The following is a 57,647-nucleotide window of genomic DNA, read 5'->3' as shown; positions in this document are numbered from 1 at the left end:
CCCCTCCCGCCAGTCTTGCACCAATCAGGCCGCCATGCCTCCACTCACCCGCCCAACCCCCCTCAATCCCAGGAGGCCTTGCAGCAACAGGCCTAGACTCCTCCCCTTCCTGCCAGTCTTTGCACCAATCAGGCCTCGATGCTTCCACTCACCGGCCGAATTCCCGCCCCCGCCCCAGCCCCAGGGTGTCTTGTAGCAACCTGCCCAGACCCCCTGCCGGCCCCCGCCAATCTTCCACCAATCAGGCAACGAAGCCTCCACTCACTGCCCACCCACCCCCTCGGTCCCAGCTCTTGCAGCAACCGACCCAGACACCTCCCCACCGCCATCAGTCTTGCACCAACCAGGCCTGGACACCTCCACTCACCCGCCCCCCAACCCCACAGGAGACCTTACACCAACAGGCTCAGTCAGACCCCGTCCCTCTCCAACCCATAGCCAGGCTTGCACCATTCAAGCCTCAGAACCTCCACTCACCCGTGCCTCCAACCCCTCCTGTCCCCAGGTCTTACACCAACTGGGCCTCAAAATCTCCACCCTTACAGCCCGTGGCTCGCCACCGCGAGCAGATCAGGCATTGACACACACCCCCCCCCCACTCCTTCCCACCCTCCATTTGCCCCCATTTCAACCCCCTACTCTGACCTCAGTTGGCCAGCTGACCTTCCCGGATCAGGCATCGAACACCCCCATGCCCTCACCAGCACGCCACCTCCCCCGCTTGCACACCCCCACACCATCTCACTCTGCCAGCTATTCTTCCACTGCTCAGGCCTAGAAGCTCTGGGCAACAATCACAAATCCCTTGCTCCCTACAATAATCGCAGGCCACCTCCCCCAGGCCACTTCTCCCTCAGGCCCCGTTCCTCATCTTCGCTTTAGCAGAGTAAACATTACTAACGAGGCTTAAAACCGCTTCTTCCACAAGCCTTTTTTTAAAGTGGAAACAGGCGAAGTATTTTGCCATAATCTGAGTAGTGTCCAGGGCATATGGCGGTCCGGATTTTAATTAAGCTCTCCTCAGCTAGGATGAACTTCAAGATCCCTCCCGCTTCAGCACTCCACCTCAGCCCCACCAAGCCACCTACCTGCTCGGGCCACCTCTGGTGTAGCTGATTGTTGCTCACCTCCAACCGCCAGTGGACAGTGTGGGAGTTCTGGAACAACTGCGAGGGAGGCCTGGCGCAAGCCCTTTTATAGGCTCAGCCGGCTCAGCGGGAGGTAGGAACTGACGTATTCCGCTCCTCCCTGTACCCACCTATCACAGTGCAGTCTCGAGTCATATTTGAACGTCGCGGGCTACGAACTCAAATTTTGCGCCCAGACGCAGTGCTTCCGGAGTCCGGTCTATCGCTTCCACGGGCGCTGCTTGTTTTGTCATGAAAGCGCCATTTCGTGCAGAGCTCAGGTCCCTGAGCCCGTTTCTGTAGTTTGCCGATCCCTAAAATAAATGTTTTGGGTGACACAGGAGAACTGGGCTGAATCTTCCCACAGAAGTTTCATCTCTGTGAGAATATGGATAAGCAAGCCCCGGCTCCTTTCTTGAATCGCCCAAACTTCTAAGCCTGTTTGCCCGCCCTCCCAACTATTCTGAGCTAGGAAGAAATGGGGGAAGGCCACCTAGACCCCTAGATAAGAGCAAGGCAGTAATCCAGCAGTGCCTGGCAACACTGAACGGTGACATTTGTTCCCAGAACCCTCCAAACCCTGAAAATAGAGGGGTTGGTTACTTCAGGCTTTTTGGCACTCACTCCAAACACACCGAGAAAAACATAAACCGGGGAAGTAAATGCTTTCTGGATGGTGCCTGTTTCTCTGGCAGATACTCATCCATTTCAGAATTTAAGCATTTAACCAACAGAATACAAATAAAGCCTCTTTGCATTTAAAGACATGAATTTTATTATTATATTAATATTTCTTTCATGCTGGGCACTGTTCCAAGTGTTTTCTGCGGATTTGATGCTTAAGACTCCTTAAAAAGTAGGCAATATCAGCACTCCTTTAAGAGAGATCACGTAGCTAGAAAGTGGCAGAGCTGGGATTCAAACTCCAGCAGCCCTACTTTCAAAATCCAAACTCCTAAGCACCAAACTGCCTGCATATATAAACGTATTCTGAATGGACAGGGAACTAGTTACAAGGGGTTTATCATTATAACCCTATCTCTACAACAAACTTGCAAGTTCACCTCTATAAGCTTCTTCTATAAAAATGGGGGTGCCCAAACTATGTGCCTCAGAGGTTTGGGCTAAGAACCTGAATGTTAGCTATAGTTAATATGAAGAGGCCTGTGTGCTTCAAGTAAAAAAGTGGGTTAGGATGGGAATCAAATGTTACACAAGCTCATTCAGGACACACCAGCAACTCCTTTAGACTGAAGGCAGGAGGAACTGAAGTAGACTGAAAATAACCCAGGCAGATTTATAACATAGAAAAGAGGAGGAGTAAGAATGTTTATGAGTAGCCTACTGGACACCTTTCCACCCACACCACCTCTTAGGGAACACACACCAGTCCATTTAGGGATCTGAGGGTCATAACTCACAGAAATTGGGGGGGGGGCGGGGAGTTAAATCAGAAGAAATTTATTTTTTTAATGTAAGCACTATGCCCAACCTGAGATTTGAACACACAACCCCGAGATCAAGAGTCACTTGCTCTACCAACTGAGCCAGCCAGGTGCCCCTGAAATTTTATTGAAAAAAAATTTTTCCCATTTATTATCTCTGAGAAAACAGGCAGCTAAACAGCCTGCTCTGGTCCCTGATGCACGGATGGATGTCCTCCCTCATACCTGTGGCTGAATTCAAATCCGGAGCATGAATGGGCCACACAAAGAGCCATAAGCAAAACAAAAACAAACATGAATGGGTGTGCTGGGAGTCACAGGCTTTGTCCTCATCCTTCGGGGCATATGCCAGCCCCACCCCCTCTACCACACCTGGCTGAGAAAACTAAATATTTCTTAGTATTGAAGCTACCCTAGGGAAATCTGGCCCTTTTGTTGCTTGCAGCTGTTCAAATGTAAGTTTCATCACTGGATGACCTGATTATTCTGTACAACGCTCAATGTAACAGAACACAAAAAAATACATCAGCCACATTAAGGGCAAATCATTCATTTATTGTTTAAGGATCGCAAGACAACATCTGGATTTCTGTAGCACAATTTAAATTTTTACTTTTTTGATAAAGCGGAATATAATAGAAAAAAACAATTAGTTTCCAATAATATCTATATCTCTATTCAGAATTAAGTCTTCCACAGACATGTTACCTGGAAACAAAAGCCTATTACAATAAGCAAAGCTTCAACCAGAGCGGCTACTTTTCGTGCCAGGAAAAAGTTCATCCCTATAGGAGGAATGATGTGCTATGTAAAATGACTGTAAGGCCACAGCCTTGAGGGCACTGGAAGTATTTTATCCTATTCCACATGAAGTAGTTTGGTGAATTTCAAACATCGGTTTATCTGCAACCATGCTGGCAACCTTTAACTGACCATTCGTTTGGGTAAAAAATAAATTAAATCCCTAAACTGATGTTTCTTGATTTACATTGTTAAAAGGTATACAACAGTTCATTACCATGTATGTAATTCTGGCAAGAATTACATTTGAGACTCCCTGCTCAGATTCTGGTTAACAGTAAGAATCTTTTAGAAACCCAAGTTCTTATTAATCAATAATTTGTCAACTAGGATACATTCAGACATCAGCTGCAACTACAGAATAGGTGCACTGCCTCAGCGCTTTGGAAAGACATTAGAATCTAGAACACTACTAGCAGACAAAAAATTATCTGTTACTGGATAGCCGAAGTACAGTACAGCAACAAAACATGTATTCATATATTGGCTTGTTTACGCCTCAAGCCCTCGATCCTTTGTTGAAATTCAATAATTTTATTCCTATGGTTTTTAATAACAATAACTCAAGCTCCAGGAGGGCTAAAGTCTACTTTGTACTCCAAACCAAGTAGCAGTGCAGTTTGCTACACTGAGGCTGATCCATACAGACTTCAAGACCAAGTCCAGAAGATCGTTATTATATAATACCCTAGAAGGTCTGAAAAATAATTACTCATTTACACAGCTGGTCCTTCACAGCTTTTTACCTATGATTTCTGATGAGCATTATTCAATGTACTGAAGATACCTGTGACTTACTGATCAAATATGTGAATACTTATACTTACCTGGGATTTCATTTCTGCTGAAAGAAATAGGAAGAACAGGACTCACTTAAAAAAACAAACTTGAGAAAGAAAGGTAAAAATCATATCACACTATCACTTCTGGAAGCAGCATAGAGGGGCGGTGAAAGGTAAAACACTGGTGAAACAGGTCGAAACTAGGCCCAAGAAATCTATATCATCATCAACGACAGTACCACAGCTACGCCCTGCATAATTATCACTCCTAAGAATTTTCATTTGGCACCAGATGACGTGTTTAAGAGAAACACTCTGGGATGCTTAAAATCAGACTTCGTTTCGTTAGCTGAGTTACAGGAGAAAATTTAAAGTGGGGGAAGGGAAGAGCAGGAAATGGGAAATGGACCAGAAATAAACGTTTAAGTCATCATCTAAACCAACTAACTGATCACTGATAGTTCCAAACATTAGGTCAGACACTAAAACGACTGATATAGGCTCAAGTGGTTTATAAAACCTATAAAAAGACTGCACCTGCAAAGTTGCCATTAATCTGTGGAGTTCAGAAACTAAAACAAGGGGCAACATTTTAGCTTAATCTCAAGAAAATCATATACACTTCACATGAATAAAAATACCTGAAACCAAACATTTTTAAAAGCTCCAATACCCAAAATATAAAGAAAAAAATTAATTCAGAAGACTCGATCAATCCATGGAATCACAACAACAGCTGGACAATCTTCATCTCCCCTCAACACTAACCATCCCATGGAAGACCAAAGGAGAGCAGACCTTCCAGACCTATGCACCACCTGGTCGCTGCAAAATTCTGTGGAGATTCCTTGTGGGACAGCAGTTTCCCAACTTTTGTATCTCTCCCTAACATGCAGGAAGCAAGTCTGGCTGTGCTATTCTATGATCATCTGTCACCCATCTGCAACACGGCACTGTACAGATAAGTAAAAAGTACGTTATCTAGTTCCCTTTCCCCAGAAGGTTGAGGCTCAGGTACAGGGGAATAATCTCCTGTTCACAGTCTTTATTTAGGCCGACTCAGTGACTTCAACAGGTTTAATCATGTGATCAGGTTTGTTGCCAGCTGCATAATGCTCCCACATCTGTAGATAGAGCCGCTCTAGTTCCATTGTGTATTGTTTGGTGTTGAATAGAGGGCTAGATATTCTTTGCTTCCAGACTTTGCCACGGATTTTCTTCAAGCTAGGCAAGAAAAGAAAAAAGAAGCAAGTTCACAAATCAAGAGCAGAAACTCATAACTAGCCCTCATAAATACCTAGTTACCTCTGTGGTAAAATATATGACTGAACTTCACACAGTTTTCTCTCCTGATTGGCCACCCTGACCTCAATGCTGAAAAAGTAAAGGGTCACAGCTAACATAATGCTAACACTTATAATCAAGTTCACCTCCATGTCCTCTGAAAATAGTTCGTTCCTAAAGAAGTATATGCAAGAGACACCATGCTTTCCCCCATGTCATCGCATTGCTACCTTTAAAATAAAGAATTGGCAAGGACCCGTGCCTATTCCTACATATTACTGGTTAGAATGTACACCGCTTACCCTTTTGGTAAGCGATTTACCAATGTGTGCGTGAAGAAACGAAAATGGCCATAGCCCTCTGACCTATCACGAACACCTTTAAATCTACTCACAAGAACTAATCAGAGATGCAGACAAACTTGGCCATGTAAAGATGTTCACTGAAGCATCATTTTTAATAGCTAGAGCACAAACATCACATGAAGCATTCAATTTATGAATATTTAATGAAATAGGAAAAATACCCTAGAGAATAAATGTACTACATCTACTGCCATAATTTTCCACTTAAATACTGTTTATTTAGATACAAAAAAAAAGTTTTCCAGGGCTTCTGAGCAGCTCAATCGGTTAACTGTCCAATTCTTGACTTCGGCTCAGGTCATGACCTACTGGTTCGTGAGATTGAGCCCCGTACTGGGTTCTGTGCCGACAGTATGGAATCTGCTTGGGATACTCTCTGCCTCTCTCTCTTTCTCTCTCTGCCCCTTCCCTGCTTGCACGTTGTCTCAAAATAAATAATAAAAATAAACGTCTTTAAAAAATTGTTACTGATATCACCAAGACCATGGTTCCGTTCAGAGACGGGAAAAAAGCAATTGATTCTTCTGGGAAAAACTGAAAAGAATTCTCTACTCCTTTTCTAAAAACATAATTTGTCACAAGATTCTTCTTCTATGGAGAGAATTACTACTTTAGAGCAAGAAGCTGGAACGCTCCTGTACGTTTTTAAAAGCAATAAAAAATTTTCAATGTCTATTGTGACAGAACTAGTACAATGCGTACACATTATTATTGGCCTCAACCCAACCATAACCATATGAACGCTACCTTCCAAATAAAAGTACTTATGTACTCTTATCTTATTTTTCTAAGTTCTCTATGTTGCCAGGAGAATGGTATGGTACGTCCATATGACCAAATACTCATTTAAAAAAACAAAGTACTGTTAAGACTTACAACGTTATACTAAGTGCAAAAAAACCTTCAGAGTACAAACTGTACAGTTTAATTTATATAAGGTTCTAGAAAGGCAAAATGAAGTTATGATGGGGGAAAAAAATCAGAACAGTGGTAATCTGAGGGTTGGTGTACAGGACAAACTGAGTAGGAACTGAAGGAAATTTCTGTAGTGAGGATAACGTACTGTCATGCACTGTGGGTTTGGGTTATAAAGGAAATGTTTCAAAACTCAAATTTAAGATTTGTGTATTTCACTGTATATAACTTCTGCCTCAAAAGAAATTATTACACTTTAGTTAACGATGTCCCTTCTGAAGTATGTGAGAGTACGGATGTGTGCAATTTACTTCAAAATCAATCAAAGAAGGTGGACTGCTAGATGGATAGAGGAATAAATAGATGAGAAGATACATGATAAACTAGTCAGATATTAGTGGTAAAATCCAAGCAGTAGAGAAGTGTTTATTATAAAATTGAAAACTTTTATAACAAAATGTTAGGAAAAAGTATTGTATGAAACCAACTAAGCTCTAAAATTTTTTTTAAAATACACTAGAAGATTTACTATATAGTTATCTCTGAAATGACGGACACCTATCTTAATTTTTTTAATGGGTGGGCTCAAATTTTCAATCATTTTTCTTAGATGTGTATGATGTTCAATGGAGAAAATTTTGAAAATAATAAATGTTTCACATCTCTTGAATGCTTACAAGAACTTGTAAGTACATTACATGGAACGCCGCTTTTTAATCTTCATGTCTCTGCAAGGTAGGTACTATCATTTATCTACATTTTGCAGATGGAAAAACCGAGGCACATAGAGACTAAATTGCCCAAAGTCACAAAGCTGGTAAGTGGGAGAGCATGGATTCATACCCAGGCAGTCTAATTCAAAGAGCTTCCTTCTTTAAACTTCCCTAGAATATGCTACTTCTCAGAAAAACACAAAGAAAGAAATTACTCATAACACCCAAAGAAAAGCCTCATTTAAGAGAGAAAAACTACTTCATTGTAGGGCTAATGCATCACTCATCTAAGCACCACCGCTCTAATTCCCACCCACTTAGGGCACTGAAGTTATGCTTTTTCTTTTTTTCCCTTTTATGCTACAGAGTGAAGATTTGGCACTATTAGCATCAAAGGTCTGTTGTTTTTTTTTTTAAGGTTCTTAAAATCTTTGAGGAAGGGTTGCACCAATTTACTCACTGTATGAAAAGGCCAACTCCCTCAGTGCTCACTCAATGGTATCATATTAAAAATACTATATTTTGTAGGCAAATAACAGGCATACCACAATGTGATTTTCTATCTATACTTCTACTATAGAGGTTGAAACGTTTTTCCTCTTAACAGTTTGTATTTCTACTTCAGTGACTTGTCTGCTCATTTCCTTATTTACTTTCCTATTAAGGAATTTAAGTTATGAATGTTCTTTAGTCTTTCTATAGCCAGGCTACTATAACTGGACATCAGAAACAAAAAGATTTTTTCCCCCTCTTGCCTGCCTTTTAATTTTCTTGATTCACTTTTATTCAGCCATTTATCCTTTACATAGTAAAACCTATTGGCCACTGTGTTTATGAAAGTTTACAAAGTTCTCTCCTCTAGAGATCATACAACTAATTCACCTATTTCATATCAGCCACCTTTTGTGATTTCATTTCATAACAGCTATATTCCCTCTAAATTTTCCGTATCTATCTCCTTTACCATATAATAAATTCACTCATGAAAGTTTACTTACTATTCTAGATCGGTTCCCAGTTTCACAGCTATGTCTTCATATTCTTGTCTATTTTTAGCAATAAGCTCAAGACAACCTAAACAAGTGAGCTGGGAAGCTGCAACTCGAGAAGCGAGAGTCTCTCCTGTAATAAAAAAAAAGAACTGCATGTCTGAGAATGTAAACAGCACAGTTACTGTTATTAATGTTAAGTACCCACATAATGCAGAGGAGAATGAGGCCAAGTGCTGAGATGTTAACAAAGCTCGTTTTTTAATCAGCTTGCCCTAAACGCTCCTTCTAATACACAAAATTTCACCTAAAGAGGTCTCCCCCAAAGGAGATTTTAAAAAGAACGAGTGGCTCAGTCAGTTAAGCGTCCAGCTTCAGCTCAGGTCATGATCTCACAGTTCGTGAGTTTGACCCCACGTCGGGCTCTGTGCTGACAACTAGCTCAGAGCCTGGAGCCGGTCTTCCGATTCTGTGCCTCCCTCGCTCTCTGACCCTCCCCTGCTCCTGCTGTCTCTGTCTCTCAAAAATAAATAAAGCATTTAAAAAAATTAAAAAAAAAAAAGAAAAAAGAACAAGGAAGGGGCACCTGGGTGGCGCGGTCGGTTGAGTGTCTGGCTTTGGCTCAGGGCATGATCTCACGGTTCATGGGTTCAAACACTACGTCAGGCTCTGTGCTGACAGCTAGCTCAGAGCCTAGAGCCTGTCTTCAGATTCTGTGTCTCCCTCTCTCTCTGACTCTCCCCTGCTCACATTGTCCCTTTCTCTAAAATAAATAAAACATTTAAAAAAAAGAGAGAGAGAGAAAGAAGGGCACCTGTGTCACTCAGTTAAGCATCTGGCTCTTGGTTTTGGCTCAGGTCATGATCTCATGGTTTCGTGAGATCACCCGCACTGGGCTCTGTGCTGACAGCGTGAGCCTGCTTGGGATTCTCAGTCTCCCTCTCTCCCCACTGCCCCTGCCACTCACGCTATCTGTCTCTCAAAAGAAATAAACATTTAAAAATATGTTAAGAGGAAATAAAAAATAAATAAAAGGAACAAGGAAGGGGCACCTGGTTGGCTCAGTTGGTTAAGCGTCCAACTCCTGATTTCAGCTCAGGTCATAATCCCAAGGTTCATGAGTTTGAGCCTCGCATTGAGCTCATGCTGACAGTGGGGAGCCTGCTTGGGATTCTCTTTACCTCATCCTCTGTCCCTGTCTCTCTCTCTCTAAGATAAATAAACTCAAAAAGAAAAAACAAAATAGGGGCGCCTGGGTGGCTCAGTTAAGCGTCTGACTTTGGCTCCGGTCATGATCTCGCCATTCGTGGGTTCGAGCTCCACATCGGGCTCTGTGCTGACAGCTCAGATCCTGGAGCCTGCTTCAGATTCTGTGTCTCCCTCTCTCTGCCCCTTCCCATTTATGCTCTTCCTCTGTCTCAAAAATAAATAAAAACATTAAGATAAAATAAAATAAAATAAAATGGCCGAGGAAGATTCCAATGATTTATCAGCACCTCACCTGGCATAGTTACCATGGGTGTTCCTGCCCAGAGGACATCCATCCCTGTGGTGTGCCCATTACAGAGCGGAGTGTCCAGGCAGACGTCAGCCAGCTGGCCTCTCCTGACATGTTCCTCTTTGGGAGCAACAGGTGAAAAAATGATACGGCTCTGGGGAAGTCCCATGTTTTGCGCATATTGTTGAATATTAGGTTCTCCTACTGCTGGAAAACGCAACAGCCACAGCACACTATTGGGAACCCGCTTCAGAATCTAAAAGGGGGAAATAAGAATAATTTTTAATAGCAGCTCCACCCTCCTCAAGAAAGGCTCCCAGAGAGCTAATAATTCTAGTAGCCTACTGTGAACTCTGTCTTCCCTTCATAGATGAATTAGATCAACTGAATCATACGTTCCTGTTCTGCTTATCTGTCCCAGAGGTCAAAGAAAGAAGACTGATTTAAGACACAAAACAAGTTACTAATTGGCAATATCCAAGATGGCTGAGTCCTGTGGGAATTATTACTGGTAGTGGTTTTTGTTGATGAGATAGAAATTTTCCATTTCAAATTTTAAATCTCCTACCATGACACAATAAAACCAGCTCACACTTACCTGACTTTATGTGCTTAGTCAAGATTAGGTGTGAACTGACTTTCTGTAAAGGACCAGAGAACAAATACTTTTGGCTTTGCAGCCACATGGACTCTATCAGAACTACTTGATTCTGTCCTGGTCACTCGAAACAGCCATAGACAACATGCAAACAAGTAAGCCTGTGTGTCAATAAAATTTTATTTACGAAAACAGGCAGTGTGCTGGATCTGGTCCACAGGCCATAGTCTTGCCAACCCCTGATTTAAATCTACATCTGCTCAATGTTACCAAACAAGTTTACTATCCCTTCCCTGAAAGACAGAACAGATGGATTTCAGAATTCATACTTCAGATTTTTAAAAAGAAGTACAGTACATATATATTATATAACAGCTTCAGCAGCAACTCCCTGTAAACAAACACATGAGTACCTCTGCACTGAGATGTAGGAATATTCATATTGGATGGAACAGATAAAAGACCAAAAAGCAGCCTAACATCAGTTCAGGCAGTTCAGGCAGCTGTCAAAAAGATTTGCCACAAACTTCTGAAAAAGCTGTTCTGGATGTTTTTTTAACACTTAAGAGTAAAGATTAAGGGATAGTAAGCCTGTACTCATCTGCTTCCTCTTCCACCCACACCTTTCCTTTAAAACACACACACACACAGGGGAAAAAAAAGCCAGTATCAAAAAGAAAATCAAGAATTCTTTCAGCCCTACAGAAAAAAAGCCAGTTATGGATATTCAAGTTTAGAACTTTCAGAGGTCTTGCTTGTGCAAACTGGTCTGATGAACAGACTGAGAGGTAACGGCATAAGTCAATTCCTTCTTAGTTATAACTATACGATACTGCAAGAATGTTAAGCCCGGGCACATGTACATGACACTTTTGCTATCAGTTTAGACCACGGGTTGGCAAACTAGGCCCTGGAAGCCAAATCTGGCATGTTGCCAGGTTGGGTAAATTAAACTTTATGGGAACACACCTATACTCACTCATACATTTACACAATGTCTATGGTGTCTTCCTGCTCCAATGGCAAAGTTGAGCAACTGTAACAGAGTATGAGCTGCAAAACCAAAAATATATACCAGCTGGCCCTTTAAGAAAAAGGCAGCTGATCCCTGGTGTTGAATACATAAATTAAAAAGGCTCATAATGTGATACATAGATTGCTGGAAGGAGAAATCAAAAATGGCTGAAAAATCGACTACTCTTTCCAACATTCTGGAAATGAGCACAACAGCTACTGAATAGGGATGGAGGGCAGCCTCAACAAGACGGCATACATAATACAGAATCTTTACTAGTCTCTAGACGTGAATAATGAATCCATACATACTCACATTTGCCCACATCTGCAGAGTAGAAGGGTCAATTTTGTATAACTGATTAAAATTACAGTAGACAATGGCATCTTCTGGTAACCCATACTGGGAACGGGTGGTTACAATAATGGTACGAGGAACCTCCTCTCCAGTGGCAGCTTTATTGTTGATCTAGAACAAGAACATGATTACATTTAGAGTCAGCATAGTCTCAAATGACATAATACTCTATGCAGAAAACCTGAAAGACTCCATCAAAAAAATCTTAGAACTGACACATGAATTCAGCAAAGTTGTTGGATTTAAAATCAAAGTACAGAAGTCTGTGGCATTTCTATATACCAATAATGAACCACAAGAGAAATCGAGGAATCGATCCCATTCACAATAACACTAAAGACCATAAAACACCTAGGAATAAACCTAACCAAAGAGGTAAAAAAATCTGTATGCTGGTGGCACCTTGGGTGGCTTGTTGGTTGAGCATCTGACTTCAGCTCAGGTCATGATCTTGTGGCTCTTGGTTTTGAGCCCCACATTGGGCTCTGTGCTGACCAGTCAGAGCCTGGAGTCTGCTTCAGAGTCTGTGTGTCTGCCCCTCTCCTGTTCCCACTCTCAAAAATGAATAAACGTTTAAAAATTTTTTTAAAAACCTATATGCTGAAAATGATAGAAAGCTTATGAAAGAGACTGAAGAAGGCACAAATGGAAAAACATTCCATGAGCATGGATTGGAAGAACAAATATTGTTACAATGTCAATACTACCCAAAGCAATCTACATATTCAATGCAATCCCAGTCAAAATAGCATCAGCATTCTGGGGAGCCTGGGTGGCTCAGTTGGTTAAGCGGCCAACTTCAGCTCAGGTCATGATCTCGCAGTTCGTGAGTTTAAGCCCCACATCAGGCTCTGTGCTAACAGCTCAGAGCCCGGGTCCTGCTTTGGATTCTGCATCTCCGTCTCTCTCTTCTCCTCCCTGCTCACTCTCGGTCTCTCAAAAATAAAGAAACATTAAAAAAAAGTAACACCAGCATTCTTCACAGAGCTAGAACAAACAATTCTAAAATTCGTAGGGAACCAGAAAAGACCCTGAATAGCCAAAGTAATGTTGAAAAAGAAAACCAACGCTGGAAGCATCACAATTCTAGACTTTAAAGTGTATTACAAAGCTGTAATCATCAAGAGAGTATAGTACTGGCACAAAAAGCAGACACATAGATCAAAGGAACAGAATAGAGAATCCACAAAAGTATGGTCTACTCTTCGGCAAAGCAGGAGAGAGTATCCAATGGAAAAAAGAGTCTCTTCAGCAAATGGTGTTGGGAAAACTGGATGGTGACATGCAGAAGAATGAACCTGAACCAGATTCATACACCATACACAAAAATAAAACGGACGAAAGACCTAAATGTGAGACAGGAAACCATCAAAATCCTAGAGGAGAAAACAGACAAAAAGCCTCTTTGACTGCAGCAACTTCTTACTTGACATGTCTCTGGAGACCAGGGAAACAAAAGCAAACATGAACTATTGGGACCTCATCAAGATAAAAAGCTTCTGCACAGTGAAGGAACCAATCAGTAAAACTAAAAGGCAACTGACCGAATGGGAGAAGAGATTTGCAAATATCGTATCTAATAAAGGGTTAGTATCCAAAATCTATAAAGAACTCACCAAACTCAACACCCAAAAAACGAAAAATCCAGTTAAGAAATGGGCACAAGACACAAACACTTTTCCAAAAGACATCAAGATGGCTAACAGACACATGAAAAAATGCTCATCATCATTCTTCATCAGGGAAATACAAATCAAAACCACAATGAGCTATCACCTTACACCAGTTAGAATGGCTAAAATCAACAACATAAGAAACAACAAGTGTTGGTGAGGATGTGTACAAAGGTGAACTCTCTTGCACTGTTGGTGGGAATGCAAACTGGTATATCCACTTCAAATCCAGTATGGAGGTTCCTCAAAAAACTAAAAATAGAGCTACCCTATGATCCAACAATAGCACTACTAACTACGTATTTATCAAAAGGATACAAAAATGCTGGAGGGTTACATGCACCCCAATGTTTATAATAGCGCTATCAACAATATCAAGATTATGGAAAGAACCCAAAAGCCCATCAACTGACTAATGAAGAAGATATGGCATGTGTGTGTACACACACACACACACACACACACACACACACACACACACACACACACGGTGGAATATTATTCAGCGATCAAAAAGAATGAAATCTTGCCATTTGCAACAAGGGGGCTAGACTAGACTACATTTACAATGGTAAGTGAAATAAGTCAGAGAAAGTAAATATCATTATGATTTCACTCATATGTGGAATTTAAGAAACCAAACAGATGAACATAGGGGAAGGGAAGGAGAATAAGATAAAAAGAGAGAGGGAGGCAAACCATAAGAGACTCTTATTTTTTTCTTTTTTAAAGTTTATTTATTTTGAGGCGGGGCGGGGGGGGGGGCGCACAGAAGAAAAAAATCCCAAGCAGGCTCTGTGCCACTAGCACAGAGTTTGATATGGGCCTCTATCATGACTTGAGCCGAGATCAAAAGTCAGATGCTTAACTAACTGAGCCATCCAGGCACCCCAAGAGACTCTTGAAAACAGAGAACAAACTGAGAGTTGCTGGAGGTGTGCTGGGTGGGGGGATGAGCTAAATGGGTAATGGGCATTAAAGAGGGCACTTGGGATGAATAAGCAATGAATCACTACTCCTGAAACCATTATTAAATGTTAATCTGGATTTAAATTTAAAAAATTAAAAGAAAGATAGCATAGTCTGGTATTTAATTAATAAAGAATGCTTAAGATGCCAAAAAGTATAATCATTAAAAGTCATGTCATTTCAAGTATGAGAAAACTTCATGACATCTTAAGTTAAAAAAAGGGAAAATGTTACAGAATTATCTTAATTGGGGGTGGTAAAGACTACACCTTGAAATTTATCACTCAAACCAAAAAGTTCTTTTAAAAACCCTATTAATCCAAAAGCAAGCTTTTGCTCACTGTAATAAATGAAATGTCCTTTTCTAAATCACACCCATCCTTGAAGGCTAACTTTAAATTATTCCTCCAAATTATCTCTACCCCTCACATTGATCATCACTATTTCTAAGTATGTACACATTTAAAGTCTTATAATTCCCACACCTCTGGGTACTGATTTACATTATGTAACTATTCCGGGTGTGTATGAACATTTCATACACTTGGGCATTGTGCTCTACGCTCAAAATTCTTTGTCCCTATGCATGTCAAAAACTCTCTCCCTCTCTCTCTCTCTCTCTATATATACACACACACACACACACACACGTTTTTCTTAAGTCTAACAAGTCTGTCCTATTTTTTCAATTGACAGTTAACCAGAGATTCAGAAAACACACCACCGTCTTTTTAGCCCAATATACACTTTAAGTGATTATTACTAATTCCTTTATCTTAACAGGAGCTGGCCTGAGAGAAGAGAGATCATTTTGAGCACCCTTGGTATGAAATGTTATACCACTAAAACTGTTAACTCCTAAGAGATCCTTGCCTTCTAATCTCCTGACAGTACTACATATTCAAACATGCGATATATATTTATTGAACATATACCAGATTACTGTGGCTAAGACATGAGCCCTAAAGTAATTGAATTCAGTGGAGAATACAAACACAGGGAATTATAACATGTTGTGCTAGATGTAAAAATATAACCCCAACGTTACAGAAGCAAAAAAGGTAGGTACCAGCAGAACACGGAAGGTGAGATTAGCGATAAGGATAGGAATGAATTCCTAGAAAAGCTGCCTGAACTGAAAGTCTTAAAAAGTAGGGAGACTTGACTAGGGAAAGACTGAGTTACAGAAGCAAGAAACTGTAGGAGATCTACAGATAATTCACCGTTGGTAAGAGGAAAGCCACAGGCAGGAAATATTAAGATACCGTTAACACAGTAGACCCTCATTAAGTGACCAGCTGGCTGAATCCAAGAGATGTTTAAAATAAGACAAAGCTGGGGCTCATTCGGTTAAGCATCGATTTCAGCTTAGGTCATGACCTCTCCGTTTGTAAGTTCAAGTCCCGCATCAGGCTCTGTGCAGACAGCTCAGAGCCTGGAGCCTGCTTCAGATTCTGTGTCTCCCTCTCTCCCTGCTCCTCCCTCGCTCATGCACTGTCTCTTTCTGTCTCTCAAATATAAATAAACGTTAAAAAAAAATAAGACAAAGCTATAGAAGCTGCCAATTTCCACTGATGTTTTATTTCCTCTCCTATAAAACAGGGATAATGATGCTTACTTATGCTTTCTGGAATTCTGAGATTTAAAGGAGATAAATGAATACTTGGTGGTACATATTACACTATTTTTCTCTTCTTACCTGGGTGGTTGCTAGTCCGTTGCTAATACTGAATCCATTAATTGTTATCTGGATTTGCCCTCTATTAATCATTTCAATAACTGCTTCTGCAATAGTATTCATAGGAATAACAGGCATATTAAGAGCTGTATTACTGCTGTCCCCATTGTCTCCTCCATCAGGACACTTCATCTTTTAAAAAAAAAACAACAACAAAATGTATCATTAAGGGAAAAAATCCAAAATGCAGATTAACTTTATTTCAATGACAATACTGAGCAGGTTCTGACCTTGACAATTTTCACATCTGGCAGACTATCAAGAAATGCTTTGAGGTCGATGCCATTCAGAACAATCCGATTGTCATAAATGTGCCCATTGGACTTAAAATCGATGACTGCTTTTTTCTACTCGAAGAAACAAAAAAGTTTGAGACATGTATCTGTTAGGATAACATAGAGACAAGAGCAAGGAAATAAATGACTATGGTTCTTTGCAATCCCCACATAGAACTGTTTCTCTACCTACCTTCAAGTGAGGGAACATATTAGCATGATCACCAATAAAGAAAGTATGTGGCATGTAAGCCAGTTTCTCAGAATACTGCTCAGCAACTTCAGCTGGAGAAGTTTCCTGATCGGTGATGATATAATCCATGAAAAGCGCACCACTAGTCCCAGGGTATCCCAGCCACATAGCCTAAAAGAGAAAAAAATTAGGCCAAAAACCAAAACCTTCATCAGGAGTCCTAAATTAAATAAGTAAACAAAAAAACAAACAAGGAAGGTTGACTTCTTTAGCCAAGAGGAATTAAGTAGTATTTTAGACTAACCTTCTAAGTGCTAAAATGTTTTTCCAATTTACAAGACAACTATTTGTACCCAACCGTGAACTGTAGGTCTCCATACGCATGTACCTGTGGGCATTGTGTTCTGCACTCAAAATCCTTTGTCCCTGCGCATTTCAAGAACGATTCTTTTTCTATTTTATTTTACAGAGAGTGCAAGCAGGGGAGAGGGGCACAGGAAGAGTGGGAACAAGGAGAGTAGGGGGAAAAAAGAAGAGAAGGAGAGAGTGAATGGGAGGGGGAGGGGAAAAGTGGGGGAGGGGAAAAGTGGGGGAGGGACAGCAGGGAGAATCCCAAACAGGCATGGAGCCTGACACGTGGCTCGATCCCATGACCCTAGGATCACAACCTAAGCCAAAATCAAGAGTTGGACACTCAACCAACTGAGCCACCCAGGTGCCCCTATACTTGTGTTCTTAAGTCAAACAGGTTTCAAATGCCAGATAAACTGGGGGTGGGGGGAAGAGAACCACATCACTGTCTTTTTAGGTCAATAAACATTGTGAGTAATTATCATTAACTCCTTTACCTGAATAGGAGCAGGCCTGAGAGCAAAGAGTTCATTTCGAGCACCCTTGGTATAACCATTCATATTTACAAGGATGTGTATACCATCCTGATGGATGCGATCAGCAGCTTTTCCATTGCATGGAATCTATGGAATAAAAAAAGAATTCACTATATATAATCTCAAAGTAATTCAATTAGCTTTTTTTTTTTTTGAGAGTGAGTGAGCACAGGAGCATGAGCAGGGAAAGGAGGGAGAGGGAGAGGGGGAGAGAGGGGGGAGAGTGAGAGGGAGAGGGGGAGAGAATGAGAATGAGAATGAGGAATGAGAATGAGAATCTTAAGCAGGCTCCACACCCAGCAGAGCTTGATGCAGGGCTCCATCTCAAGATAGATCTCACAACTATGAAATCACGACCTGAGCCAAAATCAAGAGTCGAATTTAACCGACTCAACGACCCAGGTGCCCCTTAAACCAATTCAACTAGTTTTAATGGCATCAAAGAACAATCAGAGTCACAGGTGCAAAACAGAACAACACAAGTTACATTAATGCATGGTAAAAATATGGCTAACTGCCATTAAAATGGGCCCAAAACATTACAGAAACAGAATACAGAGGAAGGAGAGTTTACTTTTAGACTGAATGGATAACAAGGCTTCACAGAGGAGCTGGCATTTGAAATGAGTCTTCAAAGATGGGAAAGAGCTTGAGGCAGTTAGAATAAAATCTCGACAGAGAACACTATGAATAAACAGTCAAGTGCATCGTAGATTTTTAAAATCACTCCTATTTGGTACAGGGTATATGTGAGGGGAAACGGTGGGTGAAAAGTATTGGCAAAAAGGTTGTGCTCAGACTTAGAAAGACTGTGAAGGCCATGCTGAAGAGTTTAGACTTCGTCAATAAGCAGTGAGCCATGGAACGTCTCAGAAGTGGAGGGCAGTATGCTTCTTGGGTCACAAACCATCTAAACCCTACATCAAAAATGAGTAAGTATACTCCCAAAGCAACAGCTACACTGTCAAAGATACATATTATTTATTAAATGACAAGAATCTCAAAACCATTCTGCTGGGATTCAATGATTGATTCGTGAATTACTAGATACAGTCTATAACTGCCTATCTCTATTAGTCACCAAAGTGGCCAACACTCTGAAGAAAAAACTCCAGATTCAGCAAATTAATTCCTCCACAAGTTTCGATCTTTCTTAAATATTTACTTATTTTGAGAGAGAGTAAGTATGTGTGTGCGCACAAGCGGGGGGGGGGGGGCGGGGGGAGGGGGGAGACAGAGGGGGAAGGGGGGGGGGGGGGGGGGGGGGGGGGGAGAGAGAGACTCAGAGACTCTCAAGTGGTCTCCTGGCTGTCAGGGCAGAGCCAGACATGGGGCTCAATCTAACAAACTGACAAACCATGAGATCATGACCAGAGCTAACATCAAGAGTCAAACGTTTAACCAAGTGAGCCAGCCAGGCACCCCTCACTCTTAATTTATGCTCCTAGAAATAGCAATAGAGCAAGTATGGAAATAAAAATAACCAAAGGCAAAAGCCCACAAAGATAGATGAACAATCATCCAAAGTTCATCTATTTTCCTTAAATAACCTATGTATTCCTCTTCCAAGCCACCATTTTGATCAACTTATTCAGTTAATATTAAATATCTACTGTCATAAGAGCTGGCTTAATCCCTAGAAGCATTTAATGTCCAAACACAGATAGACCACATTTCTATTTCATTTGTAACATCAGCAAAATCCATGCTGATTATAAATGTAGTAGTTGATGTTAAAAATACCTGTCACAAAAAAATACAAGGTATATGCCAAGAGTTTTATTCACTATTTGTTCAAAATTAAGTTTGAAGTGTACGAGTTTCACCTACCTGTGAAAGATCAATGAAATGATTGGCTTCTGCCATCACTTTCACTCTGAAGTTTGTGCCATCATCTGGGCTTAGGGCATAACAGAATACCTGAAAGGCAGCAGATAGTATATTTAAAAACCTTGGCTCAATGAGATATGGAAGCAACCTACTAAGTGTCCATCAATACAGGAATGAATAAAGAATATGTGGAGGGTTTGTGTGTGTACACACATGCAGACATACAATGAGACATTACCATTAAAAAATGAAATCTTGCCATTCATAACAACATGGATGGACCTAGAGGATACTATGCTAAATGAAGTAAGTCAGACAGATAGAGACAACTGCCATACGATTTCACTTACATATGAAACCTAAAAAACAAAACAAATAAGCAAAAACAAAAAAACAAAGAGACTCATAAATACAGAGAACAAACTGGTGGTTGCCAGAAGGGAGGGGAGGGAAGAAGATGGATATAAAACAGATGAGGGGGATTGAAGGGAACAAACTTCTGGCTATAAAATGAGTCACAGAGAGGAAAAGCAGAGGGAATATAGTCAATAATATTTAAGAACTCTGCATGGTAACAGATGGCAACTACACATATTGTGAGCATTTCACAACATATATATATTATATATATATATATATATAATATATATATAATATATATAAAATTGTGAAACCGCTATGTTGTACACCTAAAATTCATATGATATTGTATGCCATCTATATATCAATTTAAAAATATTAAAAAGTAAGTAAAAATCTTGGCTCGAATCTTTCAAAAAGACACTAAGCTTAACACCTAATGAAGACAAAGCCACAAATGAGGTTTTAATAAAATAAACAGTGTCTCTAGACAAACACTAGTCTTACCTCAAATTTATCTGGATTGTGCATGCCTGGAATAGACTGCATAAGGTGAGAAGTAGGATGATTCCCAAAGTCAGAACTCACATAGCCTACACGCAGTCGACCATCACTGAGCTTCAAGTCTTTTGGATGTTCGTATGGTGGTTTATGAAGGACATTAATCTGCCAATGGAAACCAATGCATGTTAGTAAACTTGAATCTATACATTAATCTAGGAAAATTGATTAAAAGCAAAACAAACCTATACCTCACACCTGTTAGGAATGGTTTGCTCAGAATATTTAATTCATACAGCCAGTTCAATACAATCTTAGCAGTTTGCATGTTCTTGAGGCCTATGAAATAGCCTGAGCAAAATCTAAAACATGGAGAAAGGAGGCGGCGTGGACAGCGCATGACAAACCCTGCATTTTAGAAAATTCTTCAGGGAAAAAAAAAAATTCTGTAGGAAAGCACTTTTTTTTAAAGGTATTTTTAATGTTTTTATTTTTTTTTAATTTTTTTAAATGTTTTATTTTTGAGAGAGAGAGAGAGAGAGAGAGACAGCATGAGCAGGGGATGGTCAGAGAGAGAGGGAGGCACAGAATCAGAAGTAGAATCTGTCAGCACAGAGCCCAACATGGGGCTCAAACCCACAAACTGTGAGATCATTACCTGAGCCGAAGCCGGATGCTTAACCAACTGAGCCACCCAGGCGCCCCTGTTTCGTTTATTCTTGAGACAGACAGAAAGCGAACGGGAGGGCAGAAACAGAGAAGGAGATACAGGATCCCAAGCAGGCTCCAGGCTCTGAGCTTTCCATATAGAGCCCAAACTGGGGCTCGAACCCACAAATCATGAAATCATGACCTAAGCCGAGGTCACACGCCTAACTGACTGAGTCACCCAGACACTCCAGGAAATAATTCTAAAATACAGAATTACATCTAGCACTCCAATCTATTCTGTTGAGTGAATTCCCACCTTTGACAAAGTAGTAATCTAATTCTCAAAATGGAATATCTAATACCAAACACTTTATTAAACATATGGTTTCTGGGGCACCTGGGTGGCTCAGTTGGTTAAGCTTCTGACTTCGGGTCAGGTCATGATCTCAAGATTTGTGGGTTCGAGCCCGGCATCAGGCTCTGCGCTGACCACTAGCTCAGATCCTGTGACTCCTTCTCTCTCTGACCCTCCCCTGCTCACGCTGTCCCTCTCTCTCTCTCTCAAAAATAAATAAAAACATTTTTAAAAATTAAAAAATAAATAAATAAACATATGGTTTCTGAACTGCAAGAAAATGCTATCCATCATATTGTTAGGTTCTGCCTTATGGGATGGAAGGGGTTATGATCGAGACAGACATAGCAGTAAGGGCTTCTACGATGGCTGACAAAGTCTCATTTCTCAACGTGAGTGGTGTTCACCTTATGGTAACTCATTAAACCATATACAATTGATCCACGTCATTTTCTCTATCTGTATTTTACTCTGCAACAAAAAAATTAAAACAATCGCACCTTATCCAAGCAGAGGTTCCCATGCCTCTCAGCAATAGCCTTCCTGAAGCCATGAGAAAGAGGATATAGCATACTATGATGAGGATGCACAGAAGGCAACCTATTCTTCTCTAACTGGTCAGCCACAATACTGACCAACTTCTTCATTCGCTCATCATAGTCTGTCCAATCACAGACAATCTAGAGGAAGCAAAAAGAAGTTATTGTACAGAAAACCCAAGTTTAACAATTTATGTGTGTTTGGCCTAATGTCAGATAACCCTTTAAAGAACATAGTCTCCAGCCAGGCTTGGATTAATATGGCACGTAACAATTAAAAACTGACTGCAACACCGAAAGCCAATTACTGGCCTATTATTCTTTACCTGCAGGCAATGAGCCAAGTTACAATAAGCATCAGGAAAATCAGGCTTAAGTTTCAGAGCAGTTCGGTAAGAAGCTATTGCTTCTGGAATATTCCCTGAATCCTGGAAATAAATAAAGTGGAATGGTTAAAACTTGTCCTAAATTTAAACATTAGGTGCTTAGATGCACACATAATAAACAGTAGTACCTTATGAATGGAAGCCAAATTGCTGTGTGCATCTGCAAATGCAGGGTTAATCTGAATGGCACGAGTGTAACACTGCAAGGCTCCCTGAACATCCTGCATCTCCTTCAGAGTGTTTCCCATGTTAGAGTAGGCATCAGCAAAGGTGGGACTAATTCTAAAGGAGAAAACCAACATTTTATTGATCTCACACAAAAGCCTTTAACCCTCCTAAACGTTAATCGAGTCCGATATTAAAAGTTATTTTAGGGGCGCCTGGGTGGCTCATTCGGTTAAGGCTCCGACTTCGGCTCAGGTCAGATCTCACGTTCGTGGGTTCGAGCCCCGCATCAGGCTCTGTGCTGACAGCTAGCTTAGAGCCTGGAGCCTGCTTCCAGTTCTGTGTCTCCTTCTCTCTCTGCCCCTCCCCGTCTCATGCTCTGTCTCTCTCTGTATCAAAAATAAATAAAAACATTTTTAAAAAATTAAAAAAATAAATAAAAGTCATTTTAGGGACGCCTGGGTGGCTCAGTCTGTTAAGCATCTGACTTCAGCTCAGTCATCTCACGGTTCGCGGGTTCGAGACCCATGTCGGGCTCAGTGCTGACAGCTCGGAACCTGGAGCCTGCTTCGGATTCTGTGTCTCCCCCCTCTCTCTGCCCCCCCCCAAATAAAATAAAAACATTTCAAAAATAAATAAATAAAACTCACTTTAACACAAGCCAAACGTGCCAAACACCAAACGTTTAAAAAGTGAGAGAAAAAAGTCATAATAAAAAGACTGTGAGCACCTTACCGAATAGCCTCCTTATAGTGCATCAGAGCTTCCTGAAGTTTTCCCTGCTGTTGCAGTACGCTTGCTAAATTTGAATGGGCAGCAGCAAACTCTGGGAAGACCTATAGGGTCAAGACGATACCGGAGGTTTAAAAAAACTTCTAAAACAGCAGTAGTAACTTACCATAAGAACTCTGCCCAAATATATGGAACTTTATATCCCTACATTTCGGTCTACCTTTCTCTAAGTCTACTCATTCTTCAAAGCCAAAGAGCTCAAATTCGATCTCTTCCTTTATTTTAGATCTCTCCTTATTTCAAACTATGATGAGATAGATCTCTCTTCATCCCAGTTTATGCTGATAACTCCAGCATCTCTCTGAAATCTCTTTTAACCTCCTACCAGACCCAGCAACCACCACTACAGCTATCAGGCATTAAACTTATATACTTATTGGTAACCTCTCTTGAACTGTAGCTTACTAATTTTTCTGTGATCTTATCTACTCATAAAATAATGAACTCAATGTAGGCACTTTCTTTTTTTTTAACATCATTTTTTTATTTGAATAGTTTATTACCAAGTTGGTTTGCATATAACACCCAGTGCTCTTCCCAAGTGCCCCCTGCCACGACCATCACCCCCTTCCCCTCCCCGTCTCCCTCTTCAGCCCCCAGTTTGTTCTCAGCATTCAAAAGTCTCTCATGATTTGCCTCACTCCCTCTCCCCAACTCTTTCCCCCCCCTTCCCCCTCCATGGTCCCCTATTAGGTTTCTCCTGCTAGACCTATGAGTGACAACATATGGTATCTGTCCTTCTCTGCCCAACTTATTTCGCTTAGCATGACATCCTCCAGGTCCATGTAGGCACTTTCTTGAATGTCGCACAACACTTCACTCACACCATAGTTACTCAATTACTAGCTTAATGAATGGTTCGACCACTATTTTTACAAGAGGTGGGTGAAATGGCGAACTTTTAACTGCCTTTCCTCTATTATCACACAGACAAAATACCCATCCACACCACCCCACTCTGAACATACTTCCAATGCTTTACGATATAAGCGAACTGCCTCTTCAATGTTTCCCTGTTCTCGTTTGATATTGGCTAGGTTATTCAGAGAGTCTGCATGGGTAGGACACAACCGGAGAGCTGTATTATAACAATCTTCTGCTTCAGCAACCTAGAAAACAAATTATGCAAAACGTCCACAGAGGAAACACAGAGCCACCACTGATATTATTCTAACCACTGCTTAGTTAAGCCTAATGGCTTGTAATATTCTAGAAAATAGGTCATTTTTGCTATTCTCCTCTCAACCAAAACTCCAAAGTGAAACTATTTACCACCTCAATACTTAATAACAGGGGCGCCTGGGTGGCTCAGTTGGTTACGCGTCTGGCTTTGACTCAGGTCATGATCTCGTGATTCGTGGGTTCGAGGCCCGCATCAGGCTCTGTGCTGACAGCGAGCTCAGAGCCTGGAGCCTGCTTGGGATTCTGTGTCTCCCCCTCTCTCTGACCCTCCCCTGCTCGCATTGTCTTTGTCTCTCAAAAATAAATAAAAACCATAAAAAATTTTTTTAAAATACTTAATAACAATATGTACAAAAACAACTTTTTAATCCTATCAAATAACAAAGAAACAGACTGAATAAATGTCCTTACACTGCCCTTCTCTTTGAGAGCATTGGCTAAGTTGCAGTAAGCGTCAGGGAAATGTGGTTGCAGTTCAATAGCTCGCCTGTAGGTGTCTATTGCCAGATCTATCAGGCCTTGCTCATAGTATACACAAGCCAGGTTGCCGTGCACCACTGCGTGATTTGGACTCAAGCTGAGGGCTCGAAGGTAAGCTGCCACAGCTCTGAAAATAAAAAAAATGAAAAATAAAAAAAACACACAGAATGCAACTAACTTTCAATGGCTGCTTCATTACAACTAGTTCATGTTATATATTTTACCAAAGTATATCAATTATATAATTCATGCTATACTATACTTAACCTCAAATCAAAATTCACCTTTTTATTTTTACACTGAAAAACTTTCTATTTCCACATAAGAAATAAGCCCTCTCCTGACAACAACAAAAGTCAAAAGTCAGGATTTACTTAGCTTTATGAATCAAATCAAAGAAATAATTTAATCCAAAAGAACCATTTTGGGGCGCCTGGGTGGCTCATCCAGTTAAGCGTCCAATTCTTGATTTCGGCTCAGGTCATGATCACGTGAACTCGGGACATTGAGCTCTGCACAGGGCTCTGCACGGATAGTGCGGGTGCCTGCTTGGGATTCTCTCTCTCCCCCTTTCTCTACCCCTCAGGTGCCCATCCACGCACACTCTCTCACTCTCTCTCCTCCCCCAAAATAAAAAAATAATATATAAATAAATGAATAGTGACCATTTCAATAGTTTACAAGAAGAGAAACGTCAACTAAATTCTTAGTGAGAAGGATAATGGCTTTGAGAAAAGCCAACAATGAAAGGTCAGGCAACAATGCCTATAAATAAGAGGTACCACAGCAAACATTATGAGGGAAAAGCAACATACTAGGAAAAGGAAAATGTCTTCATGGACAGCTGTGGTAATTTCAGTCCCAAGTCTCAGGTGTCAATGCAACAAAGATTCAAGAAAATTTATCAGATAGAATATTCTCTCACCGGTCAAAAATCCGTGCCTCTTTCAAGACATTTCCTAAATTGATATAAGCATCCAGAAAATTGGGGTCAAGAGTGACAGCCTAAAAATTACAAGGCAGCTATTAGAGCAAGTTAGGATTTCAGATGAACTTTCCAATTACAAGTTTTTATTGTGAGATAATTTTAGGCCTCCAATTACATTTTCTAATATAATTAAATCTTATTTCTTTCACTGAAAAAAAAAAAACCCAGTCATTTTAGTACCCATTCATTATTCACAAATCTCAAGGTTATCAAAACAATTGCTCATGTAGAGCAAAATGTGTCCTGAAGGGAAAAATTTTTAATTGGCTCCATTCCAAATTTAATGAGCTAAATACTTCTAATGGTTGGCCCTATTTTATTCAAAATTAATAAGGTTAAGTTGTTCTAGGGGCACCTGGCTGGCTCAATCAGTAGAATATGTGACTTTTGGTCTCAGGATCAGGGGTCCAAGCCCCACATTGGGTGTGGAAGTCAATTAAAAGTAAAATCTTAAAAAAAAAAAAAAAAGCATATAGTGTCTAGTTGTGTCTTTTTTGACACTGATAAATGGCTGAATCTATTAATGGTGATACTCTGATTCTATCATTTCTTTTCCATTTACTAGCCGGAACACTTCTATAAATAGAAACATCCCCCTATCAACTACTGGTTACCCTGAGGTCCAGTTCATACAGAAGGAAAACAAATGCTTTATTCTTCCCTATTTAACCAGTTTTCAAAATGAATTACTCCTGATCTATCAAAGGTGATCACCGAATTTCTTTTTAGTATGTTTATAAACTCATGGACTGAAACACATTTGACAAGCTTCAATATATTTCCATTATAATACTCCTAACGTTCAACAGTCCCATCTTTACCCAGTGTGAGCCTCTTCCAGTTGCCTCCCGAGTCCTTTTGACACAATCAAAGTAATACCAAAGCTTCCTTGCTTTCTGGTACGAGATGGCATTCCAGATTATTTTGTCCATTTCCTACCACAAGCCAGAATCAGCCTTTTGACCAAGATATCCTGCTTCTTTAAAGTTGCCCATTTTAAAAATGGATTTTTAGGGGCGCCTGGGTGGCTCAGTCAGTTGAGCATCCAGCTTTGGCTCAGGTCATGATCTCGAGGTTTGTGGGTTCAAGCCCCGCGTCAGGCTCTGTGCAGACAGCTGGCTCAGAGCCTGAAGCCTGTCTTTGGATTCTGTGTCTCCCTCTCTCTCTCTGACCCTCCCCTGCTCACGTGGTCTCTCTCTCTCTCTCTCTCTCTCTCTCTCAAAAATAAATAAAACATTGAAAAAAATTTTAAATAAATAAATAAAATGAATTTTTAATTACTACAGTACATTTTTAATGCAAAACTGCAAACTGCCATATCATATGCCATCCAACAAATGCTTGACTACCATCAGAGAAAAGGGGATATTATTATGTGAAAGATCATGTAAAGCCTTGTTATCTGGCTCTAAATAAAAACAGCCCACACACATAAGCACTTCCTAAGTACCGATTATTAATTTAATGACTAACCTTTTCAAAGTGATGAATTGCAAGCCAAATCTCCCCTTGTGCATTGAAAACACAGCCAAGATTACTCCAAGCTACTGCAAAGTTCGGTTGCGTCTCAATTGCTTTCAAATAACATGCCTTAGGAGGGGTTAATGAAAGAAGATGGGAGGGGAAGGAGGTAAAGGGAAAGGGGAAAATTTGTAAAGGGAAAAAAAAAAGATTGGGGTGGGGGGAAGAAGGTGATATCATTATTCCTTCTCTGACCAGCCAAAAGTGACCCTGCAGCATAGGCTCGCTTGCGCCAAAACTAATGCGCTGCCACAGCTGGCTGCTCCTGCGCTTGCGCCACCAGAACCCAAGTGCAAACCACCATGTTCAGTTCTGCCAACCAACGACCGACCCTCGTACTGGGATTCATCTGGGAAGTCAGTTGCCTCAAGACTCTATATTGGACTTCTCTTATCTGAACACCCAAGGGCTTTTGCTAGGTTTTCAAGTCCTATCTAGAGAGTGCCACTTAAAGCCAAGTTTTTCCACCCCACCCTGTGCCCTCACCAGTTTCCCAAACTGTGTTCTACAAAATGTTAACAGGTATCACTGAAAAAAAAATGGATTGCATGATCAAGTAAATTAGGGAAGGAGAAAACCGGTTTCTTTGCTACAGAACTTCCCTAAGCCCCTTTGTTTATACAGGACTCACTCAGCTTAGTTAACCATGGAACTCTTTCATTAGACGTTTTTAGAATACCCCGAAATACACTCTGGGAAATGCTGTTCTAAACAACAACGCTCCTCGCTAACATCAAAACTATGCTACTGAGGAGAAAGGGGTTTTTCTGCCACGTCAGATATGGGAAGGTCAGGCTCTCAGTTACGTTCTCGCGATGCCCGTCTCCGAAGGGGGACTGAAGCCGAAACCTCATATGACAGGATTGCACCTAGGTTGAGGTCCCTGTAATGCGAGCGCAAACATCGCTTGCGCAACCTAACAGCATCGCACTGCGCAATCGCTGCGAACTGCTGCGCTACAGAGAACACCCCTAGACGCAGCAAACGGCCAACCAGATCTATTAATCTACTAGACAGGCCCATAGAGAATATTTGTTTAATGAGATTAGTTGCACTGGAGGTATGTTAAAACCCAATTTTATCCAAAAAGGCTACACAATAGGACTGAGGGAGCCAGTCAATCAGATTACTCATCTAGTCAACCGTTCACAGGGGCTCGTTTGCACGCATTGCGCGTTAACGCTGCGCAGCCTTTGCGCTACTGCAGGGTCACAGCGCATCATCAGAAGAGCAGAATGCTGCAATCCAAACAAAGAAGAAAAAAGGAAAAAATGAACAACAAGAAGAGTTAGAAGCTTTTACTAGTAAATTATCTCTAATAATTTTTAATATCAATTAACTTTTACTTATCTTTGACAGAATTGTGGCTATAGTATATAACATTCTCTTACATAACTTGCTTGTAAATAAAATTATTTTAAGCTGTTTCTGAAGCCACAAGACAGAAGATTCAGGCATGGAGGCAAATTGTTTTGCTGTGGCAGTTACAAACCCGTTACCATATTTCTCATCATGTGACTTTTCGGTGCGTTCCTTGCTGGAAGAGGAGGAGGTGTGTGTCTGCCCTAGATCCAGGCCTCGAGCTCCCTTCAGCGAGGCACCTTACGCATGGAATAGGAGGTTTCACCCACCTGAAACCTTCTAAATACAATATCAATGGTGAAAAACCAAAAACAAGAGAGAAAATAAAAACAAGATCATTAGTAAAAGTTCAACAAAGCAATTGAAATTCTTTGGATGTCTATTACATATGGGAATGAGGACAGTCTCAAGTCTGTAACATGGGAAACATGCAGAAGGGAGAGGGTTAATCAGGGCTATTGCATACAGCAGGGATTTTTGCTGGAAGAAAGGCTCTTCATTTTCTACAAAGACAACTTAATTTTGCTTCCATCTACTAGGAATATGCTGGCTTGAATTTTCAAATGCACTGATTACAAAAGAAATACATTGCATGTCACTCAAGAGTATGTTCTTGTTCACTAAGTTCTCACAAAAACAGAATAAACATTTTTCAAACTAGGTGTCTCCAGAGCTCTGAAATAAAGAAGTCAGCAACCTAAGGCAGGCGCAATGTCTCAGCCTAAACCGGTCTCTAAAGCTGCAGTGAAGTGCAATTCATGTTAGCTGTCCGCTTGGTGGGGTGACAATTAATAGGAGCTTATTCAATATTTGTTCTATAAATTACCAATTAGATTTATCAACTAAGATTGAAATCCATTACAATTCATTAGCTGGAAACCTACATAAAGGTTAATCCAAAATGTCAGAATTTATGAGCTATGCACTTAAAACTAGTGCCTTTTAACATTAGATGGTGCTGAAAAGCCTTCTCCCTCCCTGACGAGGCAGTCAAACAGACAGCTACGCTGCACATACACTCCACGTGTTAGCATGCGCGTGGGGCTCAGAGCAACTGGTGGGAGTTTCAGAAGCATTCTGGTTTCTCCCCACTCCTCACCCCTGCAGCGCGGTTGCGTAAGGTGGCTTGTAACAAGACAATTTCATTTGGAAATTTAATTTACAATCATACCAAAAGCTTTAATAACCCAACCTGATGTGCAAATTCATTATTTGGAAACACAGAATGCTAAAAGCCACCTTTCCACTTTGGCAAGTTTTCTTTCGATCAGTCCATTTCCCAAACAAACCAGCTTTGTCCTTCTGCTTTTTTTTTTTTAGGAGGGAGGGTGGGGAGGAATAAAAGAAGGAAGTGAGGAAGAAAAAGAAGGTAGACAACTAGGGTTGGAAAAGAGGAAAAAGGAACTTAGGGAAGGGAGTGGGGACAAGAGGGGGCAGGACATTCCAATTACTAATTTGCAATCATTTTAACAGCCTTTCTTCCACTGTAAAAAGGGTAAGGAAGATGAAGGGAGGAAGGTTAAATAAGAATTTTAAATGCCAGTATTACAGGGTAACATTTGGATGAAATTCTTCTCCACTTACAAGCCACAAAGGACTTAGAAGAGCAGCATTTTCAATGGCACCTGCATCATATAGGAGTCTTGAGCCAAATCACAGGCGCTCTGCTTGTCACCAGCAGGCAAGCCTCAGATTTGAAGGAATGTTATTTATTCCCACATAAATGGATCATGACGGAGCCCATTGTTATAAAGATGATCTAGCTCAGCAGAAAGGCTCCAAACTGTTCAGGTTCTTGCTTTACCCCCAGATTTAGAACAGAAATGCCAAAAGCTGGCCCTGCTCTAGTCTGAGGTGATTCATGCCGTCAGGTTTCCTCAGTTTCATAGGACTGTTTTTTGGAGACAGCTCAATGAAGAGTTGAAGACTTGGAAAAAAGTACAAGTTTTCATAACACTGATGTTTAAATGTGTTCTATCAAACACCTACCTTGGCTTCTTCCAAGCGACCCAGGGCTTTGAGCAGGTTCCCTAGGTCACTGCGAACACAGTACAAATCCTAGAAACCGAGAGATACTTATTAATTGTACTCTGTCAATCAAAAACACCTTGAAATTACTTTTATGCATCTAATTATTCCCTGTCATTCTTGTCAACTAAAGACACCACCTGACAAATGAAAAGTACAGAACCACAGTCCTTCATACTCAATTCCAAAATCAAAAAAATTCCCAAAAAAACTTATTTGATGATTAAACCTGACCAGAACTGGCATGAAGCTATTTATGGAATTTACCGATTCCACTTTAGTGTGACTATTCACACCTTTGGCTGCAGAAATATAAATGTGTTTTACTAGAAGGTACTGCTCCAGACCTACCTGGGAGTTTTATACAGGACATTACCATCTTTCTAAAATCCTAAGAATTCTGAACTTTGAAATGCATTTGATCCCACCAATTTCAGATAAAAGACATGGGTCTTAACTATAGCTTCTCCTCTCTCTAAATGGGCCTTAAAAAAAAAAAAGCATTAAATATTTATTCAACTGTTTTGTCCAAAGGTTATGATGAATCACTCCAGTATCAAGGGCCAAAAATTTTCCATGGTGAAAAAAAAGTATTTAGCTGACTGGCTATCAGCAAACCTACCCTTAGGCTGCCAGGCATATTTAGAAACCTTGACTACATTTCAGTATTACACAGAAGGATCACCATCCAACCAAAGCTTCAATCCTGGCACCTGCCACTAGATTACTCATTAGTATTAAGTGCCATTAGAATTGAGTGGGTGAATAATGAAAAGCAGTTGACTCCGCTTTTTATTAGCAGCACAATTGTGTTGCTAGTCATCTGACTCACCAGTCCCTTCATCAGTATAAAAGACTCATCAGAACAGTGAGCTTAAATTTGTCCTGTTTGCCTTTGTTATTCAAATCAGTTAACAAGCACAGACAATGGCAATAGGGAATAAGCTTATCATTCCAAACTGTTGTGTATGGGTTAAGGAGCCTTAAATTAAGTCCTAGTAAGTGAAATTTTGCCAATTGTGCCAATGTATCATCATATATATTACTCTATGCACAACCGTACATGGTTTCCAGTCTGATGATTAATTTTACTGATAAATAGCCTTTGTGAATACATATTATCATCCATCAAGTGAATCAAAAGTCAACCAGCAAAGAATAGGCTGCCACGGAACACCGTTATGGTTGACCACACTGGGTCAGTTCCATGATTTTCCTAATGTGTCCAGTCCATCAAGCAATGACTGGCGTTTTGGGAGAGAACAACGGTCTCCCAAGACCTCAAGTACAAAAGGCTAACACTAATCTTCCAAAAAAAAAAAATCATAGGTATCATTAATATCATTTTTCACCCTACTTATTTATACTCTCAGAAGTAATGAATTCTGTTAACACTGCTATCTACTTTGTGTAATTTTTTCCCCGCTAAACATTAAGGGCTACCCTTCAGTTTTGGTCAATCATGACTGAACAATCCAATCTGTTCATAAAAGCTACTGCTACACCTGCTTATTGTAGTTCTAGAACTTTGGACTTTTACCAGTTCCTATGCCTTTTCTGCCATAATAATAAAAAAATCTTGCAATAAATCTCCAACAGTGACCCAAATGGGCAATACAGTTTAGCCAACTGTATTGGGCAACTTTAAAAAAATTTTTTTAATGTTTATTAAATTTTGAGAGACAGAGCATCAGAGAGGGGAAGGGGCAGAGAGAGAGAGGGAGACACAGAATCTGAAGCAGGTTCCAGGCTCTGAGCTGTCAGCACAGAGTCTGACGTGGGGGCTCGAACCCACAAACTACCATGAGATCACAACCTGAGCTGAAGTCATTCGCTCAACCAACTGAGCCACCCAGGAGCCCCTGTATTGGGCAACTTTTACTCTCTAGGTTTTTTTATTTAATGTTTATTTTTGAGAAAGAGAGCAAGCAAAGGAAGGGCAGAGAGAGAGAGGGAAACAGAGGATTCGAAGCACGTTCTGTACTGTCAGGGCAGAGACTGATGCGGGGCTAGAACTCATGAACCATGGGATCAGGACCTGAGCCGAAGTTAGAAGCTTAATCAATCAATTGAACCACCGAGGCTACCCTTTAGTTTCTATAAACTCTTGGATGGATGTCATCCAAGTCCTGATAGTGTCTACCTATATTTAGTGGTATCTTGATCCATTATAGCATACTAAAGCAAGTTAACACAAGGCTCAGAGTTAAAAATAGACTATCTTCAAGATCACTATAAGATAATCAACAAGGCAATTTTAGGAAAACGTAAAATATTTCATATTAAATACAGTATAATACTGAAATCAAATTCTTGCATTTGGAAATCCAAACCTTTATGCACAACAGCAAACTTCTAAGAAAGTCAAGGGTACCACCATTCCCCCAAAAGTTCAAAATCTAAGACTATGTCAAAATGAGTAAGAATTTCCTGTATAGCCACCCCTCCTAAAATAGCATTTATTTCCTGCCTTTCCTCCTAGAGCCCCCACCCCTATCCACACCATCTATATATACACGTACACATGAAGTAAAATCAGGTTGATGATAACCTACAGTAGTTCTCAATTGCCTCTCAAATTAAATTTAAACTCCTCAGCCTCTCTATTCTTTCTAAATCTTCAAATTGACTCTCCTCTACTCTGCTCACTTCATTACTACTTGACTCACCACTTCAGCCAAGGAAGTCTACTTGCTATTTACCTTCTTACAGAATACTTAGGTTATAAGCACCCACTCAAGAAAATCTTCTGATTAATACTCTCTAACAGTAATCATCCAAGGAACTTACGCCCTTTTCCCCTTTATGGGTCAGGTTCTACCTCATGTTATAATCCTCAACTTTTTCTCCCCAGCACATATCACCCCAATTCCTAATAAAGCACTGCACACAGAATACATATTCAAATTTTAAATGTGACATTTGCATAGTAAATACAATAAAAAGCAGAGAGATAGAAAGATAAGGTTTTCAACAGTTTATCTGCTTAAGTGAGGCTCACAAGAATAACAATGTGACAGTAACACGTGATGGTCAGGATGCCAGGAGCTCTGTGTTCTGCATCCACAATCAAAGCCAAAGCAACATTTCAACAACCAACAGACCCAGAAACAACTCCTTGGAGGAACTCAAGGTTATAGCCATTTTACAAAGGACAATTTTATGCGTAATTCACTGAAACTCTGGTGAGCCACCATGTAGATTACCAGCTGCAATAGGACCTTTAAATACAATGGACTAAAATCTCAGTGAAATTATGAAACCGACATCACAGAAGACAATTCGGAATGTAAAAGTATGAAACAGCTCTAGGTCTTAAAATTTCTATAATCAAGTCACAGAATAACTCCTAGGACTAACTGAAAATGATAAACATTGCCAAAAACAGGTTCCCAAGCATACCACCATAACATTTCACCGTTTGACTGCTGCAAACCCAAAATAACCTGATTTTAACTATTTTTCATAGAAGGCCAACTACATCTAGGATTCAGGACAATAATGTGCTGCCAATAAGGACACAACTTAGGAACAGAATCAAGATTCTGTCAGTAATGAACTGACAAAGGCATGTAAGAGGAGGGTGATATCTAGTTAAGACTAGATATCCTGAAATAAGGTAAGACATAATTGCTATAGTATATTCAGGTGAAAAGAAGCAGTGTGCACAATCCTTTTTCCGTTCTTATCAGGGAAGGCATAAAAATAAAGCGGCTTCCTCCACAAGTAGCAACACAGAACCAGATGGGAACACATAGATGTTCAATGCCTTAAGCGGTAGTCCCATGATGTATTCTATATTCTAGGACTATTTTATTTCTTTGGTATGACACAACAGCCAGCATTCTGTTGACAGGTTAGATATTTAAAAATATGGTTCTGTCTCCCACTGTAGTTTTACCTTCTCATCATACTCCTACAGTTTGGTATACAGTCAGCAGCAACAGACTGCTCGGCTACACACGTAAACAGTCGGAAACCCGAGCCAAGGGGATCAGAGTTCAAGATGTTTGGGGCCACAGCTATGTAAGACGGTACAAGTGAGTTTATACTGAATCAACAAAAGAAGGGTGGAACCAACCATGATTAATAAAGGGGAAAAACTTACTGTGACAACTAGGTGCACAAGTGAACTCTGAGCCTTGGCAAGGATAGGGGCCAATGATAGGGGTTTCCCCCATAATTTTTTTGTAACTAGCTAAAGAGTACTGCAATTTACAAAAGTACTTTATACTTTTCACAGAAAAAGTTACAAAAAGCCACTTAAGTTTACATACATATGCACTGAGTTATCTCCGAAGGGATATGTAAGAAATTAGTTTCATTAGCTAGCTACCTCCAAGAAGGGTAACTGGGAGACTTTTCCCTGTAGCCATATAAAAAGCAATGAACTAACTAACTAACTAAAGTTAAACTAAACTAAATTAACTGGAAAAATATTCGTTAAAAGATGTCATGATAAAAAGTGATTTCAGATCTTTGTGCAAGCTACTAAATTAAGCTGTGGTTTCCTACACTACTAAATTAAGCTGCAGTTTCCTAACCTATAAAATAGAGATTAAGAGAAGGCAGGACATGATCAATGGTTTTCAAACTGTATTTAAGGGCTGCTTTGAAGGGTGGGCACCCTTTGGGCACATCATTCCTTTTGAATCTTTTATTTCTTCTCTCTTCTGTGTTTCCTTTCAAGATAGTCAGGCTCAATCAAAAGAAACAAACAAAAAAGAGACCAAAAAAAAAAAAAAAAACCAACAGGCTCTTAAATATAGAGAACAAAGCGGTAGTTGCCAGAGAGGAGGAGGAATTGTTGAAGGGGACTGACAGTACACTTAATGTGGGGGCACCTGGGTGGCTCAGTCAGTTGGGTGTCCAACACGATTTCAGCTCAGGTCATGCATGACCTCATGGTTGATAGGACCACTATTAGTGGGAGGCCTGCTAGGGATTCTCTCTCTCTGCCCCTCCCCCCAGCTTGCATGTGCAGTGCATGTGTAATACATGTGCATGCCCTCTCTCTCAAACATCCAAAAAAAAAAGTGCTTAGAGGGGCTGCCTGGGTGGCTCAGTCCTTTAAGTGTCCAACTTTGACTCAGGTCATGACCTTGCAGTCCATGAATTCAAGTCCTATGTCAGGCAGGTGTACTTTGGATTCTCTATCTCCTTCTCTCTCTGCTTCTCCCCTGCTCACACTCTCTCTCCCTCTCAAAAATAGACATTATGAAAATGAGTATTTATTGTGATGAGCACTACGTAACATATAGAACTGTTGAATCATTACACTTTATACCTGAAAATAACTGTATGTTAATTATACTTGAATTAAAAAAAATTGTTACCAAGAGAAAAAATGACGTTCAGGCTCAGGTTTTAATACCTTATTTCACCATTACTAGCTATGGGATCCCAAGAAAATTACATTACCCCTGTCTTTTTTTAATTGGTAAAATTTGCAATAATACCATCTACCTCAAAGGATCATCGTAAGCATTAAGACCAACAACTGAAACAATTGGCACAACGTCTGAGGACATAGACTTTCAATAAATGGTAGCTAACATCATTACTTATTAAGCAGTTCCAGGGTTGCTGCAAAACTAAACGTTGACTACTTAGCTGGGTTACACATTCTTGACTATTTCTGGATTCCTATTCTCCCTCTATCATTACCTCTTAAGTTTGTACCTATCTTCTTTCCCTAATTACATTAAAAGCTCTGAGGGCAAGCCTTACTTTTCTTATGAATCTTTCAGAGACCCTAATACAGTGTGAACGGAACATCGGCCAGCTGGGCCTCACCTGTTCGCCAGAAAACATCTGCAATTTAGACAAAACAACTTAGGAACTCATCAAAAACCTGCTTTGGCTACCACCTCCATTCTACCACTTTTAATCATGTTGAAAGAAGAAAAGAATTAAGATACTGAGGGACGAATTTCGCAGCCTAGTTTCCATGTCACTGATCCACACAGTGGCATCTTGTTTTAACTATTTTATATTACAGATTAAGGTCCTTTACCCACTTGAAAATCCTTGAAAATCAATTAACCGTTACAAATACCTATTGGAATGTATCCAAATGTATTCAAAACAACCCAAAGAAATAATTTTACAGGCATTATAAAAAGTTTCTTTCAAGAGTTTCTTTCAAGAAGGATGCTTACATTTGAATGTAACTTGCTACAGAAAATGAATTTTTTAAAACATAATGCAGACCTGGTCAAAGCAACTTCACCATTTTAAGTAAACTAACACTTCTAATCTCTTAACTTTATTCCATGCAAAAGAAAAGGCCTATTTAACGTCTTGAGGTAGCAGGCTACATTTCTTTCTGGGCTTTTGTAGAGGGGAAAATAATAACCATTAGAATTTTACTCACAGGATTGTACTGAAGAGCAGAGACATAAGCTTGCACTGCCCCTTCCATGTCACCCGCTGCTACCAATGCGGCTGCCAGGTTAATATAACCATCGATGAAATCTGGTTTGAGACGCAATGCATGCCGGTAATGCTCAATTGCTTCCTGCAACTGCCCTCTTTCCTTGTACACGTTCCCCAAATTCGAATACGCTTCTGCCAGAAGGGGGTTCTGTTTAATCGCCAGAGTGCTAAAGTGAGCAGATCTGGAAAAGGCGAAAAGTGTTGACACATGGGTATGCTCTTACAGAAGAAGGTATGGCCCATATGCAATTCAATTTCTGAAGATCTTGTGCTATTATCGCTAATTATGTAACAATATGTTGTCTTTTAACTAGTGTGTAGTAAGAAAACTTTTGGAAATCAAAATTCCAAATTACAAATCAGAATCCTTTCTTCCTAGAAGATAAAATTCTTAAAGTCTTATTACTGAACTGCCACACAGGAAGCCATGAACACTAAGACCAAGCATGAAAATGCTATGTGCAGGACTCTCATCTCATCTTCCATTTGTTGATCATACATAATGACACTCATCTTTCTTTAAAGGTCTAAATAAGCCTGAATAGCAATTAAAAGGATAAGACCACAGATTCCTCCCTTTTGATTAATTCAGCTGATTAGCTAAAAGCAGCATATCATGATGACTTATGCATTTGCAACTTGAACCACATATGCACCTCCTAACACAGCAATGTACACCTCATTTCTGAACATTTGCATTCCTCCAGTGGACACGTTTTACACAGGTGAGACTGGATGCTAGGATGCATACTAAGAATAATTTATTTTCTGAACAGAGTTAAGAAAGCAGATGTAGGTGGGGGAAAAAGGCACAAAAGGTCCCTAGGCATACTGATAATATAACCAGCACCACAAAAGAAAAGGGAGAAAAACTGGCAGCTGGGCATGTCGCAAGTGGGCAAAAGAGCAGATGTGCGTTGGTGGCTCAGCTGAAACCCAGTACTGGAAAATTTTCCAGTTCAAATATTTAAGTATCATTTTTTAAGCTCAACACCCAGAGGCAGCAATCACCAGCAGGTACCCCCACATCTCCTACCTGTCCAGCCTTCGACACTGGAAGTGTATAGATGAAAGTAATAAAAGCACACCAGTATTGTCTGGCTCTTGTCTCCAGAGCTGCATGCAGTGTCTCTCAGCTGCCTCAAAATCTCCTGCCTGATATTCTCGATGTGCCAACTCAGCTAACCCTTGGAAGGAAAGCATACGTTTCGTTGGTTCTGGAGAATCATCAAAACATTTGAGGAAAGGAGGGGGGAAAACAAAAAGTTAGAAATGCAAACAAAAAAATGTAAAAATATGGTATATTAAACTCAAAGATGAAAATGCTTGAAACTATGTAAAGCACTAGAGTGTTCTGCACTTTATTTATACCCCCAAGTTAACATCAGGTGCAGAAGTGGTATTTTTAGAATTCACCATCATTCCTTCCCAGACTAAATATAAACACTTACTTCCAAAGATTACATTTTATAAACAAATATACTCTGTACTTTTAAATTATAAATCAGAGGTAGCATCTAAAGGTTCAAGACACATTATTCGTTACACCTTAGTTAACATACAGAAACAAAACAAAACATGATTTGCAAGGTCACAAAGATTTAATGATGTCAGAATAACCTACTGGAAACAAAACACTCTGTCCCATGCTTTAGGTTAGATTTGCAAGGGGTAGGGTGGAGGGTGGAGTACTGGTAACACTCTCTTAACCTGAGTGTGAACACCAGATGTGTTTTTAACTCTTAAAATTACATCGATGTTTTTTGTAGATTTCACAACATAATTGTTTGATTCAATTAAGGGATACACTAGAAATCAGCAGAAGAGGGGAAAAATCCTAAAAGTAGAGGTGCTATTTTTAAAACAGCTGATAAACAAGATGAATTACTCTTGCAAGAGCCCAAATATTTAAATGGACCATCAGACATTTTAAATAAAGACCCAGGATTATATTGCTCCTCTATTACCCCGAATTTACAATGGGGGCCAAATTAGCTAAATCCCACTCACGCTAGTTTAAGAGTAGCATTTTCCAAAGAGCTCTGACACTGACCAAAGGATCAAGGGTTGCATATAACCCTACATAAACCAGTCACCTACAACTGCAACGATTTTAAAAAGAATGGGGAAATGCTAAAATACAGAACCATTGGATAAAGTGTGACAGAATGAACAACAAATGAAAAGCACTTTGCTGCATCTGTCTTAAATCAGATACATAAAGATAAGGGTGCAGCTTACATAAAGCCCAGAGAGAAAGACAAACTGCCTAAGTCTCAATTGTAAACACTTACTCAAACAATGATACATTGCTAGGAATTTGACCATAGTACTTCATTAGGAGGTTGGGATGGGAAACATGTACACATTACTTAAATTCTACCAAGGTCATAGTGACAAGCTCAAATTGTAGCCTCGCTCCCCAACCATCAGAGCTGGCTATTCAGGAAAGCAAAGTAAATTTCCTGACAGAATGTAAAGCTGACCACTACACCAGAGCAGAGACTTGCATCCAAACCCGGGTGAGGTTCTACCCCAAACAGAAACGAGAGAATCAATTACACTTTAGGCAGTCTCTAGAACTTCCTAGCTCCTGAACACATCACTTTATCAACTTTTCAAAGCCCCTTATCTGCTAATTTTAACACTTGAAATAAGAACTTCCTTAAATAAAATAACACACACAGAAAAGGCCAAGCTACTATAGAATCTTAAATCTCTCAGAATCCCTGGGAGGAAGGGGAACACCCACTAATTATTAACCCCACTATCCACAACCTCGTGGATAAGATACAACTGAAGATTCGCCTCTGACTTGCTGCAGAATGCCCAAAAATAATGAAACCCTTGACCCATCTCAACTAAGAACAAAATAACCTCGTGGGAAACCTTAGAACCACAGCCCAGTTCCCTCCCTTCCGCCCCAAATAGCCTCAATATGGAAAGGCAGCTGAAGGACACTCCTATAATTTGGTTCTCTTATTTTTAGTACCGAATGCTTTCGACCGAATAAAAGGGCAACCGCCTTGCACTTGTGCAGCTACACTCCAGTTGCTTTACAAACTCTTCAAGCAGGGATGAAAACTTAAAAAAAAACAAACAAAAAAAAAACCACCCTATGAATAAAGAGATACCAAGCTAAAGAATGGGGATGGAAGACCCAGAGGCGGTGGCGGAGGAATACAGGGAGAAAGTAACACAAAGCAAGAAATCCAGAGGGCAGGGTGGTCAACGCCAAAGTACAGCGCCGGGCTGGTTTATCCCCAAGGGTAGGAAGTGGCCCGCAGGGCTGGCAACCTCGCGAAGGAAAGGGTGTGGTTCCCTGCGGGAGGGGAGGGAAGACAGGGTGGGAGATCCAGGCCGCGGGCAGCTGGTGGAATCGGGCGATGGCAAAAGGAACCCCTGGAAATTTCCAATCAAGACTGGGGCCGCTCGACCGAAGAAACACCAAAAAGGCGCTGCCCAGGGGGGCGCCGCTCAGTATACCCTCTTCCCGAGATTACTTACAGCACGCCCAAGGAGCTTTTGCTCGTCCTCGGGTGATGCAAAGTGAGGATATGATTACATCGGAATGGCACCCCCGCCCTAGACTGACAGAGAAGAACCAAATCCGGCTAGGGGGGAAAGGGCTGGGCGGGGGGGGGGGTCGGTTCTGGAGGTGGGGAGAGGAGGGGGTGGTGAGCCGAACTGGGGGGAAAATGGGCTGTGAAGGCGAGGGAAGGGTAGGGATTCCGACGCAGTCCATTCCGAGACATTCTAAGCGCGCACGTGTGGTAGAAGCGTCCCAAGAGAGTAGGAAGCTAGAAAATTGATGGATTTAAAAAGCAAAAAATGGAAGCAAAAAGCGAACAAGAAAGAGGAAATGTTTGAGGAGCGGACGACAGCGGAAAACCCGAACAGATGCCGGTAGACGACGAAAAGCTCAGCAATGCCGCCGATGTGATGGGGATGGCTAGAGGGAAGGAAGGGAATGATGAGAGGTAGAGGACGGCGCGAGACCCCAAAGGGGCTTCTGCCAAGGTAGAACGGACACCGGTACCTGTGCTGTCGGCCACGCTGCCCACGGAAGACGCCATCTGGAGCTTCTTGAAGGAGAACGAGAAGGGGGTAGTTGACCTACTGCCGCCGCTACTGGCAAGAATGTTTCTGGAGGTAGCAAATAAGAGGGCAGCAGACGTGCCAGTGTTTTGGCAGGCTTAGGCAGCGGCAGCAGTTACAGGCTTCGAACCTTAGGAACTCTGGATGGTCATCTACCTCTCACGGTCTTGAAATGGCGGCGACGGCTCCTCGGCTGAAACAACACGGGCCGGAACTACTTTCTGTTACAATCAAGTACCAGCGCGGAAGTAGCGCGGCACCAGCGCAACCGACAAAGTGACTATAATCAATGTCCTAGCTCTTGTGTAACCTTCCGCCCGGGGCCCATTGCGACAAACACGATTGTGGCGAGAGCGCATGCGAGCAACCTTGTCAACCTTACTCGCACCGTCTGGGGTAGGAGCGGCCAAGTTTTTCAATAGCGAAGCGGAGGGTTAAAAAGAAACCCGTCTATACGACAGAAATATTTTTTCCGGAGTCATATAGTCTGTTACCTAACCAAGAGAGTAGATTTTAAGGTAAATGCCAGAGGCGTCTAAAAAAAAATCTCGTCAACTTTATTCGTGTAAAAATCGATAGTTACAAGGTTCTATCAACCTGAGGAGGTGAATTTAAATGTTTATATTTCAAAGACTGAACTATTGTTCGAAACGGTGGCGGAGAAGGTTATGGTTTGAACAAGTCTTAATTCTGACTCCAGCCACTGATTTAACCACTTCGATGAAAAACACTAATAACTTTCACAGGGCCAAATGAACCCAAACATCTCAGATGTTAGCCATATAGCCCAAAATTTCAAAATTGTTTTGGTGTTCAGGGTAGTTCTGCCCGAGGTATGGAGGCAAATGCTTCAAATGCCTTTGCATTCCAAAGGCAACCATAAAAATGTTAAAGATGATTCATACTCGTCAAAATCCTTCACTCCCTTCAGGCTTGTGACTTCATTTCCATCATATAGCTTTGTGAATCCTAAAAATCGATTTCATTTAGCTCAAGGCAGTTCAACAATGACAGATGAATTCACTTGCCATCTACCTAAAACCACACATCTAGATTGGGTCTGAACTGCCTCCACTTCCTTGAACACATCAACTCTTATGATCCCCCTGTAGTTTCAAGTCCATTGTTCAGATACTTTGTAACATTGGTACTAATCTAGATCTCCTTGCACAAAGGATTTAAGGTACCTTGCCACATCAGCAAGAAATTATTATAAGCTCATGGAGGCAACAAAATGGATCTGTCAGAGCCTTTTTATTTCAAAGTCACCCTTGATCTAAGAAAACAGGTTAGTAAATTTCTTTTGAACGTTTCTACTACCTAGTTATTTGACTATGTTTAAAAAAAAAAACCCAAGCCCTCCAGTTCTGCTTCAGTTTCTTCAAGACAGTTCACAAACTGTTAATTATGGATATGATGAGCACAAAGAAAATTCATATGAGAATTTCTTCCATCGCAGCCAATAATTAAGAGTCACATGCAATGAAAAAGACAACGTTCACTTCATAAACTCTCTCTGGAAATCAAGTATCACCCTCTTCTCTCATTGATTTAACCGAGAAAGCCTTTTCTCCCCTTCTCATTATAAGTGCCCCACCTGTGGTGAATAAACTCAGCTTCTCAACTTTTAGAGCAGACCGCAGATTCCACTGGCAGATGTGTAGGCCTTACTGACTAGTGAGTGCTAGCTGATTAAGTACAATTCTTTTTGTCATTCAATGCCAGGTTCTGTTCCCTGTCAGGCAGGCTATTTGGCCTATCCATACTTGTGGTCTAAGCTTCCTTACCCTGAGAGAAGAGTCAGAGAATAGTATGATACATTTCGTTGCTGTGGAAAGCTAGATGGTGGGGCTTACAGTGGTTCAAGGGGGGAAAATTCCAGCTGAAGTTTCAAGAACCCCCTCCAGGTACCTTCCAGTCATTGCACCTTGAAGAAGGTTTAGTTTGAAGGATTTACTCAGTAGACAAACATGCCTTCTTTGGCCAGTCCAGTAACATTTTCTAGAGTCTCTGTGTGCAAGGCACCTCAGGGGACACAAAAATCAACAAGACCACATCTTGCTCCCAGGGAACTTGAAGCCCAGTTAGGTAGCCACTAAAAAGCCACTAGAGCATAAAACACAAGAGTATTATTTAGGAGATAAATTACATTCAGCTCTATAAAATATCTGGGGAGGGAATAGACACTTCAGGCTGGAGGAGGGTGACCAAGAAGGCCTGACATAGGCAGTGAAGAGGGTGCTTTTGTGTATGCTCTTTCACACTGATTTCTGCTTATTTTTCTCCCTTTGATGTGTCGCAATCCTAAATTCAGAATCATCTGAAATAAATCAGCCGCTTCCTCCACCCCAGCGCCAAACTTTGTCTCCCCACTACCATCACGAGTGGCGCATTAGGTTTTTGTTACCGTGCGGCAAAGGACCACAAATGTAAAGGCTCAAAACAGGACAAGTTTCGCCACGCTCGTGCCAGCTCTGGGCAAGGGAGCTGGAGTCACGCTGTGTCGCGGCCGCCGCCTCCCGCCGCGCAGCTGCCACGGGAAAATGGCTCCAGAGGTTCAACGAAGCTGGAGAAACACATGGATGTCGCCCCTCGGGCTCTCCAGATGTTCGGGGATAACGTTCTGGAGAGAGATTGATCCCTCAGGGTCCGGTAAGTAGTCACAACGAAGAAAATCCATCTTAAACCCTTCCAGAAATATTTGAACCTGAATAAAAGTCTACGAGAAATGGACTAAACGGTAGTACAATAACCATCACTAGCCGGGGAGTTTGGAAAACACGATGCTTTATTTGGTAGCCGCTAGGATGGAGATATGACCAGCTATGATATCAACCGTGGAGATGAGAAAGATGGGGGAAAAAATAGATCAAAGACTGAAAGCTTAATGGGCACATTTAAAACGCTGCTTTTCTGCAGAACAAAAGCAGAAAGGCTAGGGGAGCTCTGCCAATTGAGGCTACCTTTTCCTCTCCTCAGCACCGACTTTAAAGGTGTGCGCGCTCAGGGGCGCCAGGGTGGCTCAGTCGGTTAAGTGTCTGACTTCGGCTCAGGTCATAATCTCATCGCTCCTGGATTCGAGCCCTGCATCCGACTCTCTGCTGTCAGCACAGAGTCCCCGCTTCTGATCCTCTGTCTCCCTCTCTCTCTACCCTTACCCCTTTCACTCTCTCTCTCAAAATAAACATAGAAAAAAAAAAGATGTGAGAGCTCAAAGACTAATAAGGTCCACTTCCCTTGGCAACCATCATTACAGTCCCACCAATGGCCTCTTGACCCACAAACTCTGAAGAGAGGTGTATCAAAATGCAGGAGGCAAGACTCGAAGCTGTGGTTCATTCTTCCAATCCAAGTCCAGCATAGAATGATGTTTGAAAAGATTTTCACAACCTTCAGCCTGGAACTATGTGTCAAGAACAAAAGAATTCACCAAAGAGTTCAGAATCTCGAAAGGGAGACTTGCTTCATCACGTCAATGAACACGTGTCTGTACTTATTGGACGGACACCTCACTACTGCTATCGGTGTTCTGTGCCTATAGATGAAGGGATGGGTTCTTTGGAAGGATCATCTAGCTATATTGTCTGATCAGTTCCTTCTACCATGAAAGTTTCTGCAGTTCTTTCTCAAGTGGGAGGGAATTCTTTCTCTGAAAAGGAAAGTCAGGTAGACCAGGGCCTACAGTCATTGTCCAGAGATCTCTGCGGTTCAGTCTGTGAATGGCTTGTTGACACCACAAGCATCACATTGCAGAGCCCAAGAGCAAGTCATGATGATGTCGCTCCATGCTCACCATCGCTACCTCCAATGCAGAATAATCAAATCCAAAGGAACGTTAGTGGACTCACCGGCACAGATGTGCTTGTGTCTGTCTGTGCTATCATTTGAATGTTGGTCCTGACTCTGCTCCTGCAATTGCAAGAGTTTATGAGTCAATGGAAAGTAGTGGTCTTATGGTTGTGACAAGACTGACAGAGGTGCTGAAAACACTTGTGAACTAAAGATGGTCCCGGGAACAGGTCACAGGCTGAGAGGCAGAAGGGAATCTAGTAAATGTGCCAGATGGTGCTTTTCTTGTTCTGGATAGTTCTGATGACTGTTATCTTTTAAGCACTTCACACTAGAATTGAGCACTCAGTCAGTTTTGCTTTTGTGAACAACCAGATGTCGATGGACAATTCCTTTTTATTTTTAATGTTTTTATTTATTAATTTTGAGAGAGAGAGAGAGAGAGAGAGACAGCGTGAGAAGGGGAGGGTCAGAGAGAGAGGGAGACACAGAATCCGAAGCAGGCTCCAGGCTCTGAGCTAGCTGTCAGCACAGAGCCCGATGCGGGGCTCTAACCCACAAACCATGAGATCATGACCTGAGCCGAAGCCAGACGCGTAACCAACTGAGCCACCCAGGCGCACCTGGACAATTCCTGATGTAAATAAAAATTCAACCAGGGACTCTGAAAATAGAGCTTTTCATTATTCAGGGCCTCTGTTGCCTGCATCTGCAATTTACCCTTTTCAGACTGACCAGTTAGGTATCGTGATTCTTGCAGGTGCGTTCTTTGCAGTACCTGTTTCATTTTGTTAGGTTTCTGTATACCAGAATAGACTTAATTCAAAACTGCCTTTGCCAACAAAATGAAGGATTATTGACAGGAACAGCATTAATGAAACTTAGCAGAGCCCTGCATCTTGCACTTTCAGTTCAAGAAAAAGATTGAAACATAGTAGGCAAACTTTCATTGCTATTAAAAACGTTTGCTGCTACAGCTCTTAAAGTTTTTGGTGCAAAGAGTAATCAATTTGTTTAGTGGTAGGGGAGTGCCAGCAAGTTATCATGCGTTTATTTTGGGTTCCTTAAAAATAAAAGTCTTGAGGTTTTAGAAGTGTGAAGTATCAGGGCGTCTGGGTGACACAGTCAGTTAAGTGTCCATCTCTGGCTTAGGTGCAGTTCACGAGTTCTAGCCCCTGTGTTGGGCTCTGTGCTGGCAGCTCAGAACTTGGAGCCTGCTTCAGATTCTGTGTCTCCCCTCTCTCTGCCCCTCCCCCACTCATTATGTTTCTTCTCTCTCTCAAAAATAAATATACATTAAAAAGTTTTTAAAAATCTTTAAGAAACGTATGCCACCACTTCAGAAATTGTTGCCTTTTCCGTCATTAAACTGATACAAACAGGTATACAATAAAGACCCACGGAACTAGAACTGCTTTTTTTATTTTTATGTTTATTTATTTTTGAGTGAAGGAGAGACAGAGAGAAAGTAAGTGGGGGAAGGGCAGAGAGTGAGGGACACACAGAATCTGAGGCAGGCTCCTGGCTCTGAGCTGTCAGCATGGATCCCGATGTGGGGCTTGAACCCATGAACTAGGAGATCATGACTTGAGCTGAAGTCAGATGCTTAATCGACTGATCCACACAGGCGTCCCTAGAACTATTATTAAAGAAGTATTACATGATGCTATTCCTATGATAGCAACTTTTTGTGTTACTTTCCTTTGGCAAACATTTTCTCCTAATGTCTTCAGCTTAAAGTCAATATTTTCTCAGGTAGAACCTGATTGTACAACTAAATTTCATAAATAGATTGGATTCTCTTACAACATGAAACTTTTTATCAAGTTTTCAATTGATTTAGATACAAAGAAAACATTGTTTTGTAGTTGGATTCACAGTTTTCATTAATGTAGTCACCAGGAAAATGTGCTAGATTTGACCCCTGGCCCCACCAAATACTCCAGTTCAAAAAGTGTGAAAAATGTGAAGAGTATATTAAAAAAATATTAAAACCCATATCACATATATAGAAGTCTTATTCCCTACCATATATATGCCATTTTTAAAAGTTTTTTGTTAGTTTCTTTTTAATTTAGCTAAATCTTGATTAATTTGGAATTATTAATCATTTTACCTCTGATTCAGTAGTCATGAGTGGTTATTCCTAATATTTATTAGTTATTTTGAAATGCAGACTGTTTATTCATTGCACAATGATATAGTGTTTTGAGATTATCTTGTGCAGAAAATGTTTCTGGTTATACGGCTTTAAAGGGAAATGTTTCTATCTAAAATGAAAGATGGAATTCAAGATGTTTCTTTTTCACTTCATTTTCTCTAACTTCATTTGAACACAAGGGTAAAAGTCTTAAGTCAAACTCGTGACTTTGTCATTCAAACATATCTGTATCCCCACCTTTTTCTCCACTCGTGTTTTAAAGTCAGAATCGAGATATTACCAAAGAAAGCCACAAAGCCATAATATCATGATATTATCTATTTTGACTTAAAGGGGGAAAGGTAATTAATTAATTTTGGTAGAGCATTGATCGTACTTTGTTATGGAGGCTTCTCTTTCATTTTCTGATATATTTTCCCCTAGTAAGATGGAATATGGAATATTGTAATAACATGACTTAAGGTTTTGCTACAAACTGCTTGGATTAAGAATTATTACGGGGCACCTGGGCGGCTCAGTCAGTTAAGCCTCTGACTTGGGCTCAGGTCGAGATCTCACAGTTCGAGAATTCGAGCGCTGCATCGGGCTCTGTGCTGACAGCTCAGAGCCTGGATCCTGCTTAGGATTCTGTGTCTCCCTTTCTCTCTGCCCCTTCCCCACTTGTTCTGTCTCTCTCTTTCTCTCAAAAATAAATATTTAAAAAATTAAAAAGAGAATTATTACAAAGCTGTAAAGTTATCAAATTAATGTAAGACATTTAAACTACTCTTTTCCATAGCTACTTATATTTAAACAATTTTTGAAGTATAGTCAACCATGTTACATTAATTTTAGATGTGCAACACAGGGATTCAACAACACTACATTATGCTATATGCTCACCGCCAGTGTAGCTACTACCACCTGTCACCGTACAATGCTATTACAGTACCATTGACTATATTTCCTGTGAATATAGGGAATCATTTCATCCTCATTATGTATTCATTCCCTAGCTGGAAACCTGTACCTCCAACTCCCCTTCACCACATTTACTCATCCTCCCATCCCTTCTTCCTTCTGGCAACCACTAGTTTATTCTCTGTATTTATAGGTCTGTTTCTGCTCTTTTTCTTTGTCCATTTATTTTGTTTTTACTTATTATTGGAGGGAGAGAGGGAGAGAGAGAGAGGAGAGAGAGAGAGAGAGAGAGAGAGCGAGCGCATAAGTAGGGGAGGGGCAGAGGGAGAGGGAGAGAAAATCCCAAGCAGGCTCCATGTCCAGAGTAGAGCCCAACATGGGGCTCAATCTCACAACTGTGAGATCATGACCTGAGCCAAAATCAAGAGTCAGATGCTTAACTGACTGAGCCACCCAGGCACCCCATGTTTTTGTTTTTGTTTTTGTTTTTAGATTCCACATATAAGTGAAATCATTTAGTATTTTTCTGTCTGACTTATTTCACTTAGCATAATACCATCCATGTTGTAGCAAATGGCAAGACCTCCTTTTTTATGGATAAGTAACACTCCCTTATATATAATATATATATGTGTATATATATATCATATATTCTTCATGCATTCATCTATCAATGGACACTTGGTGTAGAGAACAGACTGATGGTTACCAAAAGAGAAGTGAGGGAGATGGGTGAAATAGGTGATGGGGATTAATAAGTGCAATTGTGATGAGCACTGGGTTATGTGTGAAAGTGATGAATCATTATGCTGCACACCTGAAATTAATATAACACTGTATGCTAACCATCCTGGAATTAAATTTTTTTAATTAAAAAAATGGATCCTTGGGTTGCTTCTGTATCTTGGCTATTGTAAATCATGTTGCAATAAATTACATAGGGGTGCATATATCTTTTCAAATTAGTCTTTTTGTTTTCTTTGGGTAAATATCCAGTAGCGGAATTACTGGATCATATGGTATTTCTATTTTTAATTTTTGAGGAACCTCCACGCTGTTTTCCAGAGTGGCTGCACCAATGTACATTCCCACCAACAGTGCAGGAGGGGTCCTATTTCCCCACATCCTCACCAATGCTTGTAATTTCTTGTCATTGTCTTGATTTTGGCCATTCTGGCAGGCGTAAGCTGATATCTCATTGAGATTTTGATTTGCATTTCCCTGATGATGAGTGATGTGGAGTATCTTTTCATTTGTCTGTTTGCCATCAGTATGTCTTCTTCAGAAAAGGACTTATTCAGGTCCTTGAACAACTTAAAATATATCTAGGATGAGGTAAAAGTCTGTGTGCATCTGTATTAGATGGCAGGTATTGTCAGAGAGACACAGTATATTAATAATAACTCTTGAAATAACTTCTCCATGTCTCTAGAGGCAAATACATGCATTATTTGTGAAATCATAATACATAAATCTTTTGGGACTTGCCCTGAACCCCATTTTATCATGTGTACATAGCCGGTGCCTTGGGTTCTCTTCATGTGATGTTGTGCACACAAAATCTAGCTATTTACTGTCAGGTTAAAATTATTCTGATTTTCATCTGAATGTTTTATTTTTTATCTAAATGTTTCAAATATTTTTATTTTGTGTTGTTTTGGAGGGCAAATGTTAATACTGTTCTATTCAGGAAGCCATTTTAAAAACTTTCAGTAAGTTAACACACAGTGCAATATTGGTTTCAGGAGTAAAATTCAGTGATTTGTCACTTACATACATCACGCAGTGCCCATCACAAATGCCTTCCTTGATAGCCATCGCCCATCTAGCCCATCTTCCACCCGCCTCCCTCCATCAACCCTCAGTTTGTTTTCTATCATTAAGAGTCTCTTGTGGTGTGTTTCCCTATCTTCTCTTTCCACCTCCATCCCTTATGTTTATCTGATTTTTTCCTAAATTCCATTATGAGTGAAATCGTATGGTATTTGTCTTTCCCTGATTGACATATTTTCCTTAGCATAGTACACTCTAACTCCATCCACATCATTGCAAATGACAAGATTTCATTCTTTTTGATAACTGAGTAATATTCCATTGTGTATATATACCACATCTCTTTTTTTTTAATTTTAGAGAGAGTGTGTGTATGCATGCATGAGAGGGGGAGAGGGACAGATGGAGAGAGGGAGAGAGAGAGAGAGAGAGAGAGAGAGAGAGAGAGAGAGAGGGAGAGAGAGAGAGGGAGAGAGAGAGAATCTCAAGCCGGCTCCATGCTCAGAGCACAGCCTGACATGGGGCTCAATCCCATGGCTCTTGGATCATGACCTGAGCCAATATCAAGAGTCAGATGCTCAACCGACTGAGCCATCCAGGCGCCCCTATACACCACATCTTTATCCATTTATCAGTTGAAGGACATTTGGGCTCTCTCCACAGTTTGGCTATTGTTGATAATGCTGCAATAAACATTGCAGTGCATGTGCTCTTTCAAATCTGTACTTTTGTACTTTGGGTAAATACCTAATAGTGCATTTGCTGGATCACAGGGTAGTTCTATTTTTAGTTTTTTTGAGGAACCCCCATACTGTTCTCCAGAGTGGCTGCACCAGTTTGCATTTCCACTAACAGTGTAAGAGGGTTCCCCTTTCTCTGCACCTGTTGTTTCTTGGGTTGTTAATTTTAGCCATTCTGACAGGTGTGCAGTGATAGCTCATCATGGTTTTGATTTGTATTTCCCTGATAATGCATGATGCTGAGCATCTATTCATGTGTCTGTTAGCCATCTGGATGTCTTCTTTGGAAAAGCGTTCATATCTTCTGCCCATTTCTTAACTGGGTTGTTTGTTTTGAGTGTTGAGTTTGACAAATTCTTTATAGATTTTGGATACTAACCCTTTATCTGATATGTCACTTACAAATATTCTCTCATTTGGTCCATTGCCTTTTAGTTTTGCTGATTGTTTGCTTTGCAGAAGCTTTTTTATCTTGATGAGGTCCCAATAATTCATGTTTGCTTTTGCTTCTATGTTCTCCTATGTTTCTTCTATGTTTCTTCCTATGTTCTCCTCTAGGATTTTGATGGTTTCCTGTCTCACCTTTAGTCTTTCATCCATTTTGAATTTATTTTTGTGTATCATGTTCATTCTTCTGCATATTGCCATCCAGTTTTCCCAACACCATTTGTTGAAGAGATTATCTCCATTGGATATTCTTTCCTGCTTTGTCAAAGATTAGTTGACCACCATATAGTTGTGGGAGGAAGCCAGTTTTTTACATGCCTTTGTATATGTAAAATATAGAGTACTGATAAGAAAGATGCCATTATAATGCTAGCTGCAATTGTTAGGTTGTGATGGTGCATCAATAAAAATGAAAGTACTTGTCAAGAAATTCATTACATTTATAAACGGAACGAAAGGAGCATTGCAATATTTTCTGCTTTTGTATATAAAAAGCCATTTGATGTAGCTAGCACAACATAATGCAAAAGGTTAACTTTATATGATACTGAAACAGTCTAGTTAAAAACAGAAGAGATAAAAAAAAAAGGTGACAAAATTTCACCCTCCAGTTTGGTCTAACTACATTTGGAATATATTTTTGGATTCTACTGAATGGCAACTTAAATGACACATGTAAAAACCTGTACTTGACTTTTAAATATGTGCTTCTAAAAATATGAGAGCAAGGCCAAAAAACGAGGAAAGGAAACAAAAAAATGTGTCCTTTTGCAATAATAAATGGATCAAATTGGTTTTTGTCTAATGTTTCATCAGAAAAATGTGATGAAGGCCCAAGCTATTGTCAGGCTTATTTGGAAACTATTATGCATTTTTACAAATAATAAGAAGGCTACAGAAAGAATTTAGAACATTTCTCTGTGTGTCTCTCAGTCTGTCTAAGAAAAACTGTTCTCTTTTTACTTGATGCAATAATCTGAGAATTTAGAAGGTCAAAATATCACAGGAAATGATCACAGAACTCCAAATAGTATTTAAGGAAACCAGCAGCCATGATGCTCTTAAAGAAAGTCATGTGCCAAAGGCTAAATCATTGGCACATATGAAATAAATAAAGAATTCATTATAATTTCTGCTCCAGTATTATTGAAACAGAATAAAAGTTACCAGAATCTTAAATGTTATTCACAATATCTAATGCTACATGTCTAAATACTTTCCTTAAAATACTTTCAGAAATGGCAGTTTCAATTATTATACATTTCACATTGTTTATGAGAGATATTGCTTTATGAATGGTTCAAAAGTGCTTTTAATATCTATTTAAATTTTTAATGGCTTTCAATCAAGTGTGAATTCTTAATTTGAAAATGAAATCATCCTAACAGCAATACACAATTTTGTTGAATAGTCTAAGAAGAAAAAATTGCGTTTGATACATGACGTTTAAATTTCTTTTTTTAAATGTTTTATCTATTTTTGATACAGACAGAGACAGAGCATGAGAGGGGGAGGGGCAGAGAGAGAAGGAGACACAGAACCGGAAGCAGGCTCCAGGCTCTGAGCTAGCTGTCAGCACAGAGCCCAACACGGGGCTCGAACCCATGAACGTGAAATCTGACCTGAGCCGAAGCTGGAGGCTTAATTGACTGAGCCACCCAGGTGCCCCATGGTGTTTAAATTTCTACAATAAAGTGTTGTTACACCAATAATCACAGATTATAGTTTCTTTTAATGCTTTTTTTTAACCCTGTAAAGGTTTTTTTTAATGAAAATCCTTTCTATTAATCAATCATGACATGGCAAAGTGTGTAGTTGCTATTTCTGTAAAGTGCTACAGACTCTACAGGTAGAGATGATGGAAAGTTCTTATAGAATTTTGTAATAAATACACATATTGGGTTAAAGAAATTTTATAGTCATGATGGAATGTCATGCAAGTAATATTTTCATTCCAGACTGCTGTAGTTTATACTTTTTTTGTATGTCTCAAATCAGGTATGTACCATATGGATTTAGAATCCCACAGAACCGAATTATCCCAAGCAAGTTCATTGATTGTAACGCATGGTTTGGTTTGGTTTGTGAACAATTATAGTAGCAATTACTTACACATTTCCGGAAGTAAACTGTGTAGGAATTTACGTATCTGCTTCTAGATACAGTATATAAATAAAAATTTCGTTCAACACACATACACCTACATTTATCTTCTCACAGTTTCCACGAACCAGGAATCCAGGCACAGGTTGAGGGAGTCCTCTGCTCAGGGTCTCACAGGCTGATGTGAAGATATCGGCCGGACAGCAAATGCCTCTGAGGTGTAGGGTCCTCTTCTAAACTCATGTGATTGTGGCATGGTTTAGTTCCTTATGGTCATAGGACTGAGGTTCCCCATCAGCTGGAGGCCACTCTCAGCTCTTAGAGACAACCCACATTTCTTGGCCACATGGCTCCCTCCGTCCTCAAAGTCAGCAATGGAGAAGTCTCCCTTGTGACAAATTCCTCTCACACTTTGAATCTCAAAGAACCCAGGTCCTCCCTGTTCTTAAAAATCGTGATTTCAGGGGCGCCTGGGTGGCTCATTGGGTTAAGCGTCTGGCTTCGGCTCAGGTCATGATCTCACGGTTCGGCTCGTAGGTTCGAGCCCCGCGTCAGGCTCTGTGCTGACAGCTAGCTCAGAGCCTGGAGCCTGTCTTCAGATTCTGTGTTCTCCTCTCTCTCTGACCCTCCCCTGCTCATGCTCTCTCTCTCTGTCTCAAAAATAAATAAAAACATTAAAAAAATTTTAATCATGACTTCAAAAATACATAATACAAAATTTACCATCTTAACCATTTTTCTCTCTCTTTTTTTAAAACGTTTATTTATTTATTTATTTTTTTTTTAATTTTTTTTAATGTTTTATTTATTTTTGATACAGAGAGAGACAAAGCATGAGAGGGGGAGGGGCAGAGAGAGAAGGAGACACAGAACCGGAAGCAGGCTCCAGGCTCTGAGCTAGCTGTCAGCACAGAGCCTGACGCGGGGCTCAAACCCACGAACGTGAGATCTGACCTGAGCCGAAGTCGGAGGCTTAACCGACTGAGCCACCCAGGCGCCCCAACGTTTATTTATTTTTAAGAGACAGTGCAAGCCGGGGAAGGGCAGAGAGAGGGCGAGACACAGAATCTGAGGCAGGCTCCAGGCTCTGAGCTGTCTGCACAGAGCCCTACATGGGCTCGAACCCACATACCACGAGATCATGACCTGAGCTGAAGTCAAGACACTCAACCGACTGAGCCACCCAGGTGCCACATATTAACCATTTCAAGTGTACAGTTCAGTAGTGGTAAACATATTCACATTGTTGTTCTCCAGAACTTTTTCACCTTACAACACTGAAACCCTATGTTCATTGAACAGCAACTCCTCATTTCCCCCCTTCCCCAGTACCTGGTAACCACCATTCTACTTTCTGCTTCTAGGAATTTGACTGCTTTAGAAAATTCACATCACGGGAGTTCTACATATTTGTCTTTCTGTGACACCCCCGCTTTTTTTGCATTTAAAACTAATGCCTTTATTTTGTGATCACTTTCAAGAAATAGTTTAACCAAGTGTAGGATTCTGGACACAACATCATTTTCTCTTAGAATTCTGAAAGTATATCTCCTTCAAGTGTGCCATGTTGCCCAACAAAAAATAAGAACGTAAAAAGCCCAATACCAATTCCATGCTCATTCCTTGCATGGTGACCTGTCTGTTTCCATGGAAAACTGTAGGAATCCTTCATCCCTGGGGTTCACAAGTGTCACCAGAAACCAGTGACCCAGAGCACTTGCACTTGCCGCTCAGTTTTCAGAAGGCTCCTTATAAGGCAGCTGATATGAAAAGACACGGAGGAAACTGAAATGCATATTACCAAGTGAGGGAAACCAATCTGGAAAGGCTATGTACTGCATGATTTCAACCATGTGACATTCTGAAAAAGGCAAAACTATGGAATCAATAAAAATATCTGTGGTTCCCAAGGGTTGGGGGAAGGGAGGGGTAAATAGGTGGAGCACACAGGCCTTTTATTTTTTTTTTAATTTTTTAACATTTTATTAATTTTTGAGAGACAGAGACAATGTGTTCAGGGGAGAGTCAGAGAGAGAGGGGGAGACACAGAATCCAAAGTGGGCTTCAGGCTCCGAGCTGTCAGCACAGAGCCTGACGCGGGGCTCGAACCCACGAACCATGAGATCATGACCTGAGCTGAAGCTGGACGTTTAACTGACTAAGCCACCCAGGCGCCCCCACACAGGCCTTTTAGAGCAGTGAAACTACCCTGTGTGATACTATAAGGGTACCAGAAACATGCATAAGTAAAATGTTTAGAGCTGAACTGGGTGGAACAGAAAGAAACAATTGTAAAGAGCCCCAATCAGAAATATTCACTGACAGTGAACAGATAGATAATACAGACTATCTTCGCCAAACGGAAAACACATATGTGAAAAAGCAGCTTACAGAAGATGGCATACAAAATAATTCTATTTTTCTAAAGCACCAAAACAAGCAAAATTAAATGATATATTGTCTGAGGAATCCTTTTTTTAGAGTTCTTAAATATTTATTTTGAGAGGGAAAGAACACATGCTCATGTGCACGTGTGAATGAGAGAAGGGTAGAGAAAGGGAGACAGAGAATCCCAAGCAGGCTCTGCAGTGCAATGGGGTTCAAACTCATGAACCACGAGATCATGACCTGAGCCAAAAATGAGAACTGGATGCTTAACCGACTGAGTCACCGAGGTGCCCCTAAGATTTTATTTTTAATTAATCTCCATACCCATTGTGTGGCTGAAACTCACAACCCTGAGATCAAGAGTCACATGAGGGCCACCTGGGTGGCTCATTCGGTTAAGTGTCCAACTTCGGCTCAGGTCATGATCTCATGGTTTGTGGATTTGAGCCCCACACTGGGCTCTGTGCTGATAGCTCAGAACCTGGAGCCTGCTTCAGATACTGTCTCCCTCTTTCTCTGCCTCTTCCCCACTTGTGTTCTCTCTCTCTCTCTCTCTCTCTCAAATACGCATTAAAATTTTTTAAAACAATTTAATTTTTTTAATGTTTCATTTATTTTTGATACAGAGAGAGACAGAGCATAAGAGGGGGAGAGGCAGAGAGAGAAGGAGACACAGAACCGGAAGCAGGCTCCAGGCTCTGAGCTAGCTGTCAGCACAGAGCCCGACGCGGGGCTTGAACCCACAAACGTGAGATCTGACCTGAGCCAAAGTCGGAGGTTTAACCGACTGAGCCACCCCGACACCCCTTAAAACAATTTTTTAATGTTTTTTAATTTATTTTTCAGAGACAGAGAGAGAAAGTATGAGCAGGGGAGGGTCAGGGAGAGAGGGAGATACGGAATCTGAAGCAGGCTCCAGGCTCCGAGCTAGCTGTCAGCACAGAGCCTGACGAGGGGCTCAAACCCATGAACCGTGAGATCATGACCTGAGCCAAAGCCAGACACTTAACCGAATGAGACACCCAGGTGGCCTAAAAAAAACTTTTTTAAAAGAGTCACATCAGCTACCAACTTAGCCACGTAGGCGCTCCCCTACCCCTGCTCCGCCCCAGCCCAATCCTTTTCAAAAACTTGCCTGATTAGGTCAGCTTACATAGGATAATCTCTATTTCTTGAAGTTAGCTGATTTGGGATCTTAATTACATCTGCACAATCCCTTCACAGCAGCATCTAGTTTAGTTTTCAACTAAATAACTGGGAGATGGTGTGCATTCACCAGGGGGCCAGGATTGGAGGCTATGATACAATCCTGCCTATCACAAATGGAAAAGGAGGGAGTGCTAACTATGGCCTGACATTCTGAGTCCAGTTTTAATATATAGCATTTCCTAAATTTCATATATAGCCCTTCAGTTTGCCACATGTAAACATTAAGGCAATAGAGCAATTACAAAGAGTAAAACGGCCTAATCCCATAATGTTCAAGATATCAAATTCTTGCCTCAGATTACTTGAAGGATTTGGTAGAAGGAAGCAAAAGCCAGGCAAGGAAAAATAAAGTAACTGAGACCAAAAATAAAGCAGCTGATAATTGTATCCCTTGCCCCTTATGATGGGCAAAAAGGAGACATTAAAAACAACAACAAAAAAAATCCCATTCTTGGACTCTTGGGTGGCTCAGTCAGGCATCTGACTTCGGCTCAGGTCATGATCTAGCGGTTCATGGTTCACGAGTTCGAGCTCTGCATCACCTCATGGATCCTCTGTCTCCCGCTCTCTCTGCCCCTCCCCCTCTCACACTCTCTCTTAAAAATAAATAAACATTTTGAGTTAATTTTTGTGTATGGTGTAAGAAAGTGGTCTAGTTTCATTCTTCTGCATGTTGCTGCCCAGTTCTCCCAGCACCACCTGCTAAAGAGGCAGTTTTTTTCCATCGGATACTCTTTCCTGCTTTGTCAAAAATTAATTGGCCATACATTTGTGGGCCCAGTTCTGGGCTCTCTATTCTATTCCATTGGTCTATGTGTCTGTTTTTGTGCCAATACC

At 40.7% G+C, this 57,647-nt stretch overlaps 1 protein-coding gene and 1 pseudogene across 3 annotated transcripts; one reads left to right on the top strand and one right to left on the bottom strand.

Moving 5' to 3' along the window:
- Positions 1 to 3,106: 3,106 nt before the first annotated feature.
- Positions 3,107 to 41,506, bottom strand: OGT (O-linked N-acetylglucosamine (GlcNAc) transferase). 3 transcript variants are annotated; one of them, XM_029929410.1, is made up of 22 exons: positions 41,242 to 41,506; positions 38,239 to 38,419; positions 37,141 to 37,384; positions 30,726 to 30,794; positions 27,327 to 27,443; positions 25,791 to 25,870; positions 24,797 to 24,992; positions 24,172 to 24,312; positions 23,147 to 23,247; positions 22,375 to 22,528; positions 22,187 to 22,288; positions 21,822 to 22,001; positions 20,322 to 20,480; positions 19,455 to 19,544; positions 17,586 to 17,711; positions 16,738 to 16,908; positions 16,500 to 16,616; positions 16,231 to 16,401; positions 11,848 to 12,000; positions 9,923 to 10,175; positions 8,431 to 8,554; positions 3,107 to 5,379 (listed from the first exon to the last, which is right to left on the bottom strand). In XM_029929410.1, exons 1-22 carry the CDS (start codon positions 41,276 to 41,278, stop codon positions 5,205 to 5,207), a joined length of 3,141 nt encoding a protein of 1,046 aa, XP_029785270.1. In that variant the 5' UTR covers positions 41,279 to 41,506; the 3' UTR covers positions 3,107 to 5,204. The 3 variants fall into 3 exon arrangements, with proteins under 3 accessions (XP_029785270.1, XP_029785271.1, XP_029785273.1); XM_029929411.1 differs by having other exon boundaries at positions 38,239 to 38,389; XM_029929413.1 differs by lacking the exons at positions 37,141 to 37,384; positions 38,239 to 38,419 and having other exon boundaries at positions 27,327 to 30,794.
- On the top strand, positions 41,473 to 45,964 carry LOC115283412 (annotated as a pseudogene).
- Positions 45,965 to 57,647: the final 11,683 nt, after the last annotated feature.

Source organism: Suricata suricatta, chromosome X (genome assembly GCF_006229205.1).
Source record: "Suricata suricatta isolate VVHF042 chromosome X, meerkat_22Aug2017_6uvM2_HiC, whole genome shotgun sequence".
Classification (NCBI taxonomy): domain Eukaryota; kingdom Metazoa; phylum Chordata; class Mammalia; order Carnivora; family Herpestidae; genus Suricata; species Suricata suricatta.
The sequence above is the reverse complement of the archived record's forward strand: the minus strand, read 5'-3'. Positions and strand labels throughout refer to the sequence as shown.

Bases quoted from the DNA above. Each gene is read 5' to 3' on its own strand.
- OGT (XM_029929410.1), bottom strand. From the start codon at position 41,278: ATGGCGTCTTCCGTGGGCAGCGTGGCCGACAGCACAG. The intron at 30,795-37,140 runs GTGAGTAAAATT...CTCGGTTTCTAG, and splicing joins CTGCTCTTCAGTACAATCCT to GATTTGTACTGTGTTCGCAG. The intron at 16,402-16,499 runs GTCAGAACCTGC...TTTTTTTAAAAG, and splicing joins CAGATGTGAAAATTGTCAAG to ATGAAGTGTCCTGATGGAGG.